The sequence below is a fragment of the Arachis hypogaea genome, chromosome 11, assembly GCF_003086295.3.
Source record: "Arachis hypogaea cultivar Tifrunner chromosome 11, arahy.Tifrunner.gnm2.J5K5, whole genome shotgun sequence".
Taxonomy (NCBI): domain Eukaryota; kingdom Viridiplantae; phylum Streptophyta; class Magnoliopsida; order Fabales; family Fabaceae; genus Arachis; species Arachis hypogaea.
Genome location: NC_092046.1, coordinates 123,363,288 through 123,424,235, shown reverse-complemented (window position 1 = coordinate 123,424,235; position 60,948 = coordinate 123,363,288). Strand labels below are relative to the sequence as shown.

At 34.8% G+C, this 60,948-nt stretch overlaps 2 protein-coding genes and 1 non-coding gene across 3 annotated transcripts; 1 reads left to right on the top strand and 2 right to left on the bottom strand.

Annotated features, from left to right (window-relative positions):
- Nucleotides 1–22,573: 22,573 nt before the first annotated feature.
- Nucleotides 22,574–23,413, top strand: LOC112724033 (stigma-specific STIG1-like protein 3). Its single transcript, XM_025775337.3, has one exon. The coding sequence runs from the start codon at nt 22,755–22,757 to the stop codon at nt 23,250–23,252; it is 498 nt and encodes a 165-aa protein (XP_025631122.1). The 5' UTR covers nt 22,574–22,754; the 3' UTR covers nt 23,253–23,413.
- Nucleotides 23,414–24,787: 1,374 nt separating this feature from the next.
- Nucleotides 24,788–28,992, bottom strand: LOC112722477 (microtubule-associated protein RP/EB family member 1A). Its single transcript, XM_025773517.2, has 8 exons — nt 28,634–28,992; nt 27,990–28,058; nt 27,810–27,896; nt 27,203–27,309; nt 26,867–27,009; nt 26,668–26,744; nt 26,253–26,366; nt 24,788–25,529 (listed from the first exon to the last, which is right to left on the bottom strand). The coding sequence occupies exons 1-8, from the start codon at nt 28,739–28,741 to the stop codon at nt 25,404–25,406; spliced, it is 831 nt and encodes a 276-aa protein (XP_025629302.1). The 5' UTR covers nt 28,742–28,992; the 3' UTR covers nt 24,788–25,403.
- Nucleotides 28,993–49,911: 20,919 nt separating this feature from the next.
- Nucleotides 49,912–50,019, bottom strand: LOC112724668 (small nucleolar RNA R71). The gene has a single exon (XR_003163821.1). It is a non-coding gene; the product is annotated as a small nucleolar RNA R71 (small nucleolar RNA).
- Between the last annotated feature and the right edge of the window lie 10,929 nt (nt 50,020–60,948).

Sequence of the window (60,948 nt, the reverse complement as noted above, 5' to 3'; positions counted from 1 at the left end):
GAAAACTAAGAATAAAGAAATGAACGATCATACCATGGTGGGTTGTCTCCCACCTAGCACTTTGCTTTAACGTTCGTAAGTTGGACGCTCCACTAGCTCAGTCTTCTGCTGTGAGTGGATCCTTGATAAACCACTATTTTATGGTTTATCTTGTGCTCAATTGAGTGGATTTTATCAACTCTTTACCCACTTATTCATACTATTTGCATGGTTTTACAACTCCTTCCTAATTTTGTGCTATGATTGAAAATATGCTTCTTTGATCTTATATTTGCTTATTATTAATCCTCTCTTATTACCATTAGATACCTTGATATGTGTGTTAAGTGATTTCAGAGATTATAGGGCAGGAATGGCTCAGAGGAAGGAAAGGAAGCATGCAAAAGTGGAAGGAATACAAGAAGTTGGAGACATTGCTGAGCTGTCCAGCCTGACCTCTTTGCACTCAAATGGCTATAACTTTAGCTACAGAGGTCCAAATGACGCGGTTTGAGTTGCGTTGGAAAGCTAACGTCTGGGACTTCGATTTGATATATAATATGCTATATTTGCTCTGACGCTAAGTGATGCGACCGCGTGCTCCATGCGGCCGCGTCGCAGTGACAGAAATTCAGCATGTTTGAATTCGCAACCAGCGAATTCTGGATTGTTTCTGACCCAGTTCTCGCCCCAGAAAATATAGATTAGAGGCTATAAAGTGGGGGAATGCATCCATTCATGAGAAGGCTTTCATATTCACAATTTTAGGAGTAGATGTAGTTTTTAGAGAGAGAGGTTCTCTCCTCTCTCTTAGGATTAGGATTTAGGACTTATCTTAGTTTTAGGAGTGACTCTCAATCCAAGTTCAATGTTCTTTTATTTATTTTTCCAATTTAATTTATGAACATCCATGTCAGATTTAAGTTCTTTTGTTAATGTAATTTGAGGTATTTCAGTTTAATATTGCTTTCTTTTATTTACATAATTATTGCTTCCCATCTGAAGGCATTCTTATTCCAATAGATTTACTTTTCCCCTTTTGATTTTGGTTAAGAAATCAGTAACTCAGGAGTTATCCAATTCAACAGTATAATTGATAATTGTTATCATGCCAATTGAGTTGAACTTCAATAATCCCAATCTTTTCTTAGGAAATAAATAGGATTCGAAGATCAAACCAATTTATCCCTTGACTCTCCTTTGCTTTAGTAAAGGTCAACTAAGTGGAATTAAGATTCAACTTTCATTATTATTGATAAGCATAACTAAGTCTGGACTTCCAATTTCTCATACCTTGCCAAAAGTTTATTTTATAGTTATTATTATTTTATTTTACTTGTCATTCAACTAACTTTTTACCTTAATCCAAAACCCCAAAACACACTTTTTCATAACCAATAATAAGAACATACCTCCCTGCAATTTCTTGAGAAGACGACCCGAGGTTTAAATACTCGGTTATCAATTTTAAAAAGGGGTTTGTTACTTGTGACAACCAAAACTTTTGTAAGAAAGGTTGATTGCTTGGTTTAGTAACTACACTTGCAACGAGAGTTTACTATAACCTCTAAACCATCAATCTTCAGTTCTTCAATCCTCCAAGAGGAAGATATCTAACTCCTTGTTTTTCATCACCTTCTCACCATGATATAGCTTCAGACGATGTCCATTCACTTTGATGAGTTCAGAGCTTGAAGGGTGACTTAAGTGAAAAACTCCGTACGGCTCAGCCTTCTCTACTCTATACGGACCTTCCCATCTTGATCTCAACTTGCCTGGCATGAGCCTCAGTCTAGATTTGTAAAGGAGGACTAAGTCCCCAGGTTGGAACTCTTTTCTCTTGATGTGTTGATCATGTACAGCCTTCATCTTTTCCTTGTACAGCCTTGAGTTCTCATAAGCTTCTAGGCGAAGGCTTTCCAATTCTTGCAATTGCAACTTCCTTTCAGCTCCAGCTTTCTCAAATCCCATGTTGCACTCTTTTACTGCCCAAAAGGCTTTGTGCTCTACTTCAACTGGGAGATGACAGGCTTTGCCATAAACTAAGCGAAATGGACTCATCCCAATGGGTGTCTTGTATGCTGTTCTGTATGCCCAAAATGCATCTTGTAGCCTGGTGCTCCAGTCTCTTCTATGAGGTTTGACTATCTTCTGTAATATCCGATTTATCTCTCTATTAGACACCTCGGCTTGCCCATTAGTCTGAGGATGGTAGGCTGTTGCTATTTTATGAATTATCCCATGCTTCTTCAGTAATCCTGTTAGTCTCCTGTTACAAAAATGGGTGCCTTGATCGCTCACGATTGCTCGTGGTGATCCAAAGCGACAAATAATGTGGTTTCTCACAAAGGAAACAACAGTGTTAGCATCATCAGTGCGGGTAGGAATTGCTTCCACCCATTTGAAAATATAATCTACAGCTAACAATATATAAAAATAACCATTAGAATTTGAAAATGGACCCATAAAGTCAATGCCCCAAACATAAAAAATTTCACAGAAAAGTATAATTTGTTGAGGCATCTCATCCTTCCTGGATATATTACCAAATTTTTGGCATGGGAAACAGGATTTACAAAATTCAGCAGCGTCTCTAAAAAGAGTAGGCCACCAGAATCCACAGTCTAAGATTTTTCTAGCTGTTCTTTGAGGGCCAAAATGTCCTCCACTCTCAGATGAGTGACAGGCCTCTAAGATGGACTGGAATTCTGATTGAGGTACACACCTTCTAATTACCTAGTCAGCGCCGCATCTCCATAAATATGGGTCATTCCATATATAATATTTAGACTCGCTTTTCAACTTGTCTCTTTGATGCTTAGTAAAGTTTGGAGGAAAAGTGCGGCTAACTAGATAATTAGCTACAGGAGCATACCAAGGGACTACCTCAGATACTGCTTGCAGGTTATCAAAAGGGAAATTATCAGCTATAGGAGTGGAGTCATCCTTAATGTGCTCAAGGCGACTCAAGTGGTCTGCCACTAAATTCTGGTTTCCACTGCTATCCTTTATTTCTAAATCAAATTCTTGTAGTAGCAGTATCCAACGTATAAGCCTTGGTTTGGATTCCTTTTTAGCTAATAAATACTTTAGAATTGCATGGTCTAAATACACTACTACTTTAGTACCAAGTAAATAGGCTCGGAATTTATCCAAAGCAAAAATAATAGTAAGAAGCTCTTTCTCAGTAGTAGTGTAATTAGACTGAGCGGTGTCTAAAGTTTTAGACGCATAAGCAATTACAAAGGGGTCCTTACCTTCACGCTGAGCCAGCGCTGCTCCTACTGCATGGTTGGAGGCGTCGCACATGATTTCGAATGGCTGGCTCCAGTCAGGTCCTCTCACAATTGCAGCTTGAGTCAAGGCAGTTTTCAGTTTATCAAACACTTATTTGCAATCCTCACTGAACTCGAACTCAATATCTTTCTGCAGTAATATGGATAAGGGAAGTGCTACCTTACTAAAGTCCTTAATGAACCTCCGGTAAAAACCTCATAGCCAAGGAACGAATGGACTTTCCTCACAGAGGAGGGGTAAGGCAAACTAGAAATAACATCCACCTTTGCTGGATCTACAGAAATGCCAGTATTAGATAAAACATGTCCTAGTACAATCCCTTGTTTAACCATAAAGTGACATTTTTCAAAATTTAATACAAGGTTTGTACTGACACATCTATCTAATACTCTAGATAAACTATCTAAGGAAAGGCTAAAAGAATCACCATAAACACTAAAATCATCCATAAAAACCTCCATACAATCCTCAATAAGATCAGAGAAAAGACTCATCATGCACCTTTGGAAAGTAGCTGGTGTATTGCACAAGCCAAAGGGCATTTTCTTATAAGCATAAGCCCCAAAAGGACATATAAAAGTAGTCTTTTCCTGATCTTCAGGAGCTATATGAATTTGGAAATAACCGGTGTAACCATCTAAAAAGCAATAATGCGATTTACCTGACAGGCGATCCAGCATTTGATCAATGAATGGAAGAGGATAGTGATCCTTACGAGTGGCCTAGTTTAGGCGCCTGTAATCAATGCAGACCCTCCAGGCGTTCTGTACTCTGGTTGCTATGAGCTCTCCATGCTCATTCTTCACTGTAGTGACTCCAGACTTCTTGGGAACCACTTGTACTGGGCTTACCCATTCACTGTCTGAGATGGGGTAGATGATATCTGCCTCTAGTAGTCTGGTCACTTCCTTTTTGACAACCTCTAAGATAGTGGGATTCAGTCTTCTCTGGGGTTGATGAACAGGCCTAGCTCCCTCTTCTAAAAATATTCTGTGCTCACAAACTTGAGGGTTGATGCCTACCATGTCTGCCAAACTCTACCCAATTGCCTTCTTGTGCCTCCTCAGCACATTAAGTAGATGCTCTTCTTGTTGAGAGGTGAGTTCCCGTGCAATGATAACTGGAAACTTCTGCTTGTCCTCAAGGTAAGCATATTTGAGGTGTGGAGGGAGGGGTTTTAATTCTAACTTCGGCTCATGGCTAGGCTCTGGATTGTCTGGAGTTGGTGACAATGGTAAAGTACTTTCGTTGTCCTCAGAAAGTGTCCCCACACTCGGACCTTGTCCTATGTACTTCTCTTCTAACTCCTCCTAGTGAATTTCAGCTACGGTTTCATCTATGATGTCACACTGGAGGATAGAATAATCTTCTGGAGGGTGCTTCATAACTCCATTCAGATTGAAGCTTACCACTCAGCCGTCTATTTCAAAAGAGTATGTTCCTGAAAAAGCATCCAATTTGAACTTCGAGGTCTTCAGGAATGGTCTTCCGAGAAGGATTGATGATGGCTTCTCTGAGTCATTTTGGGGCATCTCCAGGATATAAAAATCAATGGGGAATGTGAGCCCCTTAATGCCCACTAATACATCTTCAGCAACTCCAGCCACTGTAATAATGCTTTTATCTGCTAACACAAAACGAGCTGCCGACCTTTTTAAGGGAGGGAGCCTCAAAATATCATATATAGACAAAGGCATTATACTCACACATGCTCCTAAATCACACATGCAGTCAGAAAATACTACACCACCAATAGTACAATTAACCATACATGGACTTGGATCACTACACTTTTCAGGTATACCTCCCATTAAAGCAGATATGGAACTTCCTAAAGGAATAGTTTCTAATTCATTAATTTTGTCTTTATGTATACATAAATCTTTTAGAAACTTTGCATATTTAGGTACTTGTTGAATAACATCAAATAGAGGAACATTTACCTCAACCTTTTTGAATATCTCTACCATTTTTGGATCAGGTTCCAGCTGCTTCTTGGGCTTCCTTGCAAGTTGTGGAAATGGAATAGGAGTGGTGTTTTCTGCAGTGTCTGCGCCTTTTAGTGCTTCCTCCTGTGGTTGCACTTCTTCTTCTTCAGCTATGTCCTGTATATCCTCTTCCTCTTCAACATCTTCTATTTCCATTACCTCTTCAGCTGAGGCGTGTTCTGGTGGGTTTGGCTCCTCTTGATTCCTCTCCTGCAGTGTGGTTCCGGACCTCAGGGTGATGGCATTAATACCACCCTTGGGATTGGGTAATGGTTGAGAGGGAATCCCACTGGATCTCAAAGGTTGATTATTGGAGTTATTCATTGAACCAATCTGTGAGACAAGAGCTTGCAAAGTAGCGTTCAGACCATTCAAAGTGGCATTAATGTTGTTTTCCATGGTCTGCTGTCTCCGATCAATAGATTGTAGTAAGTCATCATTGGCAGATGAAGAAGGATGGGTAAATTGAGAGGTTTGCTGTTGGGTATTCTGTGGTCCTTGGGATTGCCTTAGGTGAGGTGCTCTGTAAGGCTGATTCTGATTCTGCTGCCTGTTGTTGTTGTTATTCCACCTCTGATTTCCCTGGTTATCTCTGCCTCCTCTGTTGTTGTTGTTATCCCTCCAATTCTGGTTAGAATTGTCCTGCCATCCATGGTTGTAATTGCCACCTTGATTGTACCCTTGGTTGGGGCGGTCATAGAAGTTATGTGTGGCTGCCACGGTGTTGTCTTCCTACTGGAACTGCGGACATTCATCAGTATAATGGCTGTAATCAGTACAGATTCCGCAAACTCTTTGTGGGATTAACTGTTGGTTTTACTGTGCTGGAGAAGGTTGAGCTTGTTGAATTTGTTGTTGATTCATTTGCATTTGCTTCAGCAAGTTGGTCATTTCACAGATACTCTGAGTTAAAGCAGCAGTCTCTCTGCTAGAGGATACTTCTGCAACAGCTTTTGAACGGCCTTGTTTCTGCCTGTAATTCCTAGTAGATTCAGCTAAGTCGCTGATCAACTGCCATGCCTCATCAGTGGTCTTGTACTTTTTCATAGACCCATTGCTAGCACTTTCCAATGTGGTCTTATCTTGGGGCCTCATGCCCTGGGTGACATAACCAAGTAACACTATCTTGTCAATCATATGGTGGGGGCAAGCTTCCAGAAGATTATTGAAGCGCTCCCAGTATTCATAAAGCGTCTCGGATTCATCCTGAACAATCATGAAAAAATCTTTCCTCAGTTTATCAGTAACTTCAGCTGGAAAGAACTTTTCCAAGAATTCTCTTCTCAGTGTATCCCAGTTGGATACAGTTGCTGCGGGTTGAGTGTAGTACCACTCTCTTGCCTTTCCCTCAAGAGAAAATGGGAAGGCTTTCATCAAAATTGAAGTTTCATCTGCACCATCACGCCTGACAGTAGAACAGGCTGCTTGAAAATCTCTCAGGTGCTTGATAGGCTCTTGAGCAGGTAAGCCATGAAACTTGGGCATCAAATTGAGCAATGCGGTCTTTATTTCAAAGTCTGTAGCTACCGCTGGGTGATGCGCTTGAAATGATTGCATTGTAAAATCAAGGGCTCCAGCCTCCTGGATAGTAACTCTCCTGCCTGCTGCCATGTTACCTGCGCGTGAAACAACCAAATTAGTAGAACGGAGGCTGGTTTCTTTCTCAAATGACGTTTTAGATCCGCCCTCAGAGAGGACTAGCCAACGCCGAGCTTGCCTTATTCGTGAAATAGTTCTTTCAATCTCAGGATCGAATACTAGCAAGCTTGGATCAGGAAGCGAACGTGTCATCTAACGAAAGAAACAAGCAGCTCATAGTAGCAAAATAAAATAAAATTCAAATAAATAAATTCCAATTAATAACTTTAGCACTCTATTGCAACTCCCCGGCAACGGCGCCAAAAATTGATGCGGTGGAAATTGGTGAGTTAAGAATGATTATAAAATATGCGTTGCAAGTATAGTTCTCAACCAACCGGAAATCCGCTTATCAATTTAGAAGGGTGTCACAGAAATTGAAATTAAAATACTGGGAGTATGAATCCCAGGTCGTCTCCAACGAGTTGCAGAAAAGTGTGCAATTTTATTAATCGGATATTTTAAAAAAGGTTTGAGTTGAATGGCAGAAAATTAAATTAGAGAATTTATATAAATTTAAATAAAAGCCTTGACTGGGAGTTGATTAGCTGGAAGCCCTATTCTTGTTGTAGTACTCTCAAGATTAATTGATAATTGGGGGTTATTCTGTTTAGTTGTCCCTTACTAAGTAAGGAGAAGTCAAACAAGTTAGAATGTTGTTCTATCCACAAGTTTCAATCCGCTCTTGGGAGGATTGGTGTTAGTGACTAGAGAGCAATCCAACAATAAACCCAATTACAATATTTCTCTTGAGCGTTCCAACTCAAGGGTTCCTTTCACTCAACTCCCCATCAAGTTAGGGAACTACTCACTCATTGTAAATGAAGAATTTATAACATAAGAAAGGGAATTAAAGAAAGACATGATAAATAATGATCAAAAGATTGATTAAAAATAAAAGTAATTCTTGTATTAATAAATGCTAAAACAATCCAATAGTAAAATTAAGTAAATTAAGGAACATGGAAGAGTAGGAGACAAGTAAAGAGAACGAACTAGAATGTCGAAGTCTTGATGAGGCAATAACTCTTCTCAATATCCCAATGCAAAAACAATGAAAAATAACGAATCCTAAAAACCATGAATGTGTAGAGAGAAAACCTAGAGGAGAGGAAAAACTAGATCTCAAAACTAAAACTATGCGGAATGAATGTTGTTGGTTTCTGCATGTTCTCTGGCTCTAGTATGCTTTTCTGGGCCAAAAACTGGGTCAAAATAAGGCCCGAAATCGCCCCCAGCGATTCTGCAGATTATGTAGATCGCGCATGTCACGCGGCCGCGTCATCCATGCGGACGCATCATTCAGCGTTCTGCCTTGCCACGCAGTCGCGTCGTCCATGCGGCCGCGTCATCCATGCGGCTGCGTCACTGCGATTTCCTCTTCTTCGTGCGGTCGCGTGAGCCATGCGACCGCGTCACTTCTCGCTGGTCATCTCCTCAATTCCTTGTGTTCCTTCCATTTTTGCAAGCTTCCTTTCCAATCTCTAACTCATCCATGCCCTATAAAGCCTGAAACATTTAACACACAGATCACGGCATCGAATGGAATAAAAGAGAAATAAAATATATAATTAAAATTCTCTAGGAAGCAAGTTTTCAATCATGCAATAACTTTAGGAAGGAATTATAAATGCATGCTTATTTAATGAATAAGTGGGTAAGGATCATGATAAAACCACATAAATAAACACAATATAAACCATAAAATAGTGGTTTATCACAATCCCCACACTCAAACATTAGCATGTCCTCATGCTTAGTTGAAGGAGATAAAATAAATGAGTAAGAACATGTAAAACCCATGCAATGCAATGCAGTGCAACCTATATATATGAATGAAACTATATGATTTTTGTCCACTTGATCAAAAGTAAGTAAGCTCTTCAAAACAATTACAAATCAAATTCCACTAACTCAATTCTTATACAGTAAGAACAGATAAAAATGAAAGAAGATAGCTCATGAAAGCAGGAAACATAGAAATTCAAGCATGGAACCCTCACTGATGATGTATGTACACTCTAGTCTCTCTAGTGTATAGGGTCATCACTCTGTCCTTCTCTAATCATGCTCTCTAATTTTTGTTCTTTTCCTAACCAATCAACAACATTTAATATACCAATGCAAACATCATGAGGTCTTTTCAAGGTTGTAATGGGGCCAAGGTAAGGGTAAGGATATATATATGGCTAAGTAAGCTTATAAATTGAATCTTTAATTAACCCAAGCTTTAACATAACCTATATATATATTCTATGTAACTTTAAAATTCATACCTAGCTACCCAGAAATCTCCTTTCACATTCCATACTCATGTATCAACCTTTTAGTTTTATTTTATCATACATGCATTGATTTTTGAATTCTTAATTTAATATTGGAGTAATTTTGTCCCCTTATTTATTTGTGGAATATTTTTGGTTTTTTTTTTTTGAACATAGAAACATAAAAATAACACAGCTTATCAATGCACATAGAGTTTTATAGTTTCACATGAGTAGGTATCCAAATTCCCATAATATTATCATGACTCATTCCCTTATTATCCTTTGTTCCCACAATTTCCCATACTTGATTGACTCACACAATTCTATCTTAAACTAACCAAAGATTCAATTTGGGATATATAATTATTTTTCCGCTTAAGGCTAGTAATGTGGTAAAATATAGAACAAATGGGATTTAAAGGCTCAAAGTGGCTAACAAAGGTAATTGGAAGGGTAGGCTTTATTTGGATAAGTGAGCTAAACAAATAATGGCCTCAATCATATGCAAACATATAAATATAATAAACATTGGACATATAGGATGAAGCAAAATATAGATTACAATCATAGAGAAGTAAACACACAAGAATAAAATAATTATGGTTAAATAATGTAACCATTCATAAAGGCTCAAATCTCACAAGTTGTGTGTTCTTTAGCTCAAAAATCATGTTCCAAATACAACTTCAAGCAAATTTAACATAAAAATTTTAATTAAAATTAGTGAAATTTTGTTCCAAAGATGGGGTTTTAGAAGAAACTTATTGTCTTTTTAATCAAGCAGAACATGCATGCAACTAACCTATTACTATGCAATTTATCCTATTCTACAAAAGAAAAATCTAACTAAATATCCTAATTTATTGGTGTTTAGGGAAGAGAAATTACCTCCGGAGGTCAGGTACTGACCGACCTCCCCACACTTAAGGCTTTGCACCGTCCTCGGTGCCATCTGTCAGGAACAAATGTGGGCTGGTAGCAGTATCTCCACAGTCGGGACCATCATGGCTCCCTGTGCTGGTAAAGGAAGTAGAGTCCGGGGTATCTGAGTCCTTGAATTTACCCATGATCAGCTCCTTGAGGTATGTGAATCGGCGCTTGTTACGGCGCTCTCTCATCTTAGCTTTCTGTTCCTGCCGATCCAACTTTTCAAGTATCTGATGGAGCAATTGGGCTGTTGTAGGTGCTTGTGGTGTTGAAGAAGGAATGTCTTCAACTGGTTCAGTAGGCTGGCTAATAGTGGCTGTTGGAAGTCTAAGGTACTTCCCGTTGGGGACATACTAATCATCCCGGGAAAGCATGGCCTTGGTCTCCCCAGCTCTGTAGGAGACCCCGGCTGCTGAGACAAGATCTGAGACCAGGGCGGGAAAAGGTAAGTTACCCGCGATTTGTACGTGTCCCATGACATTCCGGATATGTCTTGGTAGATTCAGAGGTTGGTCTGTAAGGATGCACCATAGTAGAACGGCCATGTCCGCAGTGAAGGAGGACTCGTGAGTGCTCGGAAAGACGTAGTGGGACATAATCTGTACCCATACGTGAGCTTCCAAGGTAAGTGCTGAAGCCGAAATTCCCTTAGGGCGGGTACGATGGTATCCGTAGATCCATCTGCTGCCAGGTGGTGTGATAACTCTGAGAACGGCGTCCCAATCAAATTGGTACATCTGGCGCTTGAGTGTGGCTTCTTGAAAGGCATCCAATCCTTCTGGAATAGGGGGAAGACTTAGAACTTTTTGAATGGCTTCTTCAGTAATGGGGACTTGCTTCTGACGGACATAGACAGACTGCAGGGTTGGCAGGTGGAAGTTGGAGTAGAACTCGACTATCCAAGAAAGATTGACCTGCCTTGGCTGTCTTTATATGAAACCCCATTGTCTTCGGGCAATTTGCGGCTCAACAAAGGTAGCAATATTGGGCGGGAGGAGAAGAAGGTATTCGTTGTTGTAACTTCTTTCAGCCAGGATGGGGAACATCTGCTCACAGTATCGATTAGGGAATCACGCAGTGTCCTTTGCTGGGAAGGCTCTTTCTTTATCATCAACCTTTATAATCCTTTTAATTTTCTTTGTTGAGGGCTTTACCGCAGTTGAAGAAGGTTCTGCCACTAATGCTCTTTTTGTTCCTCTTCTTGCTGGTTGTTTTGGGGTTAGCTTTCTCCTTTCCTTTCTTGGTGGCCATCCTGAAAAAGGGAAGAGAAAGTAAATTAAATTCAAAGAGATAGAGCAAGGAAGAGAACAGAAAAGGATGGTTATAAATGCACATTAAAAGGTAAATGATGTTAACACACACTCATGAGTACATGTGAAAACTCATTAATGGAAAATAGCTAGTGCATATGATGACAAGTGAATGCAAGGTGTTTATTGGCATGCCGACAAAGGGCATGAGTAGCATAGATCAAGCATCACTCGTAACAAACCATCACGTTTGTATTGAAAATTAATTTCAATTAATACAATAGTAAAGGGAATTTGTGAAAAGCAAGCATTGAATTTTAGAGTAGAAAAATGTAAAGAAGTTCATAATGCCATATGGAATTTTTCACAAACACATAGCATGCATGTAGAAGAAGTTCTTGAAAATAAGAATTTGAACATGCAAGTAATCCCTTAAGAAATAATATATAATTGTCAAACAAATTTTACAACAATCCACAAGCATATAATAATAAATAGTGACTCAAATAAATTGATAACACCAAGTAAAAAGGAAAAAAGAAAGAAAAAGAAAATATGAATAATGAAGGGAAAAAGAAAAGAAAAGAAGATGACATATAAAAATAAAAAGAATAATAATAGAAAAGTAAGGAGGGAAGGAGAAAGAAAAACCTTGTGAATGGGGATGAGAGTGAGTAAAAAATGAGAAAGAAAGAAGAAGGGAAGAAGGGAGAGAGAAGAAATAAGGAGGGAAAAGAGAAAAATAGGATTTGGGGGAAAAAAAGATATGATAATTGGCAAATCAGGAAAACTGTGCGGCGCAAGCGACGCGGTCGTGTGGGGCACGCGGTCGCGCGACTTGCGATTAAAGTTAATGACGCGGTCGCGTCGGTCACGCGGTCGCGTGACCCGTTTTAGGCTAATGGCGCGAGGGTAGCCTCGCACTCGCACAACTCTCTGTTCAAAATCATATTAGTGCCAAATTTTGGGGGACGCGATCGCATGGGGCATGCGATCGCGTGAGTGGGCTTTCAGAGGGATATGACACGGACGCGTGAGCCACGCATCCGCGTGGATAGAATTGTGCGTTCAGCACCAATCCAGCACCACTCTAGCACAATTTTTGGTTGTGCACCCTTTTTACGTCGAAATCCAGGGTCACGCGGCCGCGTGGGGCACGCGGTTGCGTGGGAGGCCATTATTCCCATATGACGCGGTCGCGTCGGCGACGCGGTCGCGTGGGGTGGTTTGTGCCATTGGCACGCCTCCAGCCCTGCTCCTGCGTAACTCTCTGTTCATATTATGAATGTCTCGCAGCTCCCTGCGACACGGACGCGTCAATGAGGCGGTCGCATCGCGTGATTTTTTTTATTAAATAAAGGTATGTAAATACAGATGCACGAAATGTACTAATGAAGAGAAGAGTTATTGAATAAGAAAACTAAAAATAAAGAAAAGAACGATCATACCATGCACGAAATGTACTAATAAAGAAAAGAGTTATTGTATGATGATGTTTGATGAAATGATGATTTTTGAGTTGATATTGATGATTGATAGTGATGTGATGAGGATGAATGATTTGTGGAGTGGAGGAGTGAATTGTGTTGATAAATGTGATATTGATGTTGATTGATTGGTAATGAAGTTGGAAAAATGCTAATGAGGTTTGATTATATGTAATATATTAATGTTGCAATTGAGGATGAGGTAAAGTGAAGAAATATGTGGTAAGCTTTGTGTAATATGTCATAGGGTGTTGATTTTGATGAGAATTGGAATTTGGAATGGTTTGGTTTGGTCTTGGTTGTGTTTTATAAAGGAATTGTGAAAATTGTGATTCTAGGTAAAAGTTAGTTTTTGGTGAACTTTGTCTGATCATAACTTTTGCCTCAGTTTTCAAAATTGGGTGAAATTTCTTTAGAATTAAAGATCTTTGAAAACCCTTTAAATCGATATAAAGTTTGTGAAATTTAGAATTTTGTAGAGAAAGTTATGATCATTCAAAGTTGGTATTAAAAATCTGAAATTTTGCAAGGTTGCAGAATTTCATAATTTCTGATATGTGCGAGCGCACACCCTGCGAAAATTTTGACCTATGTGCACGCACAGGCAGGAAAATGCGTTCTGTTGGCAACGCTAGCACAGCTTGTGTGCGCACATATCTAAGGAAGAATTTCAACCTGTGCGGACGCACAGGCTTGTGCGGACGCACACGTCGGGAAGGCCAGTCTGTTAGGGGCGCTGGCACAGGTTGTGCGAGTGAACAGATTCTATAAGTTTTGCCACCTATGCGTACACACACGTTTTAAAATCTCCTGGGTGTGTGCACGCACACACCCCTGTGTGGCTGCACACGCCCTGTTTCTCAAATTTTACTTATTTTTCAACTATTCTATCTTCCCAACAAGGTTGTAAGCTTCTATAACACCATTTTAAGACTTTTGGGGCCTAGTTTTGAGTATTAGAACATGGGATACAACATAAGGGTTCTAGTAGATGATTTTATGATAAATTAGAAAACGGAGGCCTAGGTTTCTGGCGTACTGAAGGTGGTTTAATATCAGGTGGTGAATGGTTAATGAATGAGATGAGGATTAAAGAACTGTTGAGTTCGGAACTAAAATGTGAATGAACAGTGGTTGAAAAGAGTCGAGGGCTCTGGATGAAGTGATGGATCCATCTTGTATTAAAAATTTTTTGAAAATCACTGCACTACTTTTCATTGAGATTATGAGACGCTATGCGCCCGGCAGGGGCCGAGGTTGGATCCCGCCTGTCGAGGTAGCGGCGGCAGCATAAGGGCGGTGGTTTGTCCCGCTTGCGTTTAGATGTGAGGCCGGTGGCAATAAATCCCGCTCGCATCCCTTCGGATCATCAGAGCGTACAGGCGCAAAACCCTGGATTGTGATCCGAGCACTATATCTCGGGGGTTCCCATACCATGATTCTGAAGGGCAACATCTCCATGGAGATGTGTCGGGTTGGCAGTTGAACCGATAATGTGATATCACAGCCAGTAGGGCAGGCATTCATCATATGCATTTCCTATCTGTTTGCATGCTTTGACTACTTGAAATGGTTTGCCTATTTGTATAACATGCCTATTCGCTATTTGAATTTTTGCATTATATGCTTCTACTTGTGTTTTACTTGTATTGTATGTTACTTGTATTTTCTACTGGGATTGTGGATGATCGGAAGGCGGTGGCGATGGAATCGCATGGAGGATCGGTTAGAGAAGGCTGGGGGACAGCTGTGTTTGCTTAGAGTAGAAATCCCCTAAGATAGATTACCTGGTTTATTTAAGTTAATTTTGTTATAATTATGCTCATTTGTTTTGGAAGGCTTAAGTTTGAATCTTGTGATGGATATGGAGCTTAGGATTGCCTTTGGCGTCCCGGGGTCTTATATCCTACATCACTGGGCACTGTTACCATACTAAGAACCTCCGGTTCTCATACCATATTTCTGTTGTGTTTTTCAAATGCAGGTCGCAACCCACCTCGGTGAGTTGCTTTGGATGGTGACAGAAGCGGAGGATCTTGGATTCTTTTGGAGTCTTTTTGGTTTATCTTGTTTATACATCTCTCTTTTTTGTATTTTGTCTTTGCCTAGAGGCTTGTATTATGAGAGAAAAACTTGTATAAGCTATTTTTAAACTGTCAGGTTTCTGTATAGATCTGTATACTTGTATATGGCTAGCCGGCTTAAACTCCGCGAGTCATGGCTAGTTTCTTATGATATTATATACTTATCTTTCGTTGTATCTTATCTATTTCTTGTGCCTTAAGCTAGTAGCTTCGTTAGTACGTTGTGCGCTTTTGAAATCTGGTTTTTGAGCTGTATCTTTCATCGGGCTTCTAGATTATACTATTCCTTCTATATATATTATGTATGAGCTTAGAACTGTTGTAATCTCTGATTAACCTTGGCTTTACGACGCGAGGTAAAGCTTAGGCTAATTAGGGTGTTACACTTCTCCTACCAAACGGTAGGACTGTACACTCTAGATTCAAGATACCTCTAACTGTAGATGAATATTCGTCGTGCAATATCCGGCAGAGCTCAATGATAGATGTTGAAAATCGTAGGTTTGTACTTACCAAGACCGGTTTTTATGCACAGATAGTTATGTGTGGCACTTTCAAAAGTTAAGAGCAAGAAAGGGATAAAGGTTTTAATTTAGAATCATGAGGGGTCTCTGAGAATTACACGATTAATGTTGTGTATAGAAAAGTTTTTGATAAATTAAGATAATCAGGTATTGTTTAATCAATTGGTATCTCTTTGTTGTTAATTATGTTTTTTCATATTTTTTTTAGTTGGATAGAAATTTTTATATAAATAATATTTAATTTTTATTTGATACAGGAACAGAGATACAATCTATAGATATGCAACAATCAATATTAGAAACAAAAAAATGTGTACGTATATTTTTTTTTTATAGAATTTAAAACATTGATTTATTGCATATTATACATTTTTCTTTAATGAATAAACCAGTTATTCTTTGAGTTTTCTTATTATGTACTATTATTTAATTTTTGCATGAATAAGAAAAAATCAATTGAACTTAATTTAAAATTAAATATATTAAAAAATATTTTTAACTAAAAATATTTTAAATATAAAGAAAATATTAAATATTTCTCGTGAATCGTACGAGTACATACGTTAGTCAGGACCTAAATCATGTGTGTGTAAAAGTTAATTACAACAAAAAAAATACCGGTTATACTAAGTAACTTGTCCAACTGGCCCAAAGCATGAAGAGCCCACCTTCATATCTATCTCTTGTTAAAACATACTTCGACTTGGCTAGTGGCTAAAAATCATAAAGTTCAACAAGGGAAGTATATCAGCATCAACACAAAAACACAGCCATCAACAGACTGTTTCGTTCCTTTTCTCTTGTTTTCAATTCCTGTCATCAAGAAGTTGAGCACATGTTTTGTCCAATCTCACTCCCGAATGTTATCCACATGAAAGATTGGCGGCTTATAGATCAGGGAGGCCACACTTACCGTCGTCGGCAGCAAGAAGCACTTTTGTATGAAGACAACAAAAGTCTTTTTGAATTTTTGCCGATTCTCTTCCCCTTCAATGATCATATCCAGCACATTCCTTGTCTTCCGGATTCAGTTTGGTGTAATCAACCTTTTCATCAAAACGATTCCCTACAATATTTTAATAGCAAAAATCAGTCAAAAAGGCGCAGTTTAATTTTCTGTACACCAATGAACTAAAAATAAGCAGGAAGTAGAAAGTGTATTACCACCGTTGTTTATGCCCAGCGCAGCTGCTACTTTCTGAGGAGTTATGTATATTTTTTCCTGAAGAGTTTTCAAGCATCCCTTAGTGTCATCATAGCAATCAATCAATTCTCTCAGGAGGGCGTGAGAGACATTCATTTCTGGGACATGTGCCAGGGCACCAAATTCTATTTCTTCCACTATATCTTTCTTTTCCTGACTCATATCCCAGAACACCGTTGCTATTGCCTTTGTTTGGGATCTGCAATCATGAGTTTTCTGCAAGTTTTAAAACAGAATGTGAGGATATATTTATAATACAAAATAGATATTATTCGAATGAAAGCGGATAAATATATTTAATGTACTTACGTTATAGTGCGGCTTCTCCTTCGTTGTCACCATTGTCTTGTTCTGTTTTGCTGTAATGAAAAAATTTGGTAAATACTTCACTCAATACACCGATAAGCACAAGCATGTATATCTTAATTAAGTCAATTAAAATGTCACAGCCCACTGAACCGAAACTCATTTATGCACAGAATCAAACATGATAAATAATAAAATAGCTAGGAAATGATTGCTGCATGCAATCATAGTAACCCTAAACCCTGAACAAAGTAAAAGAAGGTCACCGAACCGAACATTGTTTATGTAGTGAATAAATGGTGATCAACTTTCAATCATCAATAATAGTATTTCTCCATGCAAAAGAAGTACTAAATAGAGTAACAATCAAGTACAAAGCCTTAATTACACTATCCACTGAACTGAATGAAACTAAGAACAAATATCATTTAAAGCCCTAGTTATACTGTAAAAATGCAATCACAACAACCCTAAACCATGAACACATTAAATATCAAGTAAATCAAAATCACAAAGGCCACCGAACCGAACAATGTTCATGCGGTGAATAAATAGTGATCAACTTTCAATCAACAAGAATAGTATTTCTCCATGCAAAAGAAGTACTGAACAGAGTAACAACCAATTTCAAAGTCCTAGTTAAACTATCCACTGAACTGAATGAAAATAACAACAAATTTCATTCAAAGCCCTAGTTATACTGTAAGAATGCAATCACAGTAACCCTAAACCCTGAACAAAGTAAAAGAAGGCCACCGAATCGAACATTGTTTATGTGGTGAATAAATGGTGATCAACTTTCAGTAAACAAGAATAGTATTTTTCCATGCAAAGGAAGTACTAAACAGAGTAACAACCAAGTACAAAGCTCTAGTTATACTATCCACTGAACTGAATGAAAATAACAACAATTTCATTCCAAACCCTAGTTATACTGTAAAAATGAAATCATAGTAACCATAAACCCTGAACACATTAAATATCAAGTAAATCAAAATCACAAAGGCTACCGAACTGAACAATGTTCATTTGGTGAATAAATGGTGATCAACTTTCAATCAACAAGAATAGTATTTCTCCATGCAAAAGAAGTACTGAACAGAGTAACAACCAATTTCAAAACCCTAGTTAAACTATTTATCCACTTAACTGAATGAAAATAACAACAAATTTCATTTAAAACCCTAGTTATACTGTAAGAATGCAATCACAGTAACCCTAAACCCTGAACAAAATAAAAGAAGGCCATCGAACCAAACATTGTTTATGTGGTGAATAAATGGTGATCAACTTTCAGTCAACAAGAATAGTATTTCTCCATGCAAAAGAAGTACTGAACAGAATAACAACCAAGTACAACGCCCTAGTTACACTATCCACTGAACTGAATGAAAATAACAACAAATTTCATTCCAAACCCTAGTTATACTGTAAAAATACAATCACAAATTCACAATGATTCGATCTATTAAACGAAGCAAATTAATCCGGTAAACCTAAAATGCAACTAGGAGAAATGTGACATTGCAAGATTTCAAATGAACAGTAGTTTTTCTCATACCTTTGGTCGTCTCTGTTGCTATTTTCGTTCGTTTCTGGTTGTTCCTTGCCAAATCTTCTCGCGATTCTTCTGCAGTAGTGGCTTTCGCAGAGAACGTGACTGAAGTTTGAGTGATTTTGAGAGAGATTCAAAGAGAAGGAGCGATTTCGTGTAGCGGTTTCGTGTTGAGAAAGAAATAACGTTTTTCCATAATGAGCACGAAGTAACGAAAAGTTTTCGGGCGCGTATTTTCACTCATCATTAATGCGCATGACTCTATTTGAACTTGGGTCAACTTGTTACATGATTACATGAATGTGTAGCATGCATGTAGCTAGAAATTACAAAGTTCAGCAAGGATAGACATCCTATCAAACTCCTTCTTCGATAAGACTTATGAAATACGTGTCAATACAGAATCATAAATAAAAAATTTTTGTAAATCTGTTCACATTTGCATCTATACCGTAGTATTCACCATGTATATATTTATTGGACACCAAAAAGAAAATCTGAATATCTCAAATATAATTTTTTGTGTTTAATTTTTAATAATTTTTTATTAAAAGTACTAATTCGAATATGCTTATTGATTTGAAAGTGACGCTAGTCAAATTTAATTATAACAATTCTGTGTGTACGTAATAGTCAGTCATATATGGAACTGTTATTTAATAATTAGTCGATAATTATTACTCATAATCTTACTTGTCAACTCCTAAATTGGTCAAAATAAATAATTTAGAATAATTTGTCCCATGGTTAAATCAATATATATCCTGTTAACTTTATTTTTTATATTATATTTTTTGTATAATAACTTTCAAAATTTTACTTATATTGAATTCAATTAAAAATGATAAAGTCCAAGTTTGAACATTCAGAATTTTGTTATAATAATGTAAATAATAATTATGATTAAATTTTAACTTTTTTAGTACCATTATTATATAGTTTATTTTGAGTTTTAAAATAGAAATGTTCAAATATTTACAATGAACTGTGTCAAGAATAGGATATAAAACTACGTTTTTTTTTATTTATCTAAAATAAGGAGGATTTAAAATTACTAAAATTTCTTAAATCAAATTTTGTTAGGTGAATATTTTTTTATTATTATATAAATCGTCTTAAAGTTTTGTGGTTTAGGTTAACTAGTAAAACATCACAAATTGAGGCGATTTATGCTTAAACTTGGTAATCTAAAAATATGTAAATCGTCAAAGAGTAGTATGGTTTTTTAAATGACTATAAATCATTCAAGATAGAAAGAGTAACGGGTAAAAGTTAAAAACAAAAAACCCTTAAGGTTAGAGCAAGGCATAAATCGTCTTATGTATCCAATTTTTATACGTTATTTTTTCCATCTTTAGATGTTTTATAGTCATCTACAAAAACACAATACTCTAGAACAAATTACATGCTTTTGAATTACCAAGTTCAAATATAAATCGTACCAACTGCGATGTTTTACTAATGAATTTAAACCACAAAATCTTGGAACGATTTATATAATAATAATAAAAAAATATTCACATAAAAACTGATTTAAGGATTCTAATAATTTTGAATCCTTCTTATTTTATATAATTAAAAGAGCCTATAAAACTTTTTATTAATGAATTATAGTTTAATAACATATATAGTTCAATATAAAAATGCTAAAAATAACACATCTCATTGAGCAAAGTGTGCGAAGGAGTCCTAATTTATTTTCTCTCAGAACTTGACTAGCATAAACGAACAAACATTGCTTTAAGTCATGCTTTAGATATCAAACAAGGGATCTATATATATGTAGCTGGAAATTCCATATAAGTGGTCCTCATAGCTTCCGATGTTCCTAGCTAACTAATGTTTTTTCTCCAACAAATAATACAAACCACACAACTTCAATAACAAAATCGCGCAGACCTAAACCCTAATTGTCAAAACATTAAACAAACATTTCATGAGAATTGTAATATTCTAGGTCAACCTATCATGTATTGAAGCCCTTATTTGTTCTCTATTATTATTCTTAATTGTTTAGGCCAATTTGTGTGTCGTTTACACTTTAAACCCACCACGTGTAGAGGCATAAGAGTTAACTTGCATGGAGCAATCCCTTAACTGTTCAACAAAAATGGCCAGATTAGTCTCTTGGAGAATGGGGAAGAATCTTTGAATCCAAGTTTTAATTTGTTGTATTAGAACATGTTAAACACGAAGAGTAGGAGCTGGATTTGTGAGTTATAATAGTTTTTGTTGAAAGTTCTCTGCATTTATGGCAAAGCCCTTTGCTTATCCTAGCAGTATGCCTAAATTTTCTCAGGCCGTCCACGCCTTTCTGAAATGTCATCAATACCCTTTGACTTCCACAAGAATAGCATATGTGGTCACTCAAGTAATATATTTTTTTTATCGGTTATTGTTACTTCTTTAATATCAAAGTAATATCAATGATTGTTTTACTGTACGGTAGTACCCTTTGATAATTAAACCATTCATAAGTTTTTGTAATATATGTGATTTTAGTTGTGACAAACATTTTGACACGGAAAAGTATATCTTTCGATAGTGTATCTGTATCTAAATATAAATTAGGTTTTTTTTTTGTGACTAAATATAAATTAGGTTTAATTATTATATTAGTCTTTATAATTTTATTAAATTTTTAGTTAGAATTCTTACCGTTTAAAATTTTGTAATTAAATTATTATATTAAATAAAATTGTTATTAAATTTTTACTAATTATTATTTTTTAAAATAAATAATTTTAGAATATTTCATAATTCATTTTATATCAAATAAGAAACGAATATTCCCAAAAAAAATAGTGTACTATACCATAAAAAAAGAGAAAATATTATTCTCCTTTTCTACGAGATGTTAAAATGACATTCACCTCTCTTCTATTTATAAAATATATATTCTTTTTTCTTATAACTTTTAAAAAATCTCATTTTAATCCATTTTAAATTTTTTTGTGTTAACTAATGTTAACTTTATCTATTTTCAAGAAAAAATAAATTATTTTTTACAAAAATATCCTTTAACAAAAATTTTATTTTTTTATCATTAAATTTTGCTTAACAAAATACTCTTTAATAAATTATTTTTTTATTAATTAAATTATATTTTTACCAAAATATTTTTTTTAAAAATTAATAATTAAAATTTTTTTCTAAGATATCCTTCAATAATTTTTTAATTATTAAATTATAATTTTACCAAAATTTTTGTTAACAATTCTTTTTATATTTTACTATTAATTTTTTGATATCAATATATATTATTTTAACATTAAATAAAAGAACCTTACTATTGTTAATATGTATAACAATTAATATATATTTACATTGAAAAATAATCTTACTAATATTTTTTATTTAATGTTAAAATAATATATATTGATATCGAAAAATTAATAATAAAATATAAAAAAATTGTTAACGAAAATTTTGATAAAATTATAATTTAATAATTAAAAAATTATTGAAGGATATCTTAGAAAAAAAATTTAATTATTAAATTTTTTAAAAAATATTTTGATAAAAATATAATTTAATCAATAAAAAAATAATTTATTAAAGAGTATTTTGGTAAGTAAAATGTAATGATAAAAAATAAAATTTTTGCTAAAGGATCTTATAAAAAATAATTTATTTTTTCTTGAAAAATGGATAAAATTAACATTAATTAACACAAAATTTAACACGGATTAAAGATGAAGTTTTTTAAAAGTTATAAGGGAGAGAAATATACATTTTATAAATAAAGGGGAGGAGAGTATCATTTTAGTATCTCACAGGGGAAGAAAATGGTATTTTTTCTAAAAAAATAATATAATACCAATTAAAACAAATCATAGAGAAGTATAAGTCATGAAATTAAGACGAAAAGGATATAATAGACCTTGCACAGAGAAGTAAAGTATGAGAGCAGTGATATATATTATTGGAGTATGTTCAAGTTATATAGGTAGCTGAAGATTTCATAAGGACTAAATAATAATGTAAAATATTACACGAGAAAGCCACTATAGTACTCTTCCGCATGCCCCATGCATGCAACCTTCTCAACTTTTACCACTTTTGCCGCGTCAACTCTTCTCTCAAATATTCTCCTTTATAAACCCTTCCATCTTCATTTCTCCATCACCACCCTCCACATTCCCAAACACACAAAACAAACAAACATAGAATATAGAAGAAAGCAATTCTCCTCCTCTCTGATTCTGAGTTCTTAAATTGAAGCCATCTCTTGTAATTGGCAAAGCCATGGGATTCCTAAAGGCCATATTCACCATAGCAATAACCATGGCTTTGTCGATCGCGCTCATCACGATGAACGGTATTAACCAGTTAGAGGAAGTGAAATCGTCGCAGGATCAGCAGCAGCAACAGCCATTGATCCATGATGGCGAAAACAAAATAGTTCTTCCTTCTAAGCGGCTGAATCGCTTCCTTGCTGAATATCCGGATGACAAGAATCCAAGGAATCCAAAAGCGGCAGATCATTGCAAAAGGGATAACGAGCTTTGCTACTTGATGGGTTACGATAGGAACACGACAGCGTGCTGCAACAACAAGTGTATGGACTTGGGGTACGACAAGCATAACTGCGGCGCGTGCCAGCAGAAATGCAAAAAGTATACTGATTCGTGCTGCAGAGGGGAATGCGTCAATACCAACTTCGACAAGAGGCATTGCGGCGGTTGTAACAACCGGTGTGAAAAGGGCCAATACTGTGTCTACGGACTCTGTGGTTACGCCTAAGTCTCACACGAGTCTCCAAATGTAAAAGAAAAGGGGATATTTATAGTAATTATATACGAGGTTTGTGATTTTTATTAAAGAAAATTATTCAATAAAGTAAACCACATTTGTGGTGGTTCTCATCTTGCAAATATATAATATAGCACATATTGTCGTGATTACTTCTTAAGTTTGCAGTCTTGAAGTGTTTCTTGAAAGCATAATGCTAACTCAGAAAATAAGTTGAATTAAATAAATCTGTTTTCGGTCATAAATTATGAGATGTTTTGTGATTCTTAACTTTTCCTCTCACACGATGAATTGTGCACATGCTATTTGAATTTGGATCCTCTAAAATGAAAAATTTAATAAAATAATAAAATAAAGAGTTAATCACTATTGATTTTATAACTTCTATAAAATGTGTGCTCTGCTATTTTAATTTAAGAGTAACTAACTCCTCAGTTTACCACTTTACCAACTTTTTCACCTTAAAAGAACATAATCCATACTATTTTGTCAGAGCTATCATATATAGAGTTCTGCAATGTATGTGTAATAGAAAGTTTACTCTCACATTCATTGGAGTTCAGTGCAACATAAATATGAATAAAATGAAAAATCTCATTTCTTCTTTTCGAGTCTCGTATGTGGTTTTCATTCTATTGAAAAAAGAAAAGGTATCACGCTTGAGAGATCTAAAAGATCAATAACTTGTGCTGTGTATTAATCCTCCTAAATGTTTCAAAGCTAATTGGCCCCCTAATTAATCAATGATAACCACATTAATATGCTAAGTGAATTTTGACTATATACTGCTCAAAAGGATCGGCTATTTGAGTTTTGAACCCTTTTATAGTGTATAAACCCCGCAAAATTTCACCACATATCGTTTGGTATCTAAATGCTATAAAATGAGTTTATATCTATAAATCAGATTAATCAGTAAATTAGTTATCATATTGACAAGCAAAGGCGAGAGCTTAATTGACGACTACTTAAAATCCAACTTTTGGAAGCAAATTAAGGTGGCATATGGAATGCAGCTTGCAAATTGTAACTAGTAACCACATGCACAGGCAACGAAAACCATCCATTTGATATTTATAGATTTGCCTTAAAAAAAGGGTGTCACATGTGCGATTCATTGTTTTGGAAGGAAAGAGGGAGGGCGACAAAATAACAAAATTTAAGATAGATTTGATATCTGATAGGTGACGAGAAAAATCAACCAATATTGATATATTGAATTATTGATCTTATTATTCTCCTTCTTGGTGTCTATTGTCAATGTTGTCAAAGGAAGACATCTTTTTTTTTTAGAGAGAGAGAGAGAGAGAGAGAGAGAGAGAGAGAGAGAGAGAGCAGATAAATTAATTAATGTTTGTGGTGACTCAGTGATAAATGAGGCACAAAGTACATGATTTTCTCTAACGCCTCTAATGGACTATTGGAGGCTTGGAGCTGGTAACTTATTGTAGTACATGTCTACGAAAATTTTAAAAAGGGTGAAGTATATTATATTTTATCATCATTGTAGTATCTTGTGTTTTTCTCTTTTAAAATGGTTTACTTATAAATATATTTGTACATGGTGTTTTATTTTCCCTAGCATGGTCTAATGCATACATCTTATTCTTGTTTTTCCATTTCTACTTTATTGGAAAAGTGATTCCCTGAGGCACTCTGCCATGAACTAACAATGATAAGGCTAATGCTAAACTGCAACTTGGAAGATATGTCCTAGAGTTTGATGATATTAAGAGTAACTTTTGCCTCCATTACCAAATATAGTACTTAGTCAGTTAGCCTACCACTGAATGAGAACTTTGTTGAACAGCCCACTGCCCACCCAAATTGCATACCCATTTCTTAAAAGTTGGAACAAAAAATAAAAATAATATAAAAATATGGAGAATATTTTTTGAAAAGGTCAGTCACTAGATAACCAAATTATCCAGCAAGAAATACTTGAATGCTCATTCTTGGAGCTCATTTTCGGTTTGTTCCAATGACATGCAATATCTCTTTGATTAAATGGCACATTTTAACCACAGGTCGCAACACGGAAAAAGGTTCAATTGTCTAGTAGTCAAAGATGGCATTTTGTTAACAGAGTTTGGCTGGCAAATGTCTTACTTGTACTAGCCAGAAGCTAGTTTTTGGGAGTTATCAGGCTTCAGTTTCTGCTTCATCTTGGACAGAATTCAAAGTTTGGTTAAGGTAACCTAGAGCTTCATCTAGTGCCGATTCCTTTGCTTCATCAGCATACAAAATCTTCTTAGTTGCTACAGTCATCTGCATTAAGAACATTTAAGAGTTTATTCATTATTTTTTTAAGTTAAAAAAGAAATCGTTGAGTTTCTATGAACCACCAATGTTCAAATACTATAGGAATGACCACAATCTGGAGGCCTTTTGGTATCTAACTCAGGTCTAGGAGTTCATTATTTGTAAATACAATGATGAGCAGTTTCAGAAGTCAATACATAACAATGTAATCCATCTTTATCATACCGATGCAAGCAGAGTCAGGTTGACAAATGCAGCAAGGATAACCCTTGTGATAATTCCATGATGAGAAAAGAATAAAAATAAAAAGTTGACCCAGATGGAGGAAGGAAATAAGTTACTTTTAAAGCTACAAAACCTACAAAGAATAGATGGTTATACTTATATAGTATTGCGAAGAAACACAGTATTCAGTACTCAAGGTCAATGCCAATCAACTTAATCAGAGCCACCAAATGTATAAACAACTTAGAAAATTATACATGTCAATGCCAAAATCATATTTTTTCTAAACAAAACTTTTTTGAAGTTTATTGCCTCCATTTCTATTCAATAATAAGTATTAGAAAACTGATATACAGTCTTTTGCTTTTGGGGGCTAAATAATGAGAATAGATGATATGGACAAGGAAGTGCCACAAAAGTGGGACACGACCATGTTGCAAAGATAAAAGACCAGAACATATTTGTGAATAAATAAAACAGAACTTCAATACAAAGAATTCTTACAGGATTATTATCCACTTCTGAAGCCTGACAAAGGATTTCTATATCCCGTAGTTTTGCAAAGTAAAAGTCTCTTTCTTTTTCCAGGTGACCCATAGCAATTTTGAGATCAGCAACCTGTCAAATAGGAAACATCAGAATGAAGAAGTGAACTACAAACAAACCGTAAGGCACTTCATTAAAATAACCAAGTGTAAAACTTTCAACAGCATTATCCAGATAATAACTAATAAGTAATATGTCAGGCAACTGAGTATGTGAGAGCATCGGCATATTAAATACCATCAGGAAAACAAAAAATCCCTAATTATATAAAAACATAGTAAAATGGGACCAGAGATTGCATTATTCCATTAGTCAACAACTACTTTTCAATCTCTCATCACATTACTATAATTTTTGATACTAAAGTGAATACCTGTTGGGACAAAGCCTCAATCTCTGCTGACTTATTAGGTTCATTTTCTACTCCACTTGGCCTGATTTGCTTGGCCCCTTTACACAAAAGAAATTAGTCAAACAAGGCAAACAAGGATAACAAAAGGAAAAGGTAAACTGGTAAAAGCAATATGGCATAATGTAGAACAACTAAGGATCAAAGACATCAAGAAACTAACCAGATGTTGGATTAGAATTGAGTGCGGTGCCTGAACCAGAATGATTCACAATGTTTGTCTGCAATGATTTTGAGCCCTTTATAGAACACCTTAGATTTCGGTCCTTTCCACCCTTACACCTTCGTTCCACAGGATTATAGTTCCTAGAAAACAAACAAGTAATGACATGTTATAAAGTGCAATATCAGATATACAAATGCATGCACCATGCTGCATTGCTATTTATTTGAAAATATGTGTGTGAACATGTATCATGCAATTAGTACTATAATATACATACACCGAATACCAAAACCTTTTAAATGACAGTGAGGATACTCAAAGAAAGTAGCATACTCATTCATAATGCCACCATTCACTGAATCACAGTAACGTTTCAACCATTGCAGGAACTCCAAGTTATCCAGAGGTCGGCCTTTAACAAGCCTGTTAACTTCGATATGCTGCCATAGAGTAGTCATGTTAAATTCATTAAGTGCAAACACAAAATATATATTGCACCAACATACTTTCTTTCACAAGTAAATTTGTTGTCTAGACTACATTTAATATTAAATAACAAACGAAAACTCTTGCACTAGGATTGAACATCTATTATTCAGACCATTTTGGTGATGCAAGCTTGTAGATACAAATTATTGCTGGGAAGCAGGCAGTAAGAAACATAAATAAAGAATAGGTGATCTGCAATTGGAATGAAACTCCACCATGTCATCAAAACAACTTTCAGTCCCTGATAGACGCACTATTTTGCTATATGTGGTAAAAGTTTGTTGGCGATGAACCACTTTGTAGTAATGCTAAACAGGAAAGTGTTTATTAAGTTATAAACTTGAAGGTTATAATAAGCTAGCCATAGTATTATTTCATTCTTTCTCTTTATTTAAGGAAAAAAAGATCTCCTCCAAGTATTCCAATTGACAGAGTCATAAGAAACAGATACCTTGTCAATTTTCAGCTTGTTGAACACATCCTGCAGAATTTTGTAATTCTGGATCATATCATACTCTGTCTTTGCATCAAAGTTCACCTAGAACAAACCCAGATTGCCAAAAATTACCCTTCGCAGAGATATAACACCAGACAAGCTTAAAAGAAGGTCAAAACAAAGTAATGTTCCCACCTTGTGCATTGGAACAACACCTGGATATGTCATGTCCATCATCTGGCATTGAACAGCACCAGATGCAGCCTAACCAACAACAGCATAAACAGGATCAGAACCCTGCCAATAACAAGATTTTCACCATAGATAACACACCTATATACCTGGAACTACTCTAGCATCAACTAATTGGCTCTACAGTTACTAGTTTTAGCCTTCTTAACTAATGGAATATAAATTATTCGTTAGAGAAATGAAAATCAGTCCCACTAAAAATGAGTGTCTCATGTAAAAAGAACATATTAGCAACATGAGCACACTTGAAGGCAGCATCAACACTCAGTCAATATAATTATCAACATTCTTCCAGTTTGACTAGTTGTCTAAACACAATGTGCACAAGTACAACCGAAATCTTTAAAAACTGCAATTTAAATGTTAAACCTTCGATCATATAATAACTATTTATATAAATAAAAACAAAAAAACGCATGCATTGTCAAATGTCAACGTAAGCAACTCCAGAACAGCAAGAAGTAGTGGCAAATGCAAGTTAGATTAGAGTATTGAAATTTCAACGTAGAATTACGAAAGGAACCCCAAAGTTGTAATGTGAATTTAGCAAAAACGTGCAAAATTAGTGCAGAGAGAAAGAGAGAGACCTCCTCGATGCGAGAGAGATTGAGATGGAGAGTGGAGTTGATCCAAGTGAGAATCTCATTCCTGCCGACAAAGTAGGCGCTGTCCATCATTCCAATATTGGAAGCCATTTCCACCAGCACCAATCCTAAGATGAAGAATGCGTGAGAGAGAACCGAAATGTGAGGTGGGTTCGAAGAACAAGGGTTTCGAAAGGGGAAAATGCCGAAACGAAACGCAACGGAAAGAAGGAATTGAATTTAGAATGAGAGTGAGAGTGGCATTTGCGGAAACTCTCTCTCACCGCTTCCTTCACCTGTTTTCAGTACGTGACGCGTAACGCTTCCCAAAATTCGGTGGTGGGAAAACTATTTTTTTAATTGTTAAATATTCCACTTTTTCCCCTTTTTAAAGTATATTGATTGATAATGATAATTGATAATTTGATATATATAAACAACTTTTTTTTTTTTTGAATAACTAACATTAAGTCAGTATCCCTTAATTATTTTGTTAATATAAGTCAACAACGAATTAGCTCATTTGAATTCACCAAATCCTTAACATCGAGTTTATGTTCGAAGGCACAACAGAAGGAGAAGTATTCTATGAAGCACGGATTCTCTCATGGTGTCGGCGTATCTGTGTCGGACGCGAATCCGACGCCGACACGCGGTGGATACTTTAAACGAGCGTATCGGCGGCGTGTCTTCTTGCGGTACAGAATTTTGGTAGAGATATCACGAATCCGAACGAATCCGACTCGATTTAGATGTTCATGAGACAGATTTTTCTGCTAGACTGCAAATCTTCAATTGATTTTGTGATTTTGTGATTTTATGACCCGATTAATCAATTTTTTCTTTCTAATTTTAAAATATTCTAAAATTAAAACAAATCAAAATTTAAATTTAAAAATAAAATAATTAATAAATCAAAACCTAAATCTACTTACCGTTTATCTGTGGTAGCTTACTTACTCACTAGTTTAAAAATTTTTATTTTTTTAATAATTACATAATTTTAAGACTTTTTTATGCAACTATATTTACTCTTATATTTACAATATAATATTTTATTAATTTAATATATTATTTAAATTTTAATTCACAACGTCTCCTAAACGTATCATATTCAATTTTTTATAAAAAGAACGGATCGGCGTATCTGTGTCGTGTCGTATTCGTATCGCATGTCGTATCGGTGCTTCTTAGGAAGTATTTGCCCCTAAATAATATAGCATGCTACTATTTTTTAATGCAAATGAAGAAAGATAACGAAATATTCACTAAATATTTAGATTCTACATTATTTGTAAATTGTAATAAATATGTGAACGGCAATTTCTCAAATAAAGTAAAACGAAAAATCTATTTAATAAAATAGACAAATTTGTTTTAGGGGTACATTTTATAGCTATAATAAAAAATATATTTAAAATTATTTTCTTTTACGAACAATTCGTTTATATTTTTTCAAGAAATAATAATTCCGTAACAAAAACTGAAAAAAAAAATCAGTGAGACTCAAAATCAATACTCAATAGTCAATATTAATTATAGTTAACGCATTTATTATCTATCTTTTGAATTTTTTTTTAGAGAAAAGGATAAATAGTGGCTTTTTGATTTGCATATATTTAAGTCATCAAGAATTTAAAATATATTTAATTTTTTGATTTTTTTAAAATTTAGATATATTGATTTTTTATGTTCACTTGAATGAGTCTGACTCAACATAAAAATTAAATGTAATTTTTATTGTGCTAAATTAGTAATTTGGTTAATACGGATATACTTGTGAGAAAATTTTTAAAATTGGACAAATTAAACTCAAAATTGATATTTTTAAATTTTAAAAAAATAAAAAATTTAAATATATTTTTAAGTCTTCAGAAACTTAAATGTTCACGGACTAAAAATTTAAGGATTGATTTGTTTTTCTTTTTATTTAAAGATTGTTGCAAAGATAATTACCAATTGGGAAGGGGCAGTTGAAGAAATAAACCAATTCCATTATTATAGCCCACGGTTTTTCGTTCTTGGGTTTAATTTTAGGATATCATTAAAGAAGTGAAATATTTTAAGCCAATTTTATAGTGTTTTATTTTGGTGTCTAAATTATTAAATTTATTTTTTAAAATAAAAAATTATACACTCAAAATTCATTAAATATTAATTATTTATTTTTTAAAATAAATTAGACAAAGTGTTTAAGGTATCATAACCATCACCGATATTTTAAAAGTAAAGGATTATGGATTCAAGTTACGTGCAGTATGGGGAAATTCTGATTGGCACCACACCAACATACACTAGGCAGACAGCAGGAAGGAGATGCCCAAGAAATTAAATGCGCAATACCTTTTTTAATTTTTATTTTTTCTAAAAGATATATTATCTTAAGAATTTAACTAACATATATTTTAAAGGTACGATATATTTTAAAAATATAATAGAAAAAATTTCTGAATATTTTTAATGTATAAAAATGTAAATAAATTATTTTTATAATAATTTTTATAAAATATATTCTTTTATTAGAAATGGACACTTATCAATGATGGAGTCTTATAACAAGGAAGGGGACGATGGCCCCCAAATTTTATCTTCTTTTTTATAAAATTTTAATTTAGTTGCTTTTAAAATTTTCACTTTAGTTTTTTTATTATAAAATTAAAACTTTGACTCTTACCTAAAACTTAATTTAATTCTGCCGCTAATACTTACTATTATTTTGTTTTAAGTAAATATCGAAATTGATTATTAATAAATTTTAAATTAAATATTTTTTAATTAATTTTTATTATTTTAAAATTTTAAAATAATATTTTTTGAATAAATTAATTTTATTATGACTTTTAATAAATTTTTTAATATTTTATTATAATCCTTAATAAATTTTATTATAAGACCATTTAACATCTAAAAATTATCATATTCAGACAAATAAATTTTAAATTTTATTATAAGACCATTTAACATCTAAAAATTATCATATTCAGACAAATAAATTTTCTGTAAAAATGTAATAAAATGAAAAAATTTTACTGTTAAAGAATTAGAAGTAAGTAGAATTGAATTAAATTAAGTCAAGTTTAAATTTGGCTCATAAAAATTAGGCTCGACTCATGACTCAATTCTTTTATTATAGAATCTACTTATAAAGTTTAAATTTAGCACAACAAAAATACATAAATTGACTCAAATAACATGAACATAATCAATAAGGTAAAAGGCATAACTAAACCTAAAACATTTTAAAATGACATGAATCCCCCAAAATAAAAATCATTATGTCAAAGTCTAATGTATATTTATATAAATTGAATTGACCTAATTCGAATTAGCCTTTTCAGTAGTAAATTGAATTGACTTAGTTCGATTTACTACAGAACAGTCCATATATAATAAATCGAATCATCTTAATTCGATTTAGTACTGGTACAGATTATTTTGACATTTACGACCTTCAAGTTAATTGTTTATTTATTTTATATTAACTTTAAAACATAAATGTCAATAAAGAAATACCCCGTTTGGATTCAAATAAAATATCAAAAAAAAAAACGAATAAGAATAGAAATTCAACTTTTGTGTTTTAGTTCATTTTCAGAAATTTAGAAAATCTATTTTTTTTATAAATTTATGAATTTAAAACGGAATATTAAACGATTTCTAAAATTTTATTAAAAAATATCCTTTAACTCATTAGCATCTAAAGAATCATTTCTGAAATTTTTAATATTGAAAAGGTTAATATAAAGTATAACCCTCCAAAGTGTTATATTTCTAAAAATTTATTAAAAATTATCCTTTAACTCATTAGCATCTAAAGAATTATTTCTGAAATTTTTTATGTTGAAAAGGTTAATATAAAGTATAGCCCTCCAAAGTGGCATATGAGTTAAAACTTGAATTTTTTCAGAGTCAGAAATAACAAATAGTTATACATTATAAAATGATCAATTATATTTATATTAACTTTTTCAATATCAAAAGTCTCGTTATACTTTATTATTTTAATTATTTCTTAAATTACATATTGTATAAATATAGTTAGTTATTATATAATGTAAAACTATCTGTTACTTCTGACTCTGAAAAATTGTTTTAACTCCTATGCCACCTTAGAGAGCTATACTTTATATTAACATTTTCAATATCAAAAGTCCTGGTAATGATTCTTTGATGCTAATGAATAATGAGTCAAAAGGATAATTTTTAATGAATTTTTAGAAATCGTTTAATATGCCATTTTAAATTCACAAGTTTATAAAAATGTAGATTAAATCAAATTAGGTCAATTCAACTTACTAGTATGCACCTAATTCGATTTACTAAGTAACAATTTATATAAATATGTGTATGAGATTTTGACGTAACAATTTTTATTTTGGGATTCATGTAATTTTAATATGTCTTTGGTTTAGTTATGCATTTTACCCTAATTAATAACTCTATATAAATAAATTATACCTTATATATAAAAAATTATCAATTATATATTATTTTCTTAATCAACTATAATTTATATCTTCTGTCAAAGATGATCATAAAATTTTATATTAAAATATTAATATGTAAATATGTTGCCGTATTCTACCATAAATAATTTAATTAAATTTGTCATATTTTAATTATCACTCATTCAACCTCCAATAAAATAAATAAAGATATTACAATTTAAATAAAACAAAAATAAAATAAAATATATCCTCATATATTTAACAAATATAAATATTATAATTAGAAAAATAAATAAATAAGTCTCTAATTTTTTTTAATTTGAAGACAAATTTGTTTCTCGGGATTAGAAAAATACAAAATCATCTCCCACCTTATAAAATACGTGACATTTAGATCATTCCGTACAATTGCCTAATCAAAATGTAATAAAGTGTGCTGATGTGTCATTCATATATCTGTTATGATGTTTACGTGATCTGTTGTAAAAAGGTTTGAGGATGGATAAGTCCGCAGACTTCAAAATAATGTCGTCTTGCGATGAGTCTTCCTCGCTTGACTTATTCATTTTTTTCCCTATCTGAAGCATTTCTGAAGCCCCCTTATCGCTGAAGTTTTGTTCATAAATGAAGAGAAGGATAAATTTCCATATTTCAAATTCTTCATTGAGGAACAACTTGAATCAATGGGATCTTTTCTCCATATTTCAATTCCCAAGAAAAAAGGTAAATTTCTAAAAAAAAAAGGCTCAAGAATCAAATTAAATCAAGTCGAACCTACCCCACCACCAAAATTACCAGATACAACAGAGCACGTTCATGTGACTGTGAGTCCCAATATGAGCAAGAGCATTTTTAATTCTCTCATGTCCTTGAAGTTCATTAGTATAATATGACACACTTTTTTCATTTTCATAAGTTTTCACCAAGACTGCACGATGCACAAGTGGATAGACAGGCTTAGGAAAAGAGACATCCTTCCATTTACAGAAGTTGTAGATAAAACGGTTTAAATGAGCAGCTTCCCTTGCAAGATCAACTTTGGACAACATGAAAATTGTAAACTATTGAACATTTTTATTCGATCTTAATCAATTGAGAGTAGGAATAAGCCTTGAAGATTTTGCTATCAAATTGATAATTACAAAATCTCTTCTAATAGATTCTCCCACACCAGCTAAGTGAAAATTAAAAGAGGAAGATATATGAGAATGAATAAGCTAGGAGGGAAGCTGAACCTGAGGAGGAGAGGCAGGATAACATGCTAGAAAATGAATAAAAATTCTAATTTAGGGCTTCTCGAAATGGGAGTGGCGCCGTTGTGCCTTTAACTTCTTAGTTCATAAACCTCAGTGGTAAAGAGAATGCTTCATATAGGAGGAAAAATGAAGAAGTTAAGGACTCATCACAAAACGACATTGTTTTGAAGTCTAAAGACTTATCCGTCCTCGAACTTTTTTACAATGGAACACATAAGCACCATAACGGATATATGGACAACACATCAGCCCACTCCGTTACGTTTTGATTAGGCAATTGTATGAAAGGATCTAAATGTCACGCATTTTGTAAGGTGAGAGATGATTTTGTATTTTTCAATCCTGAGGGACGAATTTGTCTTTGAATTAAAAAGTCAGGGACCTATTTGTCCTTTTCTCTTATAATTATATATGTGTATAAAATTATATATTATTATTGTAAATTAAAAGTATAAAATGTACATATATGTGTGTGTTTTATTGGGTCAAAAATTTTATTTTTAGTATTTTTGACATAAAGTGGCCAAGTAATTGAGAAGTTGGGCCTCACATATGGAAAATTAGAAGCCGACTTAAATGGCAAAGGAGGTTGGGAAGAGAGACCCATCTTTTCGGGAAGTGATGATCCCTTCTCTGAGAAAATTATACGGGTCAAAATTTTTAGAAAATTTAAAAGTTTGGATACGAATCTTTATAATGGTACCACAGATTTGTGACATCACCTTGACAATTTCAAGAGTCACATGTACTTGGCAGATACATCTTCGATCCAAAACTACAATGAAATAGTTCAACAGTCTTCCGCGCATGTCGGTAACATGCTTTAATGACCTGGCCAGAATTTTTTTAACTCATTTTTTCATACAGAAAGACAAGACAAAACACGCACCAAGCTTTTTAGGAGTAAAACAGAAAGTCAAAAAATTCTTGAGAGTCTATATGAAAAGATTCAATAAAGCGTGTTAAGAGATCCAAAACCTACCAACAGAAGTAGCTATAATAAGACTTGTCAACGGCTTTAGAGATGGACCTTTCTCACAATCAATATCAAAGGGACATACGACCTCTTTATACGAGGTATAGGATAGGGCAAAAAATACATCAGTATGGAGGATACCATCCGAATAAGAAAAACCCATCTAGGACGGGATAGCAATTACTAGTCCAGAGATAAAGACAAAGATCAAAAAAAGAAAGAAGGAGATAGTTCTGCCGGACCTAGAAGGTACCATTCCTATTACTACAAAAAACCAACAAATGGCGACACCTTTTTAGATGCGGTTGATTAACCACTATCTGCCAGTTTAGTGGTGGTTCATGCAATGACTTTCGAAAAAGCTGCAATACGTTTTAGTTTTCGCATAGCTTCACCTCCTTCCCCCTTCTTCGAATCCCAATTTGATTTTGTTTTTACTCTCTTTAACAATGAAGTTCTCTCTCCAACTTCCATCATCGTCTCTGTTGTGCCTCCAAGACCTCTCAACATTGTTCTCTTTACGCTATGTTCCTATGCTTCCTCGGCTTTACCAAATCTACTCGCCATTTCCTCTATGTTGTGCACAAGCGTCCTGCCAGTATTGCCTCTAACCTCCATCGACTCCACCACCACCCATCGCAAGGTCTTCTCCTTTCTTTTTTATTTATTTGGAATTTTGTTTTTATTTTGGATAGGTTTTCATATTTTTACAAGAGGAGAAGCATCCCTTACGCATTCTAAATGATGCTTCTGTCCCAGATCTTCTTGCTAATCGTGCTTCAATTCTTCTTCTTTACTCTGTTCCTTTACTGCTGGATTGTTATTTTTTGGATCTATTTGTTCTTTTCTTTTTGTAGTTAAGAGGAGTTAACGACACAGGTGACTGTCTTGTATGACTATTAAGTTCGCATTTAGGAAGCTGTTGCTCAACAAAGGTTCTTTCTTCTTTCCTTTTTGTGTTTTCATTTAGCTTTGCTCAACTTGTATCCTTTTTCTGCTCTATTTAACCTAATTTAAATTTTGCACTTTTTTCTTTGAACTTCTTCTATGCCTACTGATTTGTTATGATTTTCTTTCAAACTAAGCAAAACTTATGTCTTAATGTATGGTATGAAAAAAGCAATAATGGAGATAAACCTTTTCCAAAATAAATAAATTATTATTTATCTATGTTGATATTTTAATACATGTTCAGGAGAGCATTTTCATCATTCTAGAGATAAAGAGAAGAAACAAAAAGAACGATGAAGATTTTTTCTTCTAGTATGTACTTTGCAATTGGCTTCATTAATAAAAGCAAAGTTATTCAACATTTCTATTTTCTCCAATTTTTTTACTTGACCGCACTAACTTGTTAATGAGTATTAAGAACTGGTTTAAAAATATTCAAGATTAAAAAGATTAAGTTTGTTGTAGATAGTTCTAAACCAGAATTTAATACTATTAAAGTTTAGTTTAAAAGATGTTACAATTCAAAATAATAACTAGGAGTTTAATCCCAGGTCGTTCTATATTGGAATCACAATGCATTGCATGATCATTGGCTTTGGAAAAATTGGAAGTTTGATTGCAAGTAACGAGAATTAAAATAGAAAGAAATTAAAGAAGTAGGCAATAACTAAATATGAAAAGGAATTTAAATTAAGAGAAATTAAGATAATTAACTAAGAAATAAAAGTAAATTTAAGATTAATTAACATCTCTAAATTATCAATCAACTTAGTCATTAGTAATTCAGGATCATCCAAGTTTTCACACAAGACAAGAATTAAAAAAGCTACTCTTTAACTAAGTGAGACATTTCATTAAACATTTAAAATGCATAAATTACAAAAATTAGTAAAATTTACAACTATCCAATTTTAGAAAGCAACAATAGCATCTCAAATAAGCAATAATAAAACATGAAACATCAAATTCATAATGGAAAGTGAAAATTCAATACATGTTTATAAACTAAAATAACAACCTGAAGCAACTAACAAAAGATTCTAAGCAAGGTAGAGTATGAAAACATGAACATAAGAGCAAAATTACACCTAAACAAAATTAAAACCTAGAACTAGAGAGAATTAAAGTAGAAATCTAAGAATTCTAGAGAGATGCATACGCACAAAGTGATGCATACGCATAAATCATGCGTGTGCATTTAAGGACGCATCTATGTATTTGTAGACATCATTTATTTTCTTCATGCAATTTCCTCCTTGCTCATGCTTCTTCAATCTTTAAGACCACTAATGCCCCTAAAATCTGAAATATATTAAACAAGGACACATCACAGTATCAAGTAGAATAAAATTAATAAATTATAGTCCTAGAAAGTATGATTTTAACTATCGAACTTAATGAGAGAAATATACACAAACATCTCTAAAAATGTCAAAAATGCAGAAGTTAGTTCATAAAGGCCACACTTTTTGGCACAAAATAAAATGATAAAATGGAGTTTATCAATTTTCTCATATTTGGACAATAGCATGTCTTCATACTACATAAGAAGGAGAAAATAACAAGGAAAATAATAACTAAACCCAATTTATTAATTTAGTGACAATTAATCTACATGGTTAGAACAAATTGGTGTCCAAGAATATAATAAAGTACAGAGGATGAAATATGATATCAAGCAACTCAATTCCATGAATCAATTAAATTATAAAAGAAGTACAAACTTGCAAGGTAATATTTTATGATGGAATATATAATTGAGCATTTGAACCCTCACTAAATAAGTTTACTCTCTTATCGCTCTAGTGTTTAGAGTTAAATTTCTCAATTCTCTTCTAACCTTACTTTCTAAGACTTGATCTTCCTTTAACAGTCAACAAATATTTAATGCATACATATAAATATCATGAGGACTTTAAAGATTTGTAATGAGACTAGGGTAAATATGAAAATGTATTTGATTAAATGGACTAAGAATTTGAACCTTTGATTAGTTTAGATCTCCACCTAACTCTCAACATCCTACTTAATTCTAACACAAAATTCTACTATCCATTGTATTTTATCTATACCTCACTTTTTACACACACTTATGCATTCTTAATTAATTCACATCACATATGCATTTACTCCTAAAAATGTCATTTAGAACAATATTTATTCCTTTCAATTTTTTTCTTTTCTATATACATTTTTTTCTATCTTTTGATTTTTTTTCCTTTTTCTTTTTTCATGAGTAGATGCATATGCTTTTAACAATTCAATGCATATATGTGCTTTTTCAATTCCCAAAATTTTTTAATAAATACACCGCATTTTTCTCCATCAAAGTTTTCTCCCCCCTAAATGATGCAACATCCATTAGCTAAAGCTAATCAAAAATTAAATTAAGAATATTTATGATTTTTCACTTAGAAGTAATGTTGTTAGGGTTGGCAGTGGGATGGGTAGGGGCGCATTTTTGTCCTACCCGACCCCACCCTGCCCTCCTTTCACTTCTAGCGGGTAGTAGACTATTGTACCCTAACCCGCTCCCGCAGGTACTCATCCCGCCCCTCTAAAAATTAAATAACACATTAATTTTTACATATTCATATATAAATTAAGATAAAAACTTTAAATTCATACATAACTTAAAATACAAACATAAAATTCATACAATGTCAAATAACTTGAAATTAAAAAAAAAGCTAATGTCTAATCACTATAAATTTAACACCATAAAAAAATTGTAACATTAGATATAAAAGAGTTTTCAATCCTTATTCTTGATTACTTTTCACATCTTCATAATCACTAAAAGTTTGAATAAACCTGAAAAATAAAAGAGATATCAATTAATAAATTAATTAGTATTATGCAAAAAACTAACATAAATAAAGATTAAATAATAATATATCACCTTTACTCCCCAAAATTGCCCACAACCAACTTTGGCCATACATCAGAACTTCAATTATGTTTTCTTTGACCTTTTCACGAAGAGCAGAAATTATACGACCACTTGTACTAAAAGCAGATTCAGAAGCAACAGTGGACACCAGAATAACATATATATCATTGCATATTTTTGCAAGAACTTTAAATTTCATCTGATTGATCTTCCACTTTTCAAAACATTAAAGTTAGGATAATTTGGAGGATGAATTTCCTTCTCAAGATAATGATCAAACTCAACATTCACATATAAACCCTTTGTCATTTTTTTTTCTTTTAGGATACACTTATAATCATCACCCCAAATAGATTTACATTTTCACTTTCATCAACTTCTTTTGTACTAACATGTGACATATCAGAACACATTTTTTGATTGCATTCATTAACCAATTCATTACACAATTGATAAATTCTATCAACTTAGAACATTATATTAGATTTGGATATATTTTTTCAAATTGAAACTTAACCCTAACCATCTTGTACTTAGGATCTAAAACAGTAGCAACACTCATAATGCCATGAATTTTTATCTCAATACTTTTCAAATTTCTTCTTCATGCTAGATGTCATATTAGCTATTAATGGATTAGTAGAAATTTTCATTCATCTAATGACACTTTTATTTTATAAACCAAAGTAAAATAAACATTGGCAGTCGAAAATTTAGACCTAGAAAATAGTTGAGTAACATCATAAATAACTTCAATCTATCACATATTTTCTTTGACAAGTTTTTACTCCTCATTACTTGGCATAATTTTATACTGGGATTCCTTCTACCTTAACCTAGGAAAGACAACTTTATACAACAAAACAGTTTCTAAGATCAAATAAGATGAGTTCCACCTAGTCGAGCAATCAAGAACTAATTTTTTCTAGTAAATGGAATCGTTATTTTAACACACTAACTCACAAAAGTTTCATTCTTTTTCTGTGTTGCAGTCTAATACAATACACTACTACGAATCTTTTCTATACTTTTCTTAACTATACTTAAACCATCTTTCACAATCAAATTCAATATATGAGCACAACAACGCATATGTAACAATTTATCCCCCCTCCCCCCAAATCAAGAATGAAGAATCTAAATGCCCCAACAGTTTATCTATCATAGAATCATTAGTAGAATAATTATCCAATGTAACAATGGATAATTTTCTATCAATGTTCCATTCTAACAATATTTTAATCAACATTTGAGTGAGAACTTCACTTGTATGAGGACAAAGAACATAACAAAAGTTGAAAAATAAAACAAGCATGCATGCATGCATTTTAGATTAATGAAACTCAACATATAAAGACAACACAATGTATACAAGTTTATAAAATTTTTGAAGTACCTCAATAGGCGCATTTGCAACTTCCATTAACTATCAATATAGTGAACCATGACAATAATGTATCTTTTTTCTTGATTGGAAGTCCATATGTTGCTAGTTATTGTAACTCTACTATCATTTTCATCTAGTTAGAGTTAACTTCAACTTCTCATCCCCATACATCTTCAAAATGTCTTTTCTGACTGTGTTTCAACTATGCACTTTAAATGTTAGTTGCATTGAAGCAAATACTCGCCTTATTCCATGGTGGTCCACACAACTCAAAGGATACTCATGCAAGACAATCATTTTGGCAATACACTTTCTTGTGTATGAAGAATCAAACACAAATCCATCTTCATTCACTTTTTATATTTGTGTTTATTTTGCTAGTGATTCAACAATTGATGATTACCTTGAGTTGGCCACTTTTATTCTCTTACAATATCGATCCACATGGTTCTTCGATGAATTGGTACCATTCTTCGGATTTGCATTAAGCACACTCTTGCAAAATTTGTATTTCACCTTCTATTCACCTTTAACTTTAAATGATCAAGTTACTCCTAATAAGCACTCTTAACATTAGCCTTATTGTCACCTTTAACAGGAGTTGATCCTTTTGGAATTGAGACCTTATGATCCGTTGCTTGTGGAGTTTTTGAAGTTGGATTAGCATTACTCTAAACTTCAATTTCATTATCATTAGGAGCAATACTATTGCTTTGTGTGTCTTCTCTAGTATTACTAGCCATGAAATAATCTTAAAAAACCTACATTGAAAAAAATGAAAAAACTAAGCAAAACCATATAGAACCTTTAACAAAAAGGGAGACTTTATATATACACCACATATAAAAAAGAGCTAACGATACTATTCATATATATCACTAACTTTTGTCCATCAAAATTCACAAAGTTAAATTTCATAAGAAATCATTATGTATTATTGTAACAACCGTGCTTTATGATGAGTTTCGGGAGATAAGAAAAGCATCAATAGGAAAAAAATATTTTCACCAAGGTAATTAAATTGATGAATACTTATGTTGCATATATTAGAAAAACAAAACTTGAAGTAAACTAGTTCTGTTAAAGGTTGAAAGCACTTGGAAACTTTACAGAGAAGCACGATAGCATAGGTAAGTATCAGATTGCAAATATTAGTATAAACTATAGAAAAACAACAATCACAAAAACTATAGGAAGTCTCTGATTCTCAATCAAAATAAAAAAGGAAAAACTACAATCATACATATATAAACAAAATTGCAATCAACAAAGTCTCTGATTCTCAATCAACAAAATTGCAACAAAATTGTCAATCAACAAAATTCTCAATTAGACACATAAACCCACTGCATAACACATATATTAACAAAATTTCATCAAAAGTTGTAAAATTTATTGACGATTAGAGAGACAGAGAAAAGGGGCTCCAGTGATGGAATTACATGCAACAGCAACGACCAAGCTCACAGCAACGGCGACCAAGCGATGAATTTGTGGAAGAAGAAGAGAGGAACTTAGATCAACCAAGTACAAACTCACAATGTGATGGAGAGAGAGAGAGAGAGAGAGGGAGAGAGAGAGAGAGAGAAATGAACTTACGGTCTTACGGATAATGGTGTAGCAGCAATGAGATCAGTAGCGACGACAAGGTTCTCAGCAGTGACGGCGATGGGCTCAGTAGTGACGACGAGGGGTTTAGCTGCGGAGGAAGACACCGATGTAGTTATAGAAAAGGGGCTCTGATAGTGAGGATATATGCCGGCTTAGAATCTCTCAATAGAAATAGAAATGTTTCGTTGCAAGCATCATCCAAACCGGCAATTTATCCTCACACCAAAGTTTAGTTTGGTTGTCACAAGTTCAACCTAATAAAAATAACCGAGAGTATTACTCCCAGGTCGTTCTCCCTAGGAATTACAATCGAATGCTCAATTATTGGTTATGAGATTCACGGGGGTGGGTTGATAAAAAGGCAAGAATTTAAATGACAATAAAATAAAGAAAACAACTAAATATAACAAATACTAAGAGGTATTCATGGCAAGGATCGAGAATTAAGGTTTTCTATTCTAGTCATTAATCATAATACAATAATTACCAAGAGCTAAGCCTGTTACGTTATCTCCACATCAGAAGAAAATCAATTAGGCCTAGTTAATCCCAATCCATAAGTAGTGTCAATGAAAACAAGATTAACTAACAACTCTAGATCACCAATCTAAATTGGGTATTAATGACTCAAGATTACCAAGCTTCTCTTTCCAAGTCAAGAATGCTAAAAAATCTACTCTAAAACTAAGTCAAGAATTTCATCAAATACTTGGTGTGCATAAAAATAAAAGCATATTAAATTGCAAAAATACTAAAATATAAAACTACCAAATCCAATAAAATAACAACAATAATTCAAACAAGCATCAATAAACATGAAAACATAAAATTGCATTAAATGGAATCAAAATAACAAGAGTGTTCATAAACTAAAAAAGTGGCATAAAAGATAAATTAACAAGAAGAACTAAGGAAATCAAGGCAATAGAACAAAGAAAAGTAAAAGAAAATAGATCAAAACAAGAATTAAAATCTAAATTTAAGAGGAAATTAAACTAAAAATCCTAAATTCTAGAGAGAAGAGGGAGATTCTCTCTCTAGAAAACTACCCTAAAACATGGTTCCTAAGCTACACTAATTGCTGCCCCCTTGTTCCTTCTTGAATTCTGCCTCAAATACTTCATAAATGAGTTGGATCTAGGCTTGAATAAGTCCATAAATGAGCTGTATGTCACGCGTATGCGTCGTTTGATGAAATCTCTGGTCACGCATACGCGGAACTGAGCAGATTTTCAAACTTCATTTTTTCATGAATTTTCCAATTTTACATACTTTTTCTTCATTTCTTCAATCCAATATTTGCCTTCTAAACCTAAAATCACTTCATCAAGCACATCAAGGCATCGAATGGAATTAAAAGAAATTAAATTTAGCAAATTAAGAACCTAAAAAGCATGTTTTTACTCTTAAGTGCAAATTAGGAGAGATCACAAAATCATGCTATTTCATTAAATAAATGTGAGATAAGTTAATAAAATTCACTAAATTCAACCCAAGATAAACCCTAAAATTGGGGTTTATCAACCTCCCCACACTTAAACCAAGCATGTCCTCATGCTAAACCAAGAAAGATGCAAGAAAGGGGTATCAACATTTATTCAATGCAAGTAACTATCTATATGCAATCTATCTACATGCATGCAACCACTTGGTCAAAATAAATCAATTCCCAAGAAAGCATGTATAAACATAAGGGCTAAAGTAATCACAATCAAATCAAATCCACAATTAAATTGGGTCATGTAAAAGAATATATAAACTTGCAAGATAAGAAATAATTAAGGGTGGAAACATGGAATTGAGCAATCGAACCCCTCACCGGATGTGTATATTCTCTAATCGCTCAAGTGTTTAGGGTCGATCCACTCAATTCCCCTCTAATCATGCTTTCTAAGATTTATTTTTTATCTAACAATCAACAATTATTCAATGCATACATACAAATATCATGAGGGCTTTTCAAGGGTTGTAACGGAGCTAGGGTAAAGGTAAGGATGCATATAGTCAAGTGAGCTTGAAATTTGAATCTTTGATTAACTTAAACTTCTCACCTAACCTATGACAACCTATACAATTTTAATACAACACCTAGCTACCCATAATTCTCACTTTTTCCTCATACTCATATATTCTTTTCAACTATAACACATATGCATTGTTGTTATTACTCTTCTTTGGGGCATTTTGTCCCCTTTTTATTGCTTTCTTTTTCTGTTTTTCTATTTTTTTCAACAATAACATAATATATAAAAAAAGATTAATGCATATGGTTCAACATTCAATGCATAAGTATGTACCCAATTCCCAAGATTTTCAATAAAAATACAAAAAATACACTTTTATCTCTACCAATGTCCCCAAACTTTCCACACTTAAATGATACACACTCTCACTAGACTAAGCTAATTGATGAGCGGATAATTTATAGGCTTTTTGACATTATTTTTAGTATGTTTTTAGTAGGATCTAGTTACTTTTAGGGATGTTTTCATTATTTTTTATGTTAAATTCATATTTCTGGACTTTACTATGAGTTTGTGTGTTTTTCTATGATTTCAGGTATTTTCTGGCTGAAATTGAGGGACTTGAGCAGAAATCAGATTCAGAGGTTGAAGAAGGACTGCTGATGCTGTTTGGATTCTGACCTCTCTGCACTCAAAGTGGATTTTCTGGAGCTACAGAACTCGAAATGGCGCGCTTCCAATTGCGTTAGAAAGTAGACATCCAGGGCTTTCCAAAATTATATAATAGTTTATACTTTGGCCAAGAATAGATGACGTAAGCTGGCATTCAACGCCAGCTTTCTGCCCAAATCTGGCGTCCAGCGCCAGAAAAGGATCCAAAACCAGAGTTGAACGCCCAAACTGGCACAAAAGCTGGCATTCAACTCCAAGAAGGACCTCTACACGTGCAACACTCAAGCTCAGCCCAAACACACACCAAGTGGGCCCAGGAAGTGGATTTATGCATCAATTACTTACTCATGTAAACCCTAGTAGCTAGTTTATTATAAATAGGACCTTTTACTATTGTATTAGGCATCCTGGATTGTATTTTGATCCTGTGATCACGTTTTGGGGGCTGGCCATCTCGGCCATGCCTGGACCTTCACTTATGTATTTTCATACGGTAGAGTTTCTACACTCCATAGATTAAGGTGTGGAGCTCTGCTGTTCCTCAAAGATTAATGCAAAGTACTACTGTTTTCTATTCAATTCATCTTATTTCGCTTCTAAGATATCCATTCGCACCCAAGAACGCGATGAAGGTGATGATTATGTGTGACGCTCATCACCATTCTCCCCTATGAACACGTGCCTGACAAACACTTCCGTTCTACATGAAATAAGCTAGAATGAATATCTCTTAGATCTCTTAACCGGAATCTTCGTGGCGTAAGCTAGAATGATGGCGGCATTCAAGAGAATCCGAAAAGTCTAAACCTTGTCTGTGGTATTCCGAGTAGGATTTAATGATTGAATGACTGTGACGAGCTTCAAACTCGCGAGTGCTGGGCGTTAGTGACAGACGCAAAAGGAGGGTGAATCCTATTCCAGCATGATCGAGAACCGACAGATGAATAGCCGTGCCGTGACAGGGTGCGTGAGCATATTATTCACTGAGAGGAGGGGATGTAGCCACTGACAACGGTGATGCCCTTGCATAAAGCCAGCCATGGAAAGGAGTAAGACTGATTGGATGAAGATAGCAGGAAAGCAGAGGTTCAGAGGAACGAAAGCATCTCCATTCGCTTATCTGAAATTCTCACCAATGAATTACATAAGTATTTCTATCCCTTCTTTTATTTATTATTCAAAAACACCCTTATCAATTTATATCTGCCTAACTGAGATTTGCAAGGTGACCATAGCTTGCTTCATACCAACAATCTCCGTGGGATTCGACCCTTACTCACATAAGGTATTACTTGGACGACCCAGTGCACTTGCTGGTTAGTTGTATCGAAGTTGTGAACCATGGTATTGGCACCATGTTCTTGGCGCCATTACCAGGGAAAGAAAGAGCCATGAATTTTACATCATTAAAGTGTAATCACGATTACGCGTACCAAGTTGCTCACGTTGCCAGGGATTGTTCGAGCCTGGACATCACAATTTCGTGCACCACTAATCAAAGATCCAAATTAAAGATATTTATTATTTTTCACTTAGGGGTAATGATGTGCTAAAATTAAGAATAAAAGGGATTAAATCGGCTCAAAATTAGTTAACAAAGGTAGATAAAAGGGTAAGGCCATTTGGGTAAGTGAGCTCAAATGAAATAAAAGCCTCGATCATATAAATGCATTTACACAAAATAATGGACATAAAAAATCAAACAAATCAAAGATTACAATCATAGAGGGAGAATAACACACGAGAAGGAAAATAGTGGTTATATGATGCAACCACACAATTAGGTTCAAAAGCTCACAAACTTATGTGTTCTTAGTTCAAAAACATGTTCCACAATATATAATTCAATAAAATTCAATGAAATTTTTTTCTCAAATCAATTGGGATGCCCTATAGATGAATTTCTTGGAAAATTTTATCATTTTGACTAAACTTATTATATATATGCAAACCAAGAAAATGCAACTAAGAATTCCAAAAGACCTAGTAATAGAATAAAAAGTAAATAAAATGTGAAAGTGTTTAGATTAGAAATTTTCACCCAGAAATTGGCCGATTGGTCGGACGACCTCTCCACACTTAAAAGTTTGCACCATCCTCGGTGCATTCAAAGATGAGCAAGGGGGTAAGACGACTACATGGATTGCCACCTTCAACTGGTGGATCAACCGGTTGCTACATGTTCCTTCTTATGCTTTCCTTTTTGCTTATGGTGGGTCATCCTGAAAGATAGAAAACAGGATCGTAAGACGAGTAAATGCAAAAGCAAGGAAGCATAGATTGTTGGAATGAGGTGATGATCACTAAAATAAAGTGAGTGAATCAGTTTGTGACATGAATGAAACAAGTGTGTGAATTCTAAGTTTGCACACGGTTTAGAACACACACTGGCATAAAAAGCTATGTCATAATTACACAGAAGAAGTATGCACATCACTCATTCTAATGTGCTTGAGATGCTTTAAAGAAAACTTGTAGGTTAAGACAAACAAACAAGTAATAAAGAAGCATGAAAGCATGAAAGCAATAATCAAGGAATTTTGAAATGAATAACGAATGGACATTAATTGATGTGCAAGAGAATTCAATGAACCAAATGAAATATGAAAGTCACACATCAATCAATGATACACTTTATAGTTTAGTTTGCATCACCTAATTGACATAGAAGGTGGAACATGGGTGCTATGCACTTAGGAAAATAGAGATAGAAGTTGAAATCTACCACATAACAAGCATGGTCCACAAATCTTAGAAAGCTCAAAAAGATGTCACTAGATAAGCTTACGATCCAATTTCACAATACCTCAATCTCAATATATCAACTAGGTGATCTAAATAAAAATTAATCATAAACAAGCATCACCTAACAAAAAATACATCAACTACATACAATTGCCTAATCATGGGTAAATGATTTAAATCTCATGGTGGCCAAAACATGCAATTCAAAAGCTTTAGAATGCTTTGAAGGCAATTCACAAGAACTTGGTATTTACAAATATTAAGCAAGAAGAATTCAAAACCAAGTAACAAAATGGTACCCTCAATAAAGAAATCCAACAACAAATATTCACAACAATGATGCTAAAATAGCATCAAGTTGGTAATCAGTAGCAATACACAGCAAAATCAGCAAATCAAATCAATAATCCAAAACTTATCACCTAAAATAGAAAATTAAACTAACTAACTAACTAACTAACTAAACGAGATGATGGTGGATGGTAAATGGTGGTGGTGGATAATGGTTGAAAGAAGGAAAGAGGAGAAGAGAAGAAAAAAGAAGAAAAAAATGGAGAGAAGAGAAGAAAAGAAGAGTGTGTGAAGCAGGGGGTCATGCGTACGCGTGGGGCATGCGTACGCATGACATGGGGAAAATGGGGGGTCACGCGTACGCGTGACAATCAAGCATTCCTAATGCACAGCTCTGGCATGATCCTGGCACAACTCTCTGTCCAGATCATACGATGGCACGATACTCGCATAGTTGGCGCACGATCAGATTTTTGGGTGTCACACATATGCGTGGGGTATGCGTACACATGATATACTCTCTTTTTTTTAGACAAGCCAAACTCCAAAATAACAAAATCTTTAAACATGCAATGCAAAACAAAAAGGCAATTCAAGACAAGATTATTTGCTATTCAAATATGCAACCTAAAACAAAAATTTACCCAAGCAACTAACATCTAAGAGTAATATATACAAGAATGATATAGAAAAAGTAAGTACCTAACAATGGAAACTCAATTTATTCATCAACTATATACAAAAGAGAAAAGTGGAAAGAGTTTACCATGGTGGGGTGTCTCTCACCTAACACTTTTATTTCAAAAATATTTTTCAAAAATCTTTTTCCTATTTTTATACCAAATTTTCGAAAATAACATAATCAATTAATGTTTTGATTCAAAAATTTGAAGTTTGTTACTTGCTTGTTAAGAAAGATTCAAACTTTAAGTTCTAGGATCATATCTCGTGATTTTTTGTGAATCAAGTCATTAATTGTGATTTTAAAAATCAAATCTTTTTTCAAAAAAACTAATTTCTATCATATCTTTTCAAAAATATCTTCTCATCTTATCTTTTTCAAAAATTTGATTTCAAAATATCTTTTCTAACTTCCTAACTTCTCACCTTTTCAAAATTTGTTTCAACTAACTAACTAACTTTTTGTTTGTTTCTTAACTTTTTGAAAACTACCTAACTAACTCTCTCTCTCTAATTTTCGAAAATATATTCCCCCTTTTTCAAAATTTCCTTTTAATTTATTAATTATTTTAATTTTTAATTTTTAAATCTTAATTTTCGAAAATTACTAACATTTTTCAAAAACTATTTTCAAAAATCACTAACTCTTTTTCAAAAATTATTTTCGAAAATTCCTTCTCTTTCATCTTATTCTATTTATTTATTCATCTACTAACATCTCATCTCACATCTCTGCCATCCTCACAGTTGTGTTTCTTCCATTCCATTACATTCTTTATCTCCCTCTTTTCTTTCACTCACAAAGGAATCCCTATACTGTGGTATAAAGAATTTCTATTATTATTATTTTTCTGTGCTCTCTTCTTTGTCATATGAGCAGGAGCAAGGACAAGAACATTCTTGTGGAAGCAGATCCAAAACCTGAAAGAACTCTGAAAAGGAAACTAAGAGAAGCTAAAATACAACAATCCAGAGATAACCTTTCAGAAATTTTCGAACAGGAAGAGGAGATGGCAGCCGAAAATAATAATAATACAAGGAGGATGCTTGGTGACTTTACTGCACCTAATTCCAATTTACATGGAAGAAGCATCTCCATTCCTGCCATTGGAGCAAACAACTTTGAGCTGAAACCTCAATTAGTTTCTCTGATGCAGTAGAACTGCAAGTTTCATGGACTTCCATCTGAAGATCCTTTTCAGTTCTTAACTGAATTCTTGCAGATATGTGATACTGTTAAGACTAATGGAGTAGATCCTGAAGTCTACAGGCTCATGCTTTTCCCTTTTGCTGTAAGAGACAGAGCTAGATTATGGTTGGATTCTCAACCCAAAGACAGCCTGAACTCTTGGGATAAGCTGGTCACGGCTTTCTTAGCCAAGTACTTTCCTCCTCAAAAGCTGAGCAAGCTTAGAGCTGATGTTCAAACCTTCAGACAGAAAGAAGGTGAATCCCTCTATGAAGCTTGGGAAAGATACAAACAGTTGACCAAAAAGTGTCCTTCTGACATGCTTTCAGAATGGACCATCCTGGATATATTCTATGATGGTTTGTCTGAGCTATCAAAGATGTCACTGGACACTTCTGCAGGTGGATCCATTCAACTAAAAAAAATGCCTGCAGAAGCTCAAGAACTCATTGACATGGTTGCTAATAACCAGTTCATGTACACTTCTGAAAGGAATCTTGTGAGTAATGGGACGCCTATGAAGAAGGGAGTTCTTGAAGTTGATACTCTGAATGCCATATTGGCTCAGAATAAAATATTGACTCAGCAAGTCAATATGATCTCTCAGAGTCTGCATGGAATGCAAGCTGCATCCAACAGTACTCAAGAGGCATCTTCTGAAGAAGAAGCTTATGATCCTGAAAACCCTGCAATAGCAGAGGTAAATTAGTTAGGTGAACCTTATGGAAACACCTATAACTCATCATGGAGAAATCATCCAAATTTCTCATGGAAGGATCAAAAGCCTCAACAAGGCTTTAATAATGGTGGAAGAAACAGGTTTAGCAATAGCAAGCCTTTTTCATCATCCACTCAGCAACAGACAGAGAACTCTGAACAAAACACTTCTAATTTGGCAAATTTAGTCTCTGATCTGTCTAAGGCCACTGTAAGTTTCATGAATGAAACAAGATCTTCCATTAGAAATCTGGAAGCACAAGTGGGCCAGCTGAGTAAAAGGATCCCTGAAATCCCTCCTAGTACTCTCCCAAGCAATACAGAAGAGAATCCAAAAGGAGAGTGCAAGGCCATTGACATAAGCAAAATGGCCGAACCCAATGAGGGAGAGGAGGACGTGAATCCCAAGGAGGAAGACCTCCTGGGACGTCCAGTGACCAATAAGGAGCTTCCCTCTGAGGAACCAAAGGAATCTGAGACTCATCTAGAGACTATAGAGATTCCATTGAACCTCCTTATGCCCTTCATGAGCTCTGATGAGTATTCCTCTTCTGAAGAGAATGAGGATGTTACTGAAGAGCAAACTGCCAAGTTTCTTGGTGCAATCATGAAGCTGAATGCTAAATTATTTGGCATTGATACTTGGGAAGTTGAACCTCCCTTGTTCATCAATGAACTAAGTGATCTGGAACAACTGACATTACCTCAGAAGAGACAGAATCCTGGAAAGTTCATAATACCCTGTACCATAGGCACCATGATCTTTAAGGCTCTGTGTGACCTTGGTTCAGGAATAAACCTCATGCCCCTCTCTGTAATAGAGAAACTGGGAATCTATGGGGTGCAAGCTGCTAAAATCTCATTAGAGATGGCAGACAATTCAAGAAAACAGGCATATGGACAAGTAGAGGACGTGTTAGTAAAGGTTGAAGGCCTTTACATCCCTGCTGATTTCATAGTCCTAGATACTGGAAAGGAAGAGGATGAATCCATCATCCTAGGAAGACCTTTCCTGGCCACAGCAAGAGCTGTGATTGATGTTGATAGAGGTGAACTAGTCCTTCAATGGAATGAGGACTCCCTTGTGTTTAAAACTCAAGGATCTCCCTCTGCAACCATGGAGAGGAAGCATGAAAAGCTTCTCTCAAAGCAGAGTCAACCAGAGCCCCCACAGTCAAACTCTAAGTTTGGTGTTGGGAGGCCACAACCAAACTCTAAGTTTGGTGTTGAACTCCCATATCCAAACTCTAAGTTTGGTGTTGGAGAGTCTCAACAAAGCTCTGCACATCTGTGAGGCTCCATGAGAGCCCACTGTCAAGCTATTGACATTAAAGAAGCGCTTGTTGGGAGGCAACCCAATTTTTATTTATCTAACTATATTTTTCTTAGTTATATGTCTTTGTAGGTTCATGATCATGTGGAGTCACAAAATAAATATAAAAATTGAAAACGGAATAAAAAAAAAAAACAGCAGAAGAAAAATCACACCCTGGAGGAGCATCTGTCTGGCGTTCAGCGCCAGAACAGAGCATGGTTCTGGCGCTGAACGCCCAAAATGGGCAGCTTCTGGGTGCTGAATGCCAGAACAGGCATGGTTCTGGCGTTCAACGCCAGAAATGGCACACAAATAGGCGTTGAACGCCCAAAATGGCCACCAACCTGGCGCTGAACGCCCAGAGTTGTGTGCAAAGGCATTTTTACATGCCTAATGGGTGCAGGAATGTAAATCCTTGAACACCTCAGGATCTGTGGACCCCACAGGATCCACTCAGGATCTGTGGACCCCACAGGATCCCCACCTACCTCCACTCACTTCTTCTCACCACTCTCTTTCACACAACCCCATAAACACTCTTCCCAAAAAAAAAAAAAACCCTTCACCAATCACCTCAAACTATCTTCCCCATCACCTCTTCACCACTCACATCCATCCACTCTTCCCCATAAACCTACCTCATAAACCCCACCTACCTTCAAAATTCAAAACCAATTTCCCACCCAAAACCACCCATATGGCCGAAACCTTTCCCCCCTCCCTTCCCTATATAAAGACCTCCATTCTTCATCAAATTCACACAACACATCCCTCTACACTCCTCTTGGCCGAAACCACATCTCCCTCTCCCTCTCCATATTTCTTCTTCTTCTTCTTCTATTATTTTGTTTATTGCTCGAGGGCGAGCAATATTCTAAGTTTGGTGTGGTAAAAGCATAAGCTTTTTGTTTTTCCATTACCATTGATGGCACCTAAGACCGGAGAATCCTCCAGAAAGGGGAAGGGGAAGATAAAAGCTTCCACCTCCGAGTCATGGGAGATGGAAAGGTTCATCTCCAAAGCCCATCAAGACCACTTCTATGATGTTGTGGCCAAGAAGAAGGTGATCCCCGAGGTCCCTTTCAAACTCAAAAGAAATGAGTATCCGGAGATCCGACATGAAATTCAAAGAAGAGGTTGGGAAGTTCTAACAAATCCCATCCAACAAGTCGGCATCCTAATGGTTCAAGAGTTCTATGCCAATGCATGGATCACCAAGAACCATGATCAAAGTAAGAACCCAGATCCAAAGAACTATGTTTACAATGGTTCGGGGGAAATACTTAGATTTTAGTTCGGAGAATGTGAGGTTGGCGTTCAACTTGCCAAACATGGAAGAGAACGCACGCCCCTACACAAGGAGAGTCAACTTTGATCAAAGGTTGGACCAAGTCCTTATGGACATATGTGTAGAAGGAGCTCAATGGAAGATTGACTCCAAAGGCAAGCCGGTTCAACTAAGAAGATTGGACCTCAAGCCTATAGCTAGAGGATGGTTGGAGTTTATTCAATGCTCAATCATTCCCACTAGCAACCGGTCTGAAGTTACTATAGACCGGGCCATCATGATTGGAGAAGAGGTGGAAGTTCATGAGATTATACCTCAAGAACTCTACAAGGTGGCTGACAAGTCCTTCACTATGGCAAGGTTAGCCTTTCCTCACCTCATTTGCCACCTATGCAATTCGGCTAGGATTGACATAGAGGGAGATATCCTCATTAAAGAGGACAAGCCCATCACTAAGAAAAAGATGGAGCAAGCAAGAGAGCCCAGTCATGGAGCTCAAGAGGCGCAAGAAACTCATTTCCATGAGATCCCGGAGATGCCTCAATTGCACTTTCCTCCACAAAATTATTGGGAGCAAATCAACACCTCCCTAGGAGAATTGAGTTCCAATATGGGACAACTAAGGGTGGAACATCAAGAGCACTCCATCATGCTTCATGAAATAAGAGAAGATCAAAAAGCAATGAGGGAGGAGCAACAAAGACAAGGAAGAGACATAGAAGAGCTAAAGGACATCATTGGTTCCTCAAGAAGGAAACGCCACCATCACTAAGGTGGATTCATTCCTTGTTCTTGCTTTCTCTATTTTTCGTTTTCTATGTTATGTGCTTATCTATGTTTGTGTCTTCATTACATGATCATTAGTAGTAGTAACTATGTCTTAAAGTTATGAATGTCCTATGAATCCATCACCTCTCTTAAATGAAAAATGTTTTAATTCAAAAGAACAAGAAGTACATGAGTTTCAAATTTATCCTTGAACTTAGCTTAATTATATTGATGTGGTGACAATGCTTCTTGTTTTCTGAATGAATGCTTGAACAGTGCATATGTCTTTTGAAGTTGTTGTTTAAGAATGTTAAATATGTTGGCTCTTGAAAGAATGATGACTAGGAGACATGTTATTTGATAATCTGAAAAATCATAAAAATGATTCTTGAAGCAAGAAAAAGCAGCAAAGAACAAAGCTTGCAGAAAAAAAAATAGCCGAAAAAAAAAATAGAAAGAAAAAGAAAAAGCAAGCAGAAAAAGCCAAAAGCTCTTAAAACCAAGAGGCAAGAGCAAAAAGCCAATAACCCTTAAAACCAAAAGGCAAGGGCAAATAAAAAGGATCCCAAGGCTTTGAGCATCAGTGGATAGGAGGGCCTAAAGGAATAAAATCCTGGTCTAAGCGGCTAAACCAAGCTGTCCCTAACCATGTGCTTGTGGCGTGTAGGTGTCAAGTGAAAACTTGAGACTGAACGGTTAAAGTCAAGGTCCAAAGCAAAAAAGAAGAGTGTGCTTAAGAACTCTGGACACCTCTAATTGGGGACTTTAGCAAAGCTGAGTCACAATCTAAAAAGGTTCACCCAATTATGTGTCTGTGGCATTTATGTATCCGGTGGTAATATTGGAAAACAAAGTGCTTAGGGCCACGGCCAAGACTCATAAAGAAGCTGTGTTCAAGAATCATCATACTGAAATAGGAGAGTCAATAACACTATTCGAAATCTGAGTTCCTATAGATGCCAATCATTCTGAACCTCAATGGATAAAGTGAGATGCCAAAACTATTCAAGAAGCAAAAAGCTATAAGTCCCGCTCATATGATTGAAGCTCTGTTTCATTGATAGTTTGGAATTTATAGTATATTCTCTTCTTTTTATCCTATTTGATTTTCAGTTGCTTGGGGACAAGCAACAATTTAAGTTTGGTGTTGTGATGAGCGGATAATTTATACGCTTTTTGACATTGTTTTTAGTTTGTTTTTAGTAGGATCTAGTTACTTTTAGGGATGTTTTCATAAGTTTTTATGTTAAATTCACATTTCTGTACTTTACTATGAGTTTGTGTGTTTTTCTGTGATTTCAGGTATTTTCTGGCTGAAATTGAGGGACTTGAGCAGAAATCAGATTCAGAGGTTGAAGAAGGAGGACTGCTGATGCTGTTTGGATTCTGACCTCCCTGCACTCAAAGTGGATTTTCTGGAGCTACAGAACTCGAAATGGCGCGCTTCTAATTGCGTTGGAAAGTAGACATCCAGGGCTTTCCAGCAATATATAATAGTCTATACTTTGGCCAAGAATAGACGACGTAAGCTGGCGTTCAACGCCAGCTTTCTGCCCAAATCTGGCGTCCAGCGCCAGAAAAGGATCCAAAACCAGAGTTGAACGCCCAAACTGGCACAAAAGCTGGCATTCAACTCCAAGAAGGACCTCTACACGTGCAACACTCAAGCTCAGCCCAAACACACACCAAGTGGGCCCAGGAAGTGGATTTATGCATCAATTACGTACTCATGTAAACATTAGTAGCTAGTTTATTATAAATAGGACCTTTTACTATTGTATTAGGCATCCTGGATTGTATTTTGATCCTGTGATCACGTTTTGGGGGCTGGCCATCTCGGCCATGCCTGGACCTTCACTTATGTATTTTCATACGGTAGAGTTTCTACACTCCATAGATTAAGGTGTGGAGCTCTGCTGTTCCTCAAAGATTAATGCAAAGTACTACTGTTTTCTATTCAATTCATCTTATTTCGCTTCTAAGATATCCATTCGCACCCAAGAATGTGATGAAGGTGATGATTATGTGTGACGCTCATCACCATTCTCCCCTATGAACACGTGCCTGACAAACACTTCCGTTCTACATGAAATAAGCTAGAATGAATATCTCTTAGATCTCTTAACCGGAATCTTCGTGGCGTAAGCTAGAATGATGGCGGCATTCAAGAGAATCCGAAAAGTCTAAACCTTGTCTGTGGTATTCCGAGTAGGATTCAATGATTGAATGACTATGACGAGCTTCAAACTCGCGAGTGCTGGGCGTTAGTGACAGACGCAAAAGGAGGGTGAATCCTATTCCAGCATGATCGAGAACCGACAGATGAATAGCCGTGCCGTGACAGGGTGCGTGAGCATATTATTCACTGAGAGGAGGGGATGTAGCCACTGACAACGATGATGCCCTTGCATAAAGCCAGCCATGGAAAGGAGTAAGACTGATTGGATGAAGATAGCAGGAAAGCAGAGGTTCAGAGGAACGAAAGCATCTCCATTCGCTTATCTGAAATTCTCACCAATGAATTACATAAGTATTTCTATCCCTTCTTTTATTTATTATTCGAAAACACCCTTATCAATTTATATCTGCCTAACTGAGATTTGCAAGGTGACCATAGCTTGCTTCATACCAACAATCTCCGTGGGATTCGACCCTTACTCACGTAAGGTATTACTTGGACGACCCAGTGCACTTGCTGGTTAGTTGTATCGAAGTTGTGAACCATGGTATTGGCACCATGTTCTTGGCGCCATTACCAGGGAAAGAAAGAGCCATGAATTTTACATCATTAAAGTGTAATCACGATTACGCGTACCAAGTTGCTCACGTTGCCAGGGATTGTTCGAGCCTGGACATCACAATTTCGTGCACCACTAATCAAAGATCCAAATTAAAGATATTTATTATTTTTCACTTAGGGGTAATGATGTGCTAAAATTAAGAATAAAAGGGATTAAATCGGCTCAAAATTAGTTAACAAAGGTAGATAAAAGGGTAAGGCCATTTGGGTAAGTGAGCTCAAATGAAATAAAAGCCTCGATCATATAAATGCATTTACACAAAATAATGGACATAAAAAATCAAACAAATCAAAGATTACAATCATAGAGGGAGAATAACACACGAGAAGGAAAATAGTGGTTATATGATGCAACCACACAATTAGGTTCAAAAGCTCACAAACTTATGTGTTCTTAGTTCAAAAACATGTTCCACAATATATAATTCAATAAAATTCAATGAAATTTTTTTCTCAAATCAATTGGGATGCCCTATAGATGAATTTCTTGGAAAATTTTATCATTTTGACTAAACTTATTATATATATGCAAACCAAGAAAATGCAACTAAGAATTCCAAAAGACCTAGTAATAGAATAAAAAGTAAATAAAATGTGAAAGTGTTTAGATTAGAAATTTTCACCCAGAAATTGGCCGATTGGTCGGACGACCTCTCCACACTTAAAAGTTTGCACCATCCTCGGTGCATTCAAAGATGAGCAAGGGGGTAAGACGACTACATGGATTGCCACTTTCAACTGGTGGATCAACCGGTTGCTACATGTTCCTTCTTATGCTTTCCTTTTTGCTTATGGTGGGTCATCCTGAAAGATAGAAAACAGGATCGTAAGACGAGTAAATGCAAAAGCAAGGAAGCATAGATTGTTGGAATGAGGTGATGATCACTAAAATAAAGTGAGTGAATCAGTTTGTGACATGAATGAAACAAGTGTGTGAATTCTAAGTTTGCACACGGTTTAGAACACACACTGGCATAAAAAGCTATGTCATAATTACACAGAAGAAGTATGCACATCACTCATTCTAATGTGCTTGAGATGCTTTAAAGAAAACTTGTAGGTTAAGACAAACAAACAAGTAATAAAGAAGCATGAAAGCATGAAAGCAATAATCAAGGAATTTTGAAATGAATAACGAATGGACATTAATTGATGTGCAAGAGAATTCAATGAACCAAATGAAATATGAAAGTCACACATCAATCAATGATACACTTTATAGTTTAGTTTGCATCACCTAATTGACATAGAAGGTGGAACATGGGTGCTATGCACTTAGGAAAATAGAGATAGAAGTTGAAATCTACCACATAACAAGCATGGTCCACAAATCTTAGAAAGCTCAAAAAGATGTCACTAGATAAGCTTACGATCCAATTTCACAATACCTCAATCTCAATATATCAACTAGGTGATCTAAATAAAAATTAATCATAAACAAGCATCACCTAACAAAAAATACATCAACTACATACAATTGCCTAATCATGGGTAAATGATTTAAATCTCATGGTGGCCAAAACATGCAATTCAAAAGCTTTAGAATGCTTTGAAGGCAATTCACAAGAACTTGGTATTTACAAATATTAAGCAAGAAGAATTCAAAACCAAGTAACAAAATGGTACCCTCAATAAAGAAATCCAACAACAAATATTCACAACAATGATGCTAAAATAGCATCAAGTTGGTAATCAGTAGCAATACACAGCAAAATCAGCAAATCAAATCAATAATCCAAAACTTATCACCTAAAATAGAAAATTAAACTAACTAACTAACTAACTAACTAAACGAGATGATGGTGGATGGTAAATGGTGGTGGTGGATAATGGTTGAAAGAAGGAAAGAGGAGAAGAGAAGAAAAAAGAAGAAAAAAATGGAGAGAAGAGAAGAAAAGAAGAGTGTGTGAAGCAGGGGGTCATGCGTACGCGTGGGGCATGCGTACGCATGACATGGGGAAAATGGGGGGTCACGCGTACGCGTGACAATCAAGCATTCCTAATGCACAGCTCTGGCATGATCCTGGCACAACTCTCTGTCCAGATCATACGATGGCACGATACTCGCATAGTTGGCGCACGATCAGATTTTTGGGTGTCACACATATGCGTGGGGTATGCGTACACATGATATACTCTCTTTTTTTTAGACAAGCCAAACTCCAAAATAACAAAATCTTTAAACATGCAATGCAAAACAAAAAGGCAATTCAAGACAAGATTATTTGCTATTCAAATATGCAACCTAAAACAAAAATTTACCCAAGCAACTAACATCTAAGAGTAATATATACAAGAATGATATAGAAAAAGTAAGTACCTAACAATGGAAACTCAATTTATTCATCAACTATATACAAAAGAGAAAAGTGGAAAGAGTTTACCATGGTGGGGTGTCTCTCACCTAACACTTTTATTTAAAGTCCTTAAGTTGGACATTTTGGTGAGCTCTTATCAAGGTGGCTTGTGCTTAAATTTATCCTTGAACTTCCACCAATGCTTGAACTTCAAATGATTGCCAGAATTTCCAATCAAGTGCACCAAACCTTGGTGAAGTTCCACACAAGTCAGGAGCTCCCAAAATTGATCCTCATCTTGTAATCCGAGATCCCATACCTTATTTTCAGACCCGTCTTCAAGTTGATGATGACAATTCCCTTTGAGTGGTATGCGCACTTTAGAATCCTCATACAAGCACCCAAACATCCTCCTAGACCTATTCAATCTAGCTCTACACCAACCCTTACATTTAAACCTTGAAGCTTTAACCTTAATGAGCCTTGATTTACAATGCCAACCACTAATCACCTCTCTTTTACCCTTCAACCCACAAAGCATCCTAAGTTGACCATCCGTTTCTAGCAAACCATATTCAAGCGGAATAAAAAAGCTAAGAGATATGAATTTTACTCACTTGAATGATGTAATGGATGATGGTGATCTAGGGAGAGATGCTTCCAATGGTCTTCACAAGGCAATTTCCACTCCCGTCCGTCCTTTTTTGCATCCGTCCTTTTTGAGGGACTTCAACCACTTAATAAGCTTCTCTCAATTCAACCTCTTCTTCACCACTTTCTTCAAACTCCTCCCCATCACTCAAGTCATAAACCGGAGGTTGGGTAAAGTCTACCTCAACATCATATTCAAATTCAATGGGGGAGCATTCAACAAGATCATCAAGGGAATTGGTAAGTGACGGAAGAAAAATGTCGGTAAAGATTTTCACAAAAATGATCACGTTGCAAGTATAGTCTAAACTGACAATTAAACCTCAATCAAAATTTAATTTGTTTGTCACAATACAAACCCAATAAAAATAAACCGAAGTATTTAAACCTCGGGTCGTCTCTCAAGAAATTGCAAGGAAGTGTAGTTAATATTGGTTATGGGATAGTATATTTTTGGGTTTTGAAATAAGGAACAAGTAATGAAAATAACAAGGAAATAAAATAACAACTAAGAAAAGTCCTAGCAAGGATTGAGAATTGGAATTTCTATCCCCATTATCATAGTCACTTGTGATGGTAATTGCCTTTTGCTCTCACTTAGTTAACCTCTAACAATTGAAGGTAAGTCAAGTGAGAAATTCAACTTGAGTTCACAAGTCCTAATCAAAGACCAGAGTTAGTGAACCTCAAGCTAACTAGCAACTTTCAATCACCAACCAACAAGAGATTTTGACAATTCAAGAGTCTCCAATTTACTCAATCTAAGCTAAGAACATAAAAATCTAATTTAAAGTCCAACCAAGTATTTTATCAAACACTTGGTAGGCACAAAATAAAAGTATAGAAAAGTAACAAGGAACATTAAATTTAAACAACCAATTGCAAGCATCAATAACACAAATTAAAGAAAGCAACAATAACCATGGAAAACATAAATTGCATTAATATGGAAATTAAATCTAACATCAAGAGTTCATAAACTAAATTGGAAAATAAATAAATCAATAAGAGAAGATAAACTAAGATGCTAGAATAATAGAATGTAGAATAGAAACTAAAATAAAGCAAGATGGAAATCTGAATTGGAAAAGAAATAAAGCTAAAAATCCTAAAACCTAGAGAGAGGAGAGAGCCTCTCTCTCTAGAAAACTACATCTAAAACCTAGATAATGTATATGAAAGTGTGAATGATTCATTCCCCCATCCAGCTCCACTCTACAGCCTCTAATCTGGATTATCGGGCCTGAAACTGGGTCAAAAGGAGCCCAAAAATCGCCCCAGCGTTTTCTGCAAATTACAGCACTTGATGCTCTGTCACACATACACGCCGCTTGACAAAATCCTGGTCAAGCGTATGCGTCGCTTGCCTGATGCGTTGTCCATGCGTACGCGTAGTCCACGCGTGCGCGTCGCTTCCA

What these genes read in the sequence shown, in the direction of transcription:
- LOC112722477 (XM_025773517.2), bottom strand. Translation starts at nt 28,741, where the DNA reads ATGGCTTCCAATATTGGAATGATGGACAGCGCCTACTTTGTCGGCAGG. An exon ending in ACAAGCTGAAAATTGACAAG is followed by an intron (nt 27,310 to 27,809) that starts GTATCTGTTTCT and finishes ACTCTATGGCAG; the next exon opens with CATATCGAAGTTAACAGGCT. An exon ending in CAATTCTAATCCAACATCTG is followed by an intron (nt 26,745 to 26,866) that starts GTTAGTTTCTTG and finishes TTTTGTGTAAAG; the next exon opens with GGGCCAAGCAAATCAGGCCA.
- LOC112724033 (XM_025775337.3), top strand. Translation starts at nt 22,755, where the DNA reads ATGGGATTCCTAAAGGCCATATTCACCATAGCAATAACCATGGCTTTG.